The sequence below is a fragment of the Lacerta agilis genome, chromosome 11 (assembly GCF_009819535.1).
Source record: "Lacerta agilis isolate rLacAgi1 chromosome 11, rLacAgi1.pri, whole genome shotgun sequence".
NCBI lineage: Eukaryota > Metazoa > Chordata > Lepidosauria > Squamata > Lacertidae > Lacerta > Lacerta agilis.
In genome coordinates this window covers 3,492,813-3,564,588 of record NC_046322.1, presented here as the reverse complement: position 1 = coordinate 3,564,588, position 71,776 = coordinate 3,492,813, and the positions used below count along the sequence as shown (strand labels likewise).

Here is a 71,776-nt window from a genome sequence, read left to right as displayed (position 1 = left end):
CACACACACCCTCTTTTACTCTTTGGAGAGGGGAAAAAGTGGCCTTCTACAGCCTCTTTAAAACAACAAATCTTTACACACCACTTCCACCCATTCCAATATTTGCCGTGGCTTTGAGTTGATCAAGCCCTCACATTTTATTTTATTTTTTAAACTGTGCACACTTAAGGAGTTATGGCCAATTTCTAAGGCTGACAAACTCAAAAGGGGAACCTGGGCAAACTCTGATTTGGGGACCTAGGGACCAGAAAGAGACAGAAACTGAAGGGGCATTTTCCAAGAAAAGGGCCTGTTAATCCTGGCTGATCTTACTTACAGACTGATATCGGGAGCCTTACAATAACCCTTCTGTCCAACCTAATCAAAGTTAAAACTGGACTCAGATAGACAATTGCTGGCTATGGAAGCTTCTACCCTTAATAACACTTTTCCTAGAAGGAACACCATATTTTCATAGGCATGTAGTCATAACAATTCCTCAGAACAACAACTACATTTCTCTACCTAAGGCTTAATGAAATTACAGGCGCTGCAGTTTAGCTTGCAAGAGCAGTTATACTCAATCTGGCAGGCTGCAGCAGAGACATTAGGCTAAATTCACAGCACATTCCAAAGTAGACTAGAACACGACAGTAGACTAGCTCTCTGTACAAGCAAGTTGCAACTAAACATTTCTCATTAGTTACAGATTTCTTTCCTGTTTAGTTTCAAAGGGAAGGGGGGGCAATCCCCCTCTCAGAACACAGTAAAACCCCTTCAGGGGATTTTCCTACCACTTGGAGGGACACTTTTGGAGCCTCTCTTGAATAATAAACTCACACCTCAGTTTTATATTCAATAATAATAATAAGTTATTATTTATATCCCACCCATCTGGCTGAGTTTCCCCAGCCACTCTGGGCGGCTCCTAATTGAGGGTTAAAACATATCATGTTTAAGTTGATCAGGTCCAAATAGTTTCTTTAAACTAAAAATTTGAAGCAAGCTTGCAGTTTTAAACTATGCACACTTAAGAAGGGCAGTCTGATGGCCAGTTTTAAAACACAACTCTCTTAAGATCTCTAACATACATGCTCTCAGACTGGATTTTTGTAATTGTTTCTGGTTTTCTCTGGCCCTTTTAAGATCTCTGAAATTACATAAGGAAAACAAAATGACAGAGACACAACAGACTCACATACACATAACAGACAACATGTAACATGTAAACATATATTTCCATCCTTTACTTGGTTATTGTAAGGAGTTGGCTCACTTCCCTTTTGTTTCATTAAGCGAAGTTAGTGGGAAGGTCCCAAATTTCTAATTGGCGGGGTCTTCCTTCCATAAAGTGCTTTCTCATGGAATTTAGGCGATCCATGTTAAAGGATCCATCCGGTGGCCAGCGGAGTTTGGGTTTTATATTGGCAGTGCCAGTTGGCCATGAGTTTCTGCAGAGATCTTCTAACTTTTGTCTAGACAATAAGGGGTTTTAATATAAAAGAAAACTTAACAACTAAACCTATCAACTAAACTTCCGTGTACACCTCAACAACCGTTTGGTTCCCTCCCCAGACCTCTTCTTCCTTATTCCTTTTCCCAGGGGTGCAATCTACCACTCTGCCTTGTCCTGCCCCTCGGGCCAAGCTCTCCCTCCTGGCAACCTCCTACCTATTGTCACAAACTTGAGAAAAGGGGGGGACCCTACTGAACGCCCACTCAATGTGGTGCCAGATCGGGTGGCCCCTGGATAGAATTTTCGCTCCGGAATACCCCCCTTGCTTTTGGAAGCGAGTTCACACACGACATGCGTGTACACATGAACCGACCAGTGCGGCTGGGGTTCGGATAGGAAAGGAAGTCCTTTTGCCCCTTGCTTTCGATAGGATTTTTCACCTATCGGGGCGGCTGGCAAAAGTACGAAAAAGAGCTCTGACCCCTTGCTTTCGATAGGATTTTTCACCTATCGGGGCGGCTGGCCAGAGAGGGAGAAAAAGAGATAGAGCTCAGAACTCCCCTCCTTGAGTTGAGCAAGGTCTCTAGGATTTGGACCAGAGGAAAGGCAAGAACGACGATAGATAAGAAGGCAGAGAATTTGTTGCCAGGAAACACCACCCCCTTCCCACCAGTGCACTGGGTTTTTTTCAACTCATACTCACACGTCTTACGCTGATCCCTGGATCCAAATGACTAAGCCAGCTGGATCTTGCTTTTGCTCCCCGGCTGGCTCCTTAGAGACTTGCAAATTACCGCCCCTGAAGATGGCCGGGGGTCCAAAAGATCTTCCCAGGCAAATGGCCTGTTGCCGGCTGAAGACTTCAGGGCCCCCAGTCAGCAACACGGGAGAACCGCAAGTCCCAGCTTTCGGCACCAACTGTAAAGGGAAAATCCCAGGTGTGGAACTGCCCAGCCACCTGGCCCTTAGGGATAAGCCCACTGGTTTCTGCGGAGTTAAATAAAAGAAGTCCAGCCACTGGAGCAAGGACAAGACAGGGTTTATTGCGCAATAGGTTACAGTCAAACTGCACACCCAGAGCAGTGTTACAAGAACTTTTAAAAACTCCTATCATATCCCAGAATACAGTTTGGAAACATCATTACTACATCATCACTACATCACGAAAGGGAAGGGTTATACATGATTGACATATAGGAAAAACAGGAAAAACAGGATTAACATAGGGGGAAAACAGAGCAATATCAGGGAGATAGCCCTGAGAAATGTGAATGGGTGTTAAGTACTGGCAAGGATACCTTGAGCACTTATCTGGGAGAGAACAATGGGATTCCAGCTGAGGGATATTAGCCTGAAGCACCCAGAGATTACCTGCTGAGGCATTTCCCTGTGTACGTGGTCTCTCGCCTACTGGATCATGGCAGAGAGATGGGTCCCCTTAAGGGCATCACTCCATACCCCAAATGAGTTTACTCGGGAAGAGACTTTGCTTAGGTGACCCCCCCCCAATAATTTCCGTAACATCATCCAGTGCAGAAAACCTTTGCTGGACATGTCTTGGCCTGCCTCTGCTTTTGGATTAAGATAAGGCCTTTGTCCTGGATGGACCTTTCATTCCCTGGTGAGAGTTGGACAGGAAGTGGCTGTTCCTCTCCGCAGAGACTCCTCTCTATTAAGATGGTCCAGGCCCCAGAGACTTGTAGAATCAGAAGGGATTTTCTGGCCGGCATGTCTGGTGCTCCTGAGGCCCTGGTCTTGGTGTGCAATGGTCATGTGAGACGGGACATCAATAGGACTGTTCCCAGGTGGCTTCCCTGACCCTGTGGAGCCCAATCCACCTGCCTGGTGGAAATCTTACAGCAAGCTTGGCTGGGCACAGGTACAGGTGTATATGCCTCTGAACACTGAATCTCTCAGCCCCTCCTGGAGACCTCAGGGATTGAACTCTGCATCCAACACAAACACAAAGCCAGGAAGCAGGCCTTGAAACACCCTCACCCTAGCTCACCTTCCTTCTCTGCTGTTTGCAGCATTTTTTTTTACTGCCAATTTTGATAGCAGCGTTATCAGAGGGGCTCTTTGCCTTGACAGGCAGGGCTCTAAGGCTAGAGTCCTCCTCTGTGTCAGGACGGCCTTTGAACCTGAGAGCCACATCTCTTTGCGATCCTGAGTTCCCTGGTTTACCTTTCTGACACCGAAGCACGACTCTTCCCTTAAATACACCATGCAACATGATTTTAGGATTACCATGCTGTGGTGTGATCTCTCTCCTGCAGCTCTGTGCCAAGAAAGCCTTGCGAAGGGTAATAATAGCATTTTAGCAGGCCATCCAGGGATTGAATTAGGGATCTGCTCCATCCCAAGCAGACCCCCTTCTGTCCCTGAGCCCATCTAGCTGGATTCCTGGCTGAGGCCTCCGGTCCCACGGCCCGGCAGATAACAAGCCAGGAAACAGGCCTTGAAACACCCTCACCCTAGCTCACCTTCCTTCTCTGCTGTTTGCAGCATTTTTTTTTATTGCCAATTTTGATAGCAGCGTTATCAGACGGGCAATTTGCTACCTGGTGGAAATCTGATAGCAAGCTTGGCTGGGCACAGGTACAGGTACAGGTGTATATGCCTCTGAATACCAGCTGCTGGAAAGTGCAGGTGGACAGAGTCCTGTTATGCTCATGTCCTGCCTGCAGGCTTCCCAGAGAGGCATCTGGTCAGCCACTGGGAAAAGAAGATGCTGGACTTGATGGTCCATTGGCCTGAGCCAGGAGGTACCTCTTATAGATTCATAGAATGGTAGAGTTGGACATGCAACATCCAAATTAAGGGGGATTAAATGGTCAGAGGTTCTCGCCCTAAAGTATAAAGAATTTTTTCAGAAAGAAATCCAAGTTCATCCAATTGTTTCAATTTCCGACTCATGTGATCCCAGTGCAGTTCTGAATCTCTTTAGCCACCTTACAGCAAACTTTACTGCCTTTTTTACATCGCCTTCTCAAACAGTTATGCAAGCCCAATATAACTCAGGAGCTCCCTGGTATAACTCTGTATGTAAACAAGCCAAACTCCAACTGCGTTCAATATACAACAAATATAAAAACTCAGGCGCTTCCAGTTTACCACCTATATACTTTCTCAAGCCAAATCAGTCTATAAACAGGCTCTTAAAAATGGCAAAACAGGAGTGGCAGTCTACCCGTTGGCAAGCCTTGATCTTAGCTTCCAAATACCGCAGAGCTAATGAATTCTGGTCACTAATCAACAGTAGAGTTAGGTAATATCCCTTGACTGTTATCCCGGCCCCTACTTGGGAACAGTTCCTGAGGAAATGTTTCTCACAGGCAGAGGCTCCGGTTCCCCATCTGGAGCACTCGTTCGAACACCTACCCAGATGGCCGCCCACAGATCCAGGCGAAATATCAGTCCTAATATCCCAGTTGAAAGTGGGTAAGGCCCCTGGCCCTGACCTGGTTCCTGCAGAGGCCATTAAATCACATCCTGAGTGGTGGTCAGGAATCCTGGCCAAAACCTTTGACGCCATTAATGCTACTGGCTGCATTCCCAAGACATGGAAGTAACCCATTATTATACCAATCTATTAAAAAGGTCCTCCTGCTGATCCAGGGAACTACCGTAGTATCAGCCTCCTTTTGACTATAGGGAAAATTTATGCCCGCTTGTTGCTGTTGTTGTAAGAATTTTAAGGTATTTTATTTATATATAATAATTGTTATTAATGTACCAAAACAAATAAGGCCACATGTCTGAAAACCAGCACAGGAAGACAGGCCTCACTCCATTTTGACTCCCAACTGGCCAAGTATTTCTTTGTCTCAGGAACAAAAGGGGGGGGTTGCCCCTCCAGCTACTCAGCAGCCCTCTGCCTGAGTGATAATCTCTGGCATCCTGATATCTGAGTGTCAGACAAAAAGGTGTGATTAACTTGGCTGGGATATAGGGAAATGTAAATATCTTTTGTTTCACCTGATGGGTTTTTGGTGGAGGGCGAGAGGAGACATGGGGGCAGGGTCCAAGATGCTACCAGACCCTCCCAATTTGTGATGTAATTCTAATGTATGGAGGGGTGGTCTTGAGCTGGGGGGGGGGAATTTCAAAAGTCTATATAGGAGCTTGCGTACCTTTGTTCGTGGTCTTTTGCTTGCAAACACCCTGCTGCAGCAGTAATAATAATAATAAAGGGCTACCGCCTTGCTTTGGGAGATTCTGTATCGTCTCTATTTTATTCATAAGTGCTCTTGAGAGGAGTGGAGCCCTATTAAGGCTCTCTCCCCGGGTTTGTGGACTCCCTTCTGGGGTTGAACCTAATTTTTATAACATTTTTGGTGACTCTGGTGGGACTCCAGTTTTACCAATAATTTTGGGATCCCAGGGGAAGGAAGCCCAGCGCGCTCCCAGCCAATTGCAGGGAGGGTTTCTAAGCCTGGGAGATCCAAGGTTTTTGGCAGTAATTGGGAGTCCTTAAGAGACTTGCAGAAGGCAAAGCAACGCAACTGGGAAAAGGGAATTTGTTCTACAGGGCAGGTACAGCGAAGACCCAGGACAGCCCAGTGCGATCGCGAAGTGAGTATAAGGGGAAAAGGGACACGGGGTGGGCTAAATAACCGCAGCAACTAAAAACCTGTTCTATCCTCATCTTACTCTCTTCTTGGGTTTTGGTTGCAGCAGAGCTGCCAAGGCCAAGTGATAACGTAGAATCAAAACCCTGGGTAAAGACTCCTTGTGTTTAGAACGCAGCGTTAAAGAATCTTACCCTGCTCGCTCCTAGCAACCTGTCTAGGGAGTCTGAGCGGGCTGTCTCTCTTCCTTAAACTGGGTCCTCTAAAACCCAGCTCTGTTTCCTTTTCTCCTTTATAACTTATCAGGTGAAGATGCCCCTCTGCCATGGCAATCCTTGTTGGGAGATGACCCATGACCAGAGAATGCAAGTGCACCTGTTTCCTTTCAAAAAATCTATCCAAGACTTACCGCCTCAGCGTTGCACACGCAAGCGTCTGAGGGCAGGTGGTCTTTTCCTTAGTTCGTAACAGGCAGGAAAGTTGCTGTGGGACCCTCGGCAATTGATGACCAGGGGAGGGTTCCAAAGGTATTTAGTGGCACGGGACAGCTGAGTAGTCAGGAGACCAAAGGCTGGGCCACCTAGTAGTTAGTGCAAACGAACGGTAGGCAGATCACAGCCGGGGGCTGTGGGATCTAGAAGATCCGGGAGGAACGTGTCCCAGGATAGAGGGTTCTCCTAACCCGACTGCAGGATAAAAGGTCAGACCACACTTTTTAGATAATGGGTGCACCCCAATCCAAGGAATTCCTTTCCCAGACTCCTGGTCAGAACAAAGCCCATCTGGCTTGGTCCTGGCTGGAACTCTGAGTCAGTTCTCTCCAATTTGTACTTTAAAATTGACATGACAAACTTATAAAATTGCAATTGGTACAGGATGAAGAAAAATGAAGGGTTGTAACTTTGAAATTGTTTGCTCAAACTTTGAAATTGGTCCTTTAAAGGAGGCTCATAAAACCACTTAATGTGGGACTTTCCCACTAACTTCGCTTAATGAAACAGGAAGTGAGCCAACTCCTTATGGAAATATATGTTTACAAGTTACATGTCTGTTATGTGTGTTGTCTGTTATACACGTGAGTCTGTTCCTTGTGTCTCTGTCATTTTGTTTTCCTTGTGTAACTTCAGTGAGTTTAAAAAGGCCAGAGAGAATATATATATATATATATATATATATATATATATATATATATATATAATCCAGTCTGAGAGCCTGTATGTTAGAGATCTTTGTTTTCCTTGAAGTAAATAAGAGAAGTAATCAAGGTTTAGAAAGTGCAAGCTTGCTTAAATAATCTTATGTAAGTGCTTGTTCAACCCAAAACATGGCAAATATTGAAAAGGATGGAATTTGTGTGTAAATGTTTTTTTGTTTTAAAGAGGCTGTAGAAGGCCATTTTCCCCCTCTCCAAAGAGTAAAAGAGAGTGTGTGTGTGTGCTTACCCCTTTTCCTGCAACAAAGGGGAGCAGGAAGAAAAGATTTGTAACTTTGAATTTTTATATAAAACTTTGAACTTGTGAACTCAGTGTTCAATACACAATTTTTCCTGCTGCAGAAGTCTAAAATTTTACAAGATAAATTGCAGTGTCTTATTTTCATCAGCCTTAAGCCTTAAAAAAAGGTTTTCTTTGTTCTGTCTGAGCTTTTCCTTCCCCATTTTCTTCTGTGCTCAAACAGGTAAATCTACTCCTGAGTAAGCTTCCTTTAACAAGGAGACTGCAAAAAGGGGGGTTTGCAAAAGGTACCCCCCATCTCACTTTCCTATGTATGGTTCACTAGGCTTCCAAGAAAATTGTTCACTTTTATCTTCTGGGGGAAAAATCACTTCTATCAAATCTATGGCTGTTTTATTATTTGTGGGTGGTTATATCAACTCTTGAATTAGTTTTCATTATAAAAGACATAAGAATGTGCCTCTGGTAGTACAAATCTTGTGAACTCTGTATTTTAGAGGGTTGGACTAGATGACCTCAGGGTCCCTTTCAACTCCCACTTTATAGCTATGTGGAAGGCCATGTGTCTGCAAGCATTGGAGGGTAATTTTTAAATTCTGATGTGGTGATGGGTTGAAATTCAGCCCAGCTCTGCTTTCTGGCAAGGAAAGCTGGAAATATTGGTTTTCAGTGTTTAGAATAGTGTTGTTGTTGTTTTTTGTTTGTTTAATCTAAGTTTGTACCATTTTGTCTATTATTTAAAGTTTAAGCACATACAAAACTGACCATCCCTGTAAATGAAAAAGCCATTTTCCCATACATGAGGGGGCAGAGAATTTAGTCTGCCTTGGCTAAAATCACTCAGAATATTTGAATTTTATTCATTCTGACTCTGGCCATTTTTACTCATATATAAGGGAGCAGGTATTCTGCTAAATGACCAGAGGGGGCGCACACAAAATAATGATAGCCTGCATACTCAAGTAGACTAATCAATGAGCCTTGACCATTTTTTTCCTGTAAATAAAGGGCAGAATAATTTTTTTCTGCAAATGGTACAGTAAACACGATCAGTGCTGAGACTTCATTAGGAATTTAATTTGACCAATCTTTAGTGCTGCTTTTGTGAAAGCATAAATTGCTGGGTTTCTGTTTAAAATCTAAACCTACTCTTTCAAAATCTCCTCCTCACCCTTCCCTTCCTTTATTAAATGGTGATTTAGCCAACAGATGCAACACTTTTAAATGGTGCAATAGATTTCTGAATCACGAACTCTGCCCATGCACGGAGACTATGTCATCCTTTAAAAAGGAGGGGATTAAGTACTGAACCATTGCAAGTTAAGAGGTTGCCATTCCAAATCTAACATGCAAAATTCTTTCCACAGGTAAATATCCCAGCACTCTAGTTCATCTCTTTAGTAGTTTCCCCCCCTCTTCTTCTGTTTTGTTTTGTATGTATATATGCCTATGCATTTTATCCACAGCATTTCCTGACAGAGATTTTCACAGGAAATAATTTTCCTTTTACATCAGGATACTGAGATCCAGGGTACAGAGAAAGAATTTGCAGTTCTTTCAGAACCTTAATGCAAATCCTATTGCTGTCTTCTCTTTATTCTACCACTGATTTGCACCTTTGGTCAAATGCTTCCTCTGAAATCCACCCAGGTGATAAGACTATGCAAACGAAGGTTCTATTGTTCTTTCCCAGTGGGTACTCAGGATGTGATACTTATCTCTTTGCATTTCACCCCAAGCATTCTCTCTATGTTAATGTGGATGGGGGGTCAGGTACCATCTGTAAGTTTATATATATATAAAGTTCTATTTTATCAGATAGCACATTGTTTAAATGTGGATCTAATTTTTAATTTTGTTACCTTTTAATATTTTTACCTTGTGGAAAAAAGAATCCAAACAAACTAAGTAGGTAATAACAGTAATTATATAGAAATATGATGATAATGTTGAAATAAATAAAATGCTGAATGCATCAAGATTTTTTTTGTTTGCAGTTTCCCAGGAGGACTCGGGAGATTTTTTTTTTTGGGGGGGGCTTTTACTTATTCCCTTGATAACTATGTCTTTAAGCCCCCAAACCCTACCCCTTACAGGATATCCCTTCTACGGATGTTAATGCAGACCCAATGATGGAAAAACCCTCAGCCCAATTCCATGTGACCACAAGACTAGTTACCTCCTGCAGCAGCAGCAGCAGCAGCAGCAGCAGCAGCAAGACTTCAGAGTTTTCAGAGTGGCCACAGCAATCTCTTTCCAAAGGACATAAGACTGAGGGGGGTTTGGGGGAATTGACAAAAGGGGGGAGTTGAATTGTAAGGACATTTTTTTCTTTTGACCTAAAGATTCTGTCTCAAAATCACATGAGTTCCTCAAAGACATCCAACTGCTGTGGAATTAATAATTGTATGTTGTGTATATTATGTGTTATTATGTAGGAATGCTGAAATGTGTCTGATAGTGTGTTCTTTTGTGTTTAATTGTTTTGTTTTTATGTTTAATGTATAGTGTGTTGCCATGCATTTTATGTTTCAATATATCAGGCTATTGCATTATCCAGTATTTAGGTTAGACCAATTTATGACCACATTTCCTTGACCCACTGGATACTCCAACCTCCTCTACACATTTTAGATTGTTTGAATCATTTACCAAGAAGAAACTTCCTGTTTATGCTTTGATTTAGCAGGAATGGTTCCTTATATGTTAAATTGATTAATTTGGACCACTGCCTTTTTTAGAATGGTTTTTCACAGGTTGGTTTGGAAAGTGAGAACCATGGGCCTATATAAATTTTAATTGGACTTTGTTTGAATTGGACAAGTGTATCCAAGGTGCCATTGGCTTTTGTCCCCTTAAATAGCAAGAGCACAGGCCCACCCCTTTGAGAGCAGGACCAAAGCCACAGAGACCCCAAGGATGGGCAGGGTGCGGCATTTCTCTCCAGGGAGTGTCACACCTAACCACATGGGGTAAAAAAAGGCTTTAGGTCAAATCAATGCAAGCCCTTACACCAGGGATGCATGTTGATGGGTGTTGCTGTGGCATGCTGAAGGTCAAGAGACCATAGGACAGCTAGCTTTGACACCTGGAAAAACACACAAAAGACAGGAACAAAACAAACTGCATTTTTAGTCACTGGTGGACCTTCCTGGTAAATAAAGCATAGACCACTAGGGAGAAAATGTTTATCCCAAAGTGCTAGAATACCACAAGTAATTTAGTAACAAAATGCAACATGTTATCCCTAAGGGCCCTGACTTGTAAGACTTTTCAGATTCACACAAAGGCATCCATTTCATACCAGGTTAATAATTCTGTGAGGCAATAATTTTTTATCAAAAAATTAAGCCTCAAAGGGGGGGATGTTGTAAGAATTTTAAGGTATTTTATTTATATATAATAATTGTTATTAATGTACCAAAACAAATAAGGCCACATGTCTGAAAACCAGCACAGGAAGACAGGCCTCACTCCCAACTGACCAAGTATTTCTTTGTCTCAGGAACAAAGGGGGGGGGTTGCCCCTCCAGCTACTCAGCAGACCTGCCTGAGTGATAATCTCTGGCATCCTGATATCTGAGTGTCAGACAAAAAGGTGTGATTAACTTGGCTGGGATATAGGGAAATGTAAATATCTTTTGTTTCACCTGATGGGTTTTTGGTGGAGGGCGAGAGGAGACATGGGGGCAGGGTCCAAGATGCTACCAGACCCTCCCAATTTGTGGTGTAATTCTAATGTATGGAGGGGTGGTCTTGAGCTGGAGGGGGGGCAATTTCAAAAGTCTATATAGGAGCTTGCGCACCTTTGTTCGTGGTCTTTTGCTTGCAAACACCCTGCTGCAGCAGTAATAATAATAAAGGGCTACCGCCTTGCTTTGGGAGATTCTGTATCGTCTCTATTTATTCATAAGTGCTCTTGAGAGGAGGGGAGCCCTACCAAGGCTCTCTCCCTGGGTTCGTGGACTCCCTTCTGGGGTTGAACCTAATTTTTATAACACTGTCTAAACTGTCTCAATGGGCAGAAGAATCCAACCTGATTGGCCACGAACAAGCGGGCTTTAGACCCAATCGCTCCACCATAGATCATGCCATAATCCTTTATCACCTTGCAAGGAAATACTCCTTCCCCAGTCGAGGACATTTATGCGCTGCCTTCATAGACCTGAAGGCAGCCTTCGACAGCATCCCCAGAAGCATTCTATGGGAGGAATTGGCGAGGTGGGGCATTGATAAAAGGCTCCTTTGGCTCATGATCCAACTGCATGGTGGATCCTCGGCCAGAATTAGACTTATCCCCGCTGGTGACCTTACAAATGCGGTCCCGATAAATAAAGGAGTCCGACAAGGTTGTATATTAGCACCTTGCCTTTTCAATCTGTTTGTCAGTGATATGAGAGAGCCTCTAAACGAGTCGCACGCTTACATTCACGCCCCCCGCATCGCAAACTACCGCTGTCCGCTGCTTTTATATGCAGATTATGCGGTGATCCTTTCTTACTCAAGGGTTGGTCTATGTAGGGCGTTAAAGATCTTTACTGCTTACTGTCAATCTAACCAATTGTCCATCAACCACTCAAAATCCAAAGTTGTAGTCTTCTCTAGAAGTCGGAAACTTTTTCAGTGGAAGCTTGGTGGAGTAAAAATAGATCAAGTTTTTAAGTTCCAATATCTAGGGATTGTCTTTCAATATAACCTGAGCTGGAAATCCCAAGTTCAACATCTACTTAACAAGGGCAAAACTCTATCTCATGCACTTCTCCAGTTCTTTTTCTCAGACGGAGCCCTACACGTGCCCTCGGCTTTAAAGGTGTACAATGTAAAAGTTATTACCACTCTAACTTATGCCGCTCCGCTTTGGGCAGCTCTGGTAAATCCGGCCCCGCTGGAGGTGCTGCAAAATCAGTTTCTTCGCCGGCTTTTAAAACTCCCTACGTGTGTTAGTAATGCAGCTATACGACTAGAATTGAAGATTCCTTCACTAGAGACTCTCTTATGGAAACGAATATTCATCTACTGGTTAACTCTTTGGCATAGATTACCCAGCCATTATCTCGTCCAATGTCTTTGGCGTGACGAATTTGCAAACCCTTGGATTGGGAAAATCCATGCCAAACTTCTGTCTTTTGGAATCTCTCCTTTAGGTTTGCTTAATTTAGACCCCGCTTCGGCAAAAAGATTGATCAAACAAAGACTGGACGATTTGGAGCTACAGCGTAATCATATGCTGGGTGGGGGTGTCTGCTCGCCTCGGAATTTTGGAGTTATTCCAATACATCATGTCCCTCTATACCTAACTCTCCATCATATAATCTTTATCTGTTCCCTGCATAGTGAGGCTCGGGCAAAATTACTAAGACCAATAACTCAGAAACTTACAGGTGCACCAGCTGAGTCACACCTTGCCTTACTCCTGCAAGACAATGATTCCTATACAACCTTGCAGGTGGCAAGGTTTTTAAACTCTGTCATATCTCAAAAAAGGTGCTGTGGCCAACTACACGACCACTAATACTTTTGTTTTCTGCTCCTTGGTTGCAATTTTAAAACTTGTATTTGTGCTGTGGTTTGATTCCCTATGACTCCAGGGTCTATGGTACGCTGTAACTTTATGTTATATATTCCATATTTTATGTTTTTATGGGCTTATAGCCACAATAAATTTGAATTTGGACATGACCTCAAAGGGTCATCTATACATCTTCCTGCAATTCAGGAATTGCAGCTGAAGATTCCCTGACAAATGGCCATCCAGCCTCTGTTTAAAAACCTCCAACCAAGGAGAGCCCACCGCCTTCAGAATGGGTTCGTTCTACGGTGAAACATCTTTTACTGCCAGAAAATCCTTCCTAATGTTTAGCTAGAATCTCTATTTGTGTAATTTGAATCCATCAGTTTCCGATATGTGGTGTTTTCTTTTTAAGTCCTTGTGAAAATTCATCATCATTGTAGTGTGAATTTCTCCTAATATACACCTTTGCAAAGCACCTTTCCCTAAGACAACAAATTTGTGTATATTACCAGTAGTTTCGCTAATATTTGCATTTCTGTGCATGCTTCACCCTGGCCTGTGCATTTTTTGTAGGGCATTAACTGGCTGTAAAATTGCCATATGAAATTCTAAGAAGTGTGAATTTTAAAGGACGGCTGTGCTCTGCTCTGCGTTTTGTTTCCAAGTCTGTGGATGGGGCAGGTTCTCCTTTAAATGTGAATTCCTCCCCATTTCTGTGTCTAGTGTATGTGTATATTTGCAGGAACATAGCATGAAAATTTACAGAAGTCCAGCAGGGGGCAGTGCGATATCAAACAGCAGGCACTTTCTCTGAAGCTCTGGATATATGGTTACCTGGTAAAGACCACCTTATCTATCATGGGCTTTCAGTTTCGGAAGATTTGTTCCTTCTTTGCATAGTATTTGCATTGCTAATTCTGGAGTTTTGGATTTTTCTTGCTCCTTATTACATGGCACCCATCTTAATTCCCTCTGCACCCCCCCCCCTCAAAATTTTATCGCTGGTTTTCGATGGACATAAACACTTCAAAGGCTGCATGCTGCTTTCTGGCTGAAAAAAAATAATGTTTACTATACACTGAGCAAAGTAACAATGCTAGTCAATGGCAGTAGGGAGCAAAAGTCCAGACCTTTCACCCCTCGAGGTTCTCAGCCATGCCTCCAGAAGCATGACCAATGCCCAAGACTTCCTCTCCAGCCTTCAGTGTGATATTTGGGGAAGATGGATCTCCTTGACAGCTGCCATCCTGAGGATTAACAGGGCAGTTGCACACTAACACGCATTGCACACCACTGACATCTGGGGAGAAAGATGCTAGAAATTGCCCAGAGAGACTCCTCCATCTTCTTGTCCCAGCTGAATCTCTCTGCTGTCCAGCTGGAAGAGGATGCAGAATGTGTGGGGTCGGGTCCCTCTTTGAAACAGAAATCCCCCCCTGATCCTTTGCAAGGCCCTCAATCCTTCAGGAATCCCTGCAGCATTGCACCTGCTTCCGAAAGGGATGCACTGGGGTGTTAGGCAGTCGGTTTTCCTGCCCCACCTGAGGTGCATAGGAAGGTGATGGGCTGCATTTTGATGGAGAATGTGGTTCTGCCCAATTCTGAATTTATCGGGTTAACCACAAAACAGGAAAATCCATATTAAATGGTGGGGAAGTGTGGGCTGGTATTTTGATGAGGGCAGAACAATCTGGATGATGATGATGATGATGATGATTGTAATAATATTACCCTATCCATCTGACTGGGTTGCCCCAGCCAGCATATATAAAAACATAACAATGTGATGACATGAATAAGCAGAGTAGCACTGAATCTGCATTAATTCCCATGCCTTCCTTCCTGGGACCATACTGGGCAGATTAATGGCTAAATATGAGGCAGCTCTAAAGAGATCAAGCCTAGCGTCTGTCAGGGTTGAGCCAGATGAGGAGGAGTGGTGGCAAGCCCCCCCTGGCGAGGCTGCACCCACGGAAGAACCTGGGGAAATGGAAGAGTTCGTACCTGGAGAAGACTGGTGGCGGCACTCCTCGGAAGAGGAAGAGTCAGATGGAGAGGGGGAAAGACCAGAACAGGAGGAGGAGGGAATCGAGCCAGAATCAGGCCCTTGTGAGGAGAGAAACAGGCAGGGCCTTTCCCCTCCTCCCTTCTCAGCTGTAGAGCGTAGAGCTGAGAGACGCAGGGAACAATTGGAGGCAGCTGCAACTCGTAAGAGACGTGGTTGCAGGCCAGCTACTTAAGAAAGGCTGGCTGCTCCCTTCGCTAGCACCTGCAACTGCTATGCTGAGTGCGTGGTTGCTCTTGCTCGTTCTGTTCCTGATTCCTGGCTTGTTCCTGACCCTCGGCTTGTTCCTGACCCTTGACTTGTTCCTGGCTCCTGGCTTTTCCCTGACTGACTTGGCTGGTTCCTGACTTGGACTGTTCTGACTTCGGCTTCTCTTGACCCCATACTGATACCTGACTTCCGCTGGCTTCTGACTCGGACTGTTCGACCTTGGCTTATCTGACTGACTGCTGAACTTCAGCACGCCAACTTGTTGGCGTCCTAACAGCGTCATCCTCAGGATAAGGCTGCAGTTTATAATCCACCATGGCTATGCCATTCCGCCCAGTCCTGGATCCCTTAGTCCAGGGATCTGTTTTAAACCACGAGACAAGAGGGGAAAGTCACAGCACTGACCAGCCCAGAAATACACCCCTCCCCTGAGATAAGGGCACCCCTGGGTTTCCCTTTATCTAATCTCACAGCTTTCGGAAAGACAGATGTACGGGCTGAGCAGAGATGGGTAGGAATTTGAATGGGCTGCTGGTGGAGTTTTAACTTTCCACCCCACCAGGCACTGCCAGTTCAGGCACGACTCAAATCCCTAATTGGCTGTTGCCAAGAACATAAGAACAGCCTGCTGGATCAGGCCAGTGGCCTATCCAGTCCAGCATTGTTCTCACAGTAGCCAGCTAGGTGCCTGTGGGAAACCCGCAAGCAGGATTCGAACACAAGACCCCTCTCTCCCCCTGTGGTTTCCAGCAACTGGGTTTCAGAAGCATCACTGCCTCCAATTGTGGAGGGCAGAACATGGCTTTCATGACTAGTAGCCACCGATAGCCCTCTCTGCCTACTCCTCTTTTCAAGCCATCTTGGTTGGTGGCCATCACCGCCTCCTGTGGCAGGGAGTTCCGTAGTTTAACTATTTTTCACTTTCCCCCCATTTCACTTTTATATACACCAGAGAAAATTGTGTTTGCCCACTCAGTATGGTGGTGCCATATTGGGGGAGATAGTGAGAGGGTTAATAATCTCACCAATAAAAGGCCAGGGACGGAGTCTAGCTGTGTTTAAGACTCAGCACAGAGGTTTGGGCAGTTAGTTCAGTCAGGGATAGAGAGAGATCAGTTGGAGAATTCGGTTGGTGGTTGTGAGGGTGGTGTGTGGAACTTTGTGGTGGGGAGGTAGAGGAGTTAGAGTGAGCTACAGACGGATTTGAATCTCCCCCGTCTAAATCCATTCCTCTTTATCATGATGCTGTCACACCCAGGGGTGTAGCAAGAGGGGGCGTAGGGGGCGGGACGCCCCACGTTCCATAATGGAGGGGGTGACAAATTATCAAGGAGCAATTACTGCCCTACTAGGGCGGTTCATAAAAAACTTTTTTAAAAACCTGCTCTGGAGGTCTTATCTTACTATATTAGGGATTATATAGCTATATATGAAATTTCATGCATATCGGTTAATATCTTGACCCTCCCCCACCAAAGCTGTTTACTTGGCAGTTTTCCTATGTCATGAAGGCTGAAATTTCAGTTCAGAGAACACTTACTGTTCCCAACCCTAACCCTGTGGAAAGCCATCTAATTAGACTTTAATTTGACTTTGAGACGTTTTTAGGAGGTAATTTAATTATTGTTTGATTTCATACCAATGTTATGTATCTGATGTTAGCCACCCTAAGCCCGACTTCGGCCGGGGAGGGCGGGATATAAATAAAAGTTTATTATTATTATTATTGTCATTATTCCTTTGTAAGAAAATATTAAATAACGTAAAACCATTTCTGAAGGGCGGTGGGATCAATGGTGGGGGTGAGAAGAAATTTTCCGCACTGGGTACCACCTGGCCTTTCTACGCCTCGGGGGGGGGGGGGACAAAAATTTTTTTGCCCCCGGGTACCAATTTACCTTGCTACGCCCCTGGTCACACCAGCTCAACCCAGATGTCTCTTGCTCCTTCCCTCTCAGCTTCCACCTCCCCAAGTCCTAGCACCGCTTTGACTCCTGTGGGGATGGAAGTGACCTAAAGACCATCTACTCCAGCCCCCTGCAACGCATTTCCTCCTTCCAACAAATCACTCTGGCCAGCTTTACTGGTTATGTTCACCTGGGTTGGGGAGAAAATGACTTCTCGTGCTTCAAAGCTCACTGGGGAGAAGAGATACCATCCAGTTGCCAGTCCTCTGAAACAGCAGGGCTGGAGCTGACCTCTTCGGTGTCCAAGGTGCCGGAACAGAGCCCAGGTTCCATCTGCCGGAAGGTCTATTATGGGTTGGCGCTGAAGTCACAGTGGCCTCTGCCAAAGTTGGATTCTTCAAAGTACATTTACAAGCCATTCTGAGGTTACCTACCCAGATGCTCAAGAGCGGTTATAACTTCTTCTTTTTTTCAATTATATTTTATTGTTTAAATACTGTATTTTAAACATATACATTCAAAATACAATTTTTTCTTTTAATTTTTGTCGACTTCCCACCCTGTTTTCCATGGAGTTGTTATTTCTCTCCTGTTATACTCCTTCTTCTATCTGTCAAATCATAACCACAATATTATAATCTACTTACTTCTGCTGCTCATAGCTCAAATCCTGCTCACGAGTTCAGCGTACTATAATGTGAAAAAGGCCTATTCTTCCACAAAACACTCATCATTAGATTCTCTTAATTTTTCTGTTAATTTTGCCAGTTCTGCATAGTCCATTATCTTACTTATCCATTCTTTGGAACTTCTTTTTCCTTCCATTTCTGCGCACATAGAATCCTAGCTGCTGTTGTTACATACAGAAACATCTTTAACTAATTATAATTAACAGCAGGTCACCACAACCAAAAACTGCAGTATCTAGCTCACCATTGCAATGATAAACCCTAAAAATATAATTGAGACAAGACAATTTAAGGAAAATTCACCAGAAACTATTCATTTTGGTTGTTTAGTGGCTGTGAACATGCCAAAACATTACAGCACATGACTCCCCCCCCCCCCGGAGAATCATAGGAACTGTAGTTTACCCCTAAACACAGTGCTATAGGTCCCAGTACAACACATGACTGGCTTATCCTAGAGATCCGTCGGAGCGAAAGAAAGTTAACGGACAATCTGCCAGTCAAAGCTCGTCCTCCCTGAACCGGGGGGCGGGGGGGGGGGGAGAGAGAGAGACACAAGGATAATTACTCTCATATTATCGTTAATTAACTGCACTGTTGGAGTCCACTATCATGGGTGCACTGCAAGCAAATATAAAGTTTTAAGTGCGTTATACAAATGTGACACTAGATGGCAATGGTGAGCTTATGGCAAATTCGATATATTCTTCAAAACGCTTTTTTTAAAAAAAGCATTTCCACAACACATATAAATAATGTGTCCAGATTCCCCCACTCACACAGGGTCAACAGAATGTAGACTGTGGACGTCACTCAGAACTCTCTGGAGGAAAGGTAAAGGTAAAGGGACCCCTGACCGTTAGGTCCAGTCGCGGACGACTCTGGAGTTGCAGCGCTCATCTCACTTTATTGGTTGAGGAAGCCGGCGTACAGCTTCCGGGTCATGTGGCCAGCATGACTAAGCTGCTTCTGGCAAACCAGAGCAGCGCACTGAAACGCCGTTTACCTTCCCGCCAGAGCGGTACCTATTTATCTACTTGCACTTTGATGTGCTTTCGAACATTGCACCTGCCTAATTGAATGCACCGGTGTGGGGTGGTTGGGGCTACTTCTGTCTACTAGGAAAATGCTGGGTCACCCAGTCTGTAATCTGCAGTGATCATCCACCATCTGCAGTGATCACGGAGCCCAAGAAAGTAAAATCTCTCACTGCCTCCATTTCTTTCCCTTCTATTTGCCAGGAGATGATGGGACCAGTGGCCATGATCTTTAAATAAAAAGCACACATTCTACTCATGCAAAAACACACGGATTCCTGGGCGGTCCGTGGCCCAGACTGAGAAGGCGATTGGGCCGCATCCGGCCCCCGGGCCTTAGGTTGCCTACCCCTGACTTAGAGTGTGGAGATGAAACAAGCATATGATCCTCGGATGAAGGGTGTCATAGAAATTTGCTGAATTTACTTTACTCTAATAAATATAATAATAATATTGCCTCCACCTGCTTGGCTGAAAAATCTTACTGGCTTTGGGATTCACCAAAACCCAGTGGAGGCCGCAGTGAATCTTGGAGGCCAAACCTGCCCATACCTGGCCCATTGTCCCAGGCCAGGTGAGCAAGAGGTCTCCTTTCCGCTGACATCACCCCTGATGTTGCCATAAATAATGCTGTGACCTCATGTCTCCAGGGCTTAGGGGACCCCTAGCAACGCTGGTGAGGAGGAGCCACCTTACCGGAGAGTTTTTTATTTCCCTTTGCCCCCTGAAGATTACGGATCACAAAGAGGTGAAGAGAATATCAGGTAAAATAACTCCTGCTCATTCAAACTGGCTGCCTCTGGTTGGTGGTGTATTGTGGTGTATTGTGTTCCCTAAAGGAATAAAATAAATTGTGGGGTTGGCCAAATAACAGCCCGCCATGAAAGTGAGATTCCATAAAGTGTGGATTCAATTTGCCCCAGGGGTTGCGGTCGCTTAGTCCCAGAATGTGTTTTCAGCCCTAAAGAATCTCAGTCTTGGGACAGGGGAACTAATGAAGGCGAGGAGGCCTCTGATCATATGCAAAGTGCCTTTCCTTTCCCCACTTGAGTTGCAGCAAGCAGTTCCTACCCATTGTTGCACACCAACCCAATCACCTTCTTCTTGCTGCCACCGGGGGAGGGAGAAAGTTCCTCCAGCCTGACACTCTGCGACAATGGGAGACGCAAGACCCTCTTGGGGTGTCGATGCTGTGAACCCCTCCACCGTAGGCTCAGGTTGCATAGACGTGTAAATAAACCATAGATCCTCAAGACACCACAGTCTCCGCTGCCCCTCAATCCCAAAAGGAAACACCAAGGCTGGGTGAATGCCTGGAACCCATGGAATCTCGCACCACGGAGATTGGGTTGGCGTGCAGGCTGGTGTTAGCCGCTTTGAGACTCCTTCGGGTAGTGATGAAGTGGGATATCAAATCCAAACTCTTCTTCTACTCTTCTAGGGAGGGATTGCTTGCTACAACTCAAGTGGTGAAAGGAAGGGGGGGTCCAAAGGGGTTCCAAATGAGCAAAGCAACCAGAGGGCCATTTATTTCCTCTCTTGCAGGATGTCCTCCTTCCTGAAGAAGCTCCGGGGCCTGAAAAAGAAGGAGCAGGAAAGTGTTGAGAACATCCAGGAGAGCAACCAGGGGCAGCGGGAGAAGCAGGAGGCCCAGCCATCTAATGTGCATCATGGTGTCGCCCTGGATCCAGCTGGGCAGAGAACCTCCCAACTCTTGCCCATGCTGGTGAAGCCCTCCCCATCACCTGCAGAGGCCCGGAGGAAATCTCAGCCCGCTCCAGTTGTCTTCCCAGAGATAGTACAGCGCCAGCCCAGCGCAAAGCAGCAGCGGGGCTTGTCCCAGCCTAAAAAGAAGAGCCTCGAGGATTCTGGGCCGGTGTTCCCAGGTGAGTAGGCAGAACCAGATCCCTTTCGGGTTCCCCTGGGCAAGGCCTGCACCATACAAGGCCGGTGTCTCTGTTGGTTTCCTTTATCTCTGGGCGCAAGTCCCACCCACCCCACCCCACCCCTCTCTTTAAAGAGGCGTGTAACATGGAGCAGGGACTTCCGGGTGGCTGCCCCTGTTCTGGTCTGCATTCCTGGGGGCTAGATTAGATGACCCCGCAGGTCCCTTCAAACGCTACAGTTCTGTGATGCCTGTTCACATGCGGCATGTGTCCGCTATCTGCACTTTCCAGAAACCACCAAAGACCATTTCCCCCAGTTTGATGAAAGGGGGACGGATCCAACACAGCGCTAAGCAGATTGCTACATTAGCTCAGACATTTCTGCTTTCCTGGCGGGACAACTTACCCGCTCCTTCCCCCTGCATGCTTTGTTCTGGGGGTTCGCCTGCCTACCCCTGAGCCAATTAGGGGGTGCTTGGGGGGCATATGGGGAGAAGAGAGGGTGGGGGAAGCCCAAGTGTCACATGTCAGTGGTGGGCGGAGCCAGAAGCAAAAGTGGGCGGAGCAGCAATGTAAACTCCAAGCGGGCTCGGGCTTGGAGCGGAGCAAAGAGGAGGGCAGCCAGCAAAGAGGAGGGCAGCCATGTGCTCCGCGTGATGGAGCCCCATTGTCTTCTTGTCAGGCTCCGCCCGCCAGCTAACCCTATTGGCCGGCTGAGGGGCTCGGCGGCAATGGATAGGGGTTGATGCAGGGGGAGGAATACACCCCCCTGTAAGCACGGGAAACGGCTCCCACTTGCTTTGAGGGCTGAGGCTTTTCTCTCCAAGTAGGCGAGGTCTTCCCACCCAGTCCCTGGCCAGCAGGGGAGGAGCTGCTTCCATTAAAAAAGGGAAATTTAAGGGAAATAAAAAATAAGGGAGAGCAGCGGGAAACTGCTTGAAATAAGGGAGAATCCCGGGGAAAACGGGGTGCTTGACAGCACTGGCAACGACTAAGTAGTACCAGGATCCGTGGGGAGCTCTTTCATTAGGAGGTCCCTGATGAGGGCTGGAAATGACCCTCGGCCACCCCAGAAAGACCCCTCCCCTGAAAGTTTAGCCCAATATGATAGACACCAGTAGGCAGAGATGACATGGTACAGACACCCTTTGGGCTGCCATTGCCGGTCCGAGGAACCGAGCCGATGCAGCTGTTCTGCGGCTCCGTCCCGATGACCTGCTTCCTGAACCTTCGTCCTGATCCATTTGCCAAGGTTTGTGGGGATGCTGAATGAGGTCAGCGATTCGTTCGCAGGGAGATGAGACAAACAATTGCTAGCTCCCACTTTCCATTCTAGTTTCCCTGTCACTTTTCCCATCACGAAAAATGTCCGATTTGGAGTCGGTTGGGGAGCGGGAAGTAGGTTCGTTGTGCAAGTCGCTTTAACCGAGCGGCCTGACTCTGCCGAAGTGCCACTGAATCCCACCTGGAAGGAGCAACTGGAAGCCCCCTGACAAAGAACTTACCTTTCGCTCTCCTCCGCCTCATTTACTCACCTCTCTCTCTCTCTTTCTCAAGAACTCTCAGATGAAAACTTCAGGTATTTGTGGATGGGGAAGAAGATCCCGAGAGGCAGGACACTCAGAGAATCTTTGGAGTTGATGGATGAGAGAGAAATTTTAGATACCATCCTCAGACACCTCCAGCCAGCTCCCCAGGTGTGTGTGATGCAGGGTGGATTTGACTGAATTCAATTCAAATCACTAGCCAGTAAGACTTGGTTTAAATATATATTTTTACATTCTAAATTTACAACCAGATGAAAGTTTCATTTTGGGAATAATAAATTTTCAGAGTAGTTTTTACAGTTATATCCAAAACTACTGATTTGGTTACACTGTTAGAAATGCATGTGTGATGCAGGGTGGATTTGTTTGAAATCAAATCGATTTACCGTAAATCACAATTCAAATCACTAGCCAGTAAGACTTGGTTTAAATCATATTTTTACATTCTTGCTGGTATAATCTTAATACTTAAAACCAGATGAAGGTTTCATTTTGGGAATAATAAATTTTCAGAGTAGCTTTTACATTTATATCAAAGACTACTGATTTGATTATACTGTTAGAAATGCATAGACAGATAATTATGAAATTATTGTGAGGTTTAATAAGTTAACTGCGTATATTTGGACAACTTTTCTGCTGTACTTTATTGGAAGGAGAAAAATAATCATTTCTCTAATAACAATTTATTTAACTAAAACAATAACATTATAGCATATGTATCCATGTTTGTTATCTGATGTGGTTAAACAATTAAAAAAAACACAACAGAATGAGTTTTAGCACACATGAAAACCTTAAAACAAATCCTTATTTCCTGATGAATAGCCTTTGGACTATAATGCAACTTAAATAGAAAACTACCTTTGTGTTTTTATATTGTAAACCGCCCTGTAAATAACAATAAAAAGAATAGCCACAATGCCTAGGTTCTGTTCGTTTATGGCAGGAAACAAAGTGCTTTAAATGAATGGTGTTCCTCACAGTACAGAGGCTTTATTTCATCTTTCTTGGAGTGTTACTTAAAAAAAGAAAGAACTGACTGCAATAGATTTTACTCCAAATGATTTTTGCAAGAAGTCTATATTTTTTTAAGAGAAGTCATGTGGCAAATAAATGGCAACTGTACTCTAGAAACAAAAAAATGACACTTTTCTTAATTTTATTCCCTTTTCTTTCCGACTTTAGAAGCCGACCTCCAGTCTCCAGAGAAAATCGACAACCTTGTCCCAAGATTCAGCTGCCTCCAGCCTAAGAGCAGCCCAGCAGAAGACCTCCAAGACTGGACACGAAAAAGTAAGTCCTGAGAATCAGAGATGACTCGGGGGGGGGGGGGCAGCATACAAACTGAGGAAAGAAGAACAGAGAAGTTTGACTTTCTTTCTTAGCATAGGCCTTGTACATAGCAGGGAGACACTGAACGAAACATTCAGAGGCAAAACTCCCTCAGAACTACCAAGCCAATCAGAATGCAGGCTTCCTCAGTAAGCATCAGCAGGCAAAAGCTCCATCTTTCCCTCTTTTGTTTTTGGATTTGAGCATGAACACCGTTAACCCGGAATGACCTCCTGCTGGAAGGGTGAACTTCCAACAAAACATGTTCTTCAAGGAGCGTGGGAGGTCATCCCACCACTCCTGCTTAGCACACTCAGGCCCTGAGGGACAAGCTAGATAGGGCCGTAATAATCTGGTCTCCAGCTGTTTTTGAACTACAATTCCCATCGTCCCTGCCCACGGGTCCTGCTAGCTAGAGGTGATGGGAGTTGTAGTGCAAAAACTGCTGGAGACCCAAGTTTGGGAAACCCTGATCTAACGCCAATATTTTAAGAAGCTTTGAACAACGGTTCCTAGGGTTCTGTGGGGGAAGCAAGACCGTTCATGGGGCACGAGGGTGCTTCTAAGGTCTGGTGCAGACGGAACTCGGGTTTCTTCTGAGCTCCAGGAGGTCTTTTGGGGAAAGAGAGGAGCAGAGCGTTTGGCAATCTCCCTCACGGAGGAGGTGGACCAACTCTGCCTCTTTGGCTGTCCCCGCAGAGAATACAAGGAGGTCGCCTGAACGCAACCTGCTGCTCAGGTTTCCTCTCTCTCTTGGCAACCAACAACCGTGCCGTAGATGGGGTGCCACAAAAGAGAACACCCTCTCCCAATTTCAGTCATGCAGGGTGGGTGGGGAGACCCATAAGAGGCTGCAGGTGCAGGTATTAGTTTTCTTAAAAAGCGGGAAGAACCTATGGTTAGTGCATCTAGGACAAAAGTGTGTCGTAAGAATGAAAGATGAGCCTGCTGGGTAAGACCAGCTGCCTGCACAGTCCAGCATCCTTATCTCATAATGGCCAATCAGATGCCCATGGGAAACTTGAGAGCAGAATTCGAACACAGAGGCCTCCCCCCTTCCAGTGGTTTCCAGCAACTGGTATTCAGAAGCATTCCTGTCTCCAGCAGTGGAGGCAGAGCAATTAGGACATGTTGAACTTTTCAACTTTCAAATTCCTGAAATGAGGGCTACTAAAGAGTTCGAAAGCGCGTCAAAGTGCAAGTAGATAAATAGGTACCACTCCGGAGGGACGGTAAACGGCGTTTCCGTGCGCTGCTCTGGTTTTGCCAGAAGCGGCTTAGTCATATGCGCCATAACCCCAGAGTCGTTTGCGACTGGACTTAACTGTCAGGGGTCCTTTACCTTTAAAGAGTTGTAACATGACTTGGGAATTCAGAAGATATTGTGGTTAAATTAATATAATTTAGTTTTGTGTGGTGAGTAAACTATGTGTCAAATTGCATACAAATTGTTAAATCAATTGTCTAGTACTTGCAATCTATTATTATTATTATTATTATTACTGGTTTTTAACCTTACCTGTCATTTTCAGCAGGTAATATTGAAATGCTTTGGTTTTCGACAAGCGTTTTATGCAACTGGCGGGGCCTCCTCACTGTGACTCACGGAAACCTTCCCCAACCCTTAGAATGCCCTCTATAGATACTACGGACTCAAACTACGGGATTCCAGGAGCAAAGAGACAGTCCACCAGTACCTGCACTTACTTTTAAAGTTGCCTCTGGAAGAGGAAACAGTCAGAGAGGTGAGAGAATTTGTGTGTTCCCATCAAGTCCCAGGCAGTGCTATTTTTCTAATAAAAGAGGGGCTGGAAGTCACCATGAACGTCTCCCTTGTTCTCTTATAATGGCAATGGCGCCCATCGGAGAGGTGCCGGAACTGAGCTCCAGTGCGTTGTGGCTCTAAAAGCCCAAAGGGTTACAGACCTGCAGAGGTGGCAGGTGTGGAGCCCAGGTGAGGTGGACCAGAAGCAGAGTCTGAAAGGGTCTCAGCCCGTCCTTGGAGCAATCTGTGGCGCTGCAGCCTCTGGCCTGCTGTTCCCTGGGGACTCCTCCTCTGGACCAGGCCAGGACACCTGTCAAGGAGCTTTGGGGAGCGAGCACAGGCCATTTATGGGGCAGGAAAGAACGTGAGGCATGAAATGCAATTAGCTTTTATGTACAGCAAGTAAGTAATGGGACGCGGGTGGTGCTGTGGGTTAAAGCACAGAGCCTAGGGCTTGCCGATCAGAAGGTCGGCGGTTTGAATCCCCGTGACAGGTTTGGGCCATAGCTGTCAACTTTCCCCCTTTTTTAAGGGAAATTCCCTAATTCCAAATAGGATTCCTCACAAGAAAAGGGAAAAGTTGACAGCTATGGTTTGGACTCCCGTTGTTTGGTCTCAGTTCCTGCCCACCTAGCAGTTTGAAAGCACATCAAAGTGCAAGTAGATAAATAGGTACCACTCCGGTGGGAAGGTTTCGCCATAAGTGGCTTAGCCATGCTGGCCACATGACCCGGAAGCTGTCTGCAGACAAACGCCAGCTCCCTCAGCCAGTAAAGCGAGATGAGAGTCGTAACCCCAGAGTCGTCCGCGACTGGACCTAATGGTCAGGGGACCCTTTACCCTTTACCTTTAACCCCATCAACAGGTTTTGTGTCAGACAGGATTCTGTTGTAGAGCGCCCCTTCTCTGATGTATGTATGATGTATGGGGGGAGGTGGTCTTGGGCTCCAGGGTGGGCAATTTCAAAATGTCTATATAAGGGCTTGCGTGTCATTGCTTGGGGTGCCCCCTGCTTCCTGCGTGTGGTTGTGAGGATCCTGTTGCAGCAGTTAATAAAGCTGCTTTGTTTTTCAGTATTCTCTGGCTGGCCTCTGTTAATTTCTCCTAGTGATAGATAACCTACAGAAGGACCCTATGGGCTCTTGGGTGCCCCATAAGGGAAAAGGAGCAGTTTTCTTTCTTTTAACACATGCATCTTTCTCCCTAGGGAATCTCCGAGGCTGTTGGCGTGGCTTCGTACTTCCATTTATCTCAAATGCTGATGGCACTGAGGGATTTTGGCCATGCAGCCATTGCAAGGAAGATTGAGATGTCTGAGGTAAGGGTGTCAAATGAGGGAGGAGCATTGCAAGAGTGTAGGTCAGCCATCCCCAACCTGGTGCCCCATCCCCATCCGTGTGTTTTGAAATGGAACTCCCATCAGCCCCAGACAGCATGGCCAATGGTTAGACACAATGGGAGTTGTAGCACAACAATATCTGAAGGGCACCAGGTTGAGAAGATCCTGGCACATTATGTCCTTAGCTGCTATTTACATCCACACCAAAGCATATGAAACAGCCTCTGGGTTCCTATTATCTAGAACAGGCACCCCCAAACTGGGCCCTCCAGATGTTTTGGGACTACGATTCCCATCATCCCTCACCACTGGTCCTGTTAGCTAGGGATGATGGGAGTTGTAGTCCCAAAACATCTGGAAGGCCGAGTTTGGGGATGCCTGATCTAGAAAAACAGAGCTGCGTTGGAAGAGAATGAATCCTGCTCCATTTCAAAATATGCTCTTTTTCAAGGGATGTGATGCTTACCTCTCCACAAAAAGCCATTGGATCTGCTAATCCTCTCAGTATGGAAGGCCAGAAAACTTCCTCTGTGGGTATGTCTCAGTCGCCCTTCTGAAGGGGGCTCCAGCAGTCCTGTCCCTGTGGCTCCAGATCCTAGATCTGGTCTGATCCCTTGCTCAGTCAGTCAGTCAAACGGATTCGTTAGAAACCATTGGTCATCCCAAAAGTACACCGACTCCCGTTTTTAGGTTGGTTGTCAGATGGTTGGTTGGCATTTCTTCAATAGTGGAAGCTAATTTTGGTGGGAGGGGGGTTGTCTCCTGGTTACCATAGAAGATAGAATCACAGAGTTGTAGAGTTGGAAGGGACCCCAAGGGTCATCTAGTCCAACCCCCTGCAATGCAGGAATCTCATCCCTGACAGATGGTCCTCCAACCTCCAACGAAGGAGAGTCCACAACCTCCCGAGGGAGAGTGTTCCTCTGTCAGAAAGTTTTGAATGAAGAATCTCTCAGAGTCTGGAAGAGGGGGACACTTCTCCCACTGAGGGCAGGGAGCAAAACCCAAGAGAGAAGGCAGTCTGCAGGTTGGGAGAGGCAGAGAGAAAGAGGGGAGAGGTTTATCTGCAATCAGCTTTAAAAAATGGGGTTCATCCAGGGCAAGGGAGTTGTCAAAGTCGCTCTCGGGCACGGGTTCATCTGCCTTATGGGAGTGCCTGCTGGCCACATTCCACTATGTTTTAGAGTAGACCCATTGAATTTAATGAACATGACTCAGTTAGGCCCATTCATTTCAACCGGTCTACTTGAAGCAAAGCGTAGTTGAGTCTGTGTTCACCTCCCTAGATTTGTAAATAAGGTGAATTATTACAAAGGCATAGTAACTGCGTGCAGATCTAACAGTTCCATAACCTGAGGGGTCCTTGGGGTCATGTGCCCCCGACTCTCCACTTCTCCTCCAACCCAGCTGGAAGGAGATCAGAACTTTTTCTTTCCATTTTCAGTTAACTTACATCAAGTGTTACTTCAAACGCCCCAAACGATGGCTGATATTCACTATGGTTTGTTCAAAGGAGCCAAGAGGAAGGAAACCCAAGAGTGTGTTGCCCCTGGATTTTTTCTGTGAGTTGGGAAATGACAAAGGAAATTTTCCAACCCTTCCTATGGAGAAGATCCACCTGGTTCATTTTAATTTTTAAAAAGCACCTCCCTTGGAAAAGAGCACCAGTGGTCAGTCTACCCTACACTGTCCTTCACTTTCTCACTGGTTGAACTCAAAGAGAACTCCTTCATGGTCCCTCATCATCCTGGAAAAAAGTGACCAGTGGGGTGTCACAGGGTTCTGTCCTGGGCCCGTTGTTGTTCAACGTTTTTTTTAAATAAATGACTTGGACGAAGGAATTGAGGGGACGCTCATCAAATTTGCAGATGACACCAAACTGGGAAGGGTAGCCAATGCTGCAGAAGACAGAATCAGGATTCAAGATAACCTTTGCAGATTGGATTACTGAGCCCAAACTAACGAAACGAAATTCAATAGGGTCAAATGCCAGGTTCTACATTTAGGCAGGAAGAACCCGATGCACAAATATAGGATGGGGGAGCCCTGGCTTGCCAGCAGGTTGAGTTTCCTGGAGGAAAAAAAAATAGGAATTTTGTAAGTCTGCACAACAACTTACTGACTACTATTAGCTGCTAAAAGGTCCCAACTAAGTGGTGAATTGCCTCCTATTGCGATTAAGGTTCCCAGACTCACTTTGCCCTCCCTTTCCCTCCAGAATACAGAGGAGAAGAATGCCAGTATCACTGTGATGCTTTGCTACGGGCAGATGGCTCTTGGGGCACGGCAAGAAGACCTGCTGCGCTTCATCGAGTTCATTGTGGCAGAGCTCCTATACCAATTCCAGAACACCAGGAAGGTATGGCTCTCATTTCCCCACGGACTCCTGCTGTCTGTTCTCTTGGCTATACTGTACTTTTTTGTGTGTATGCCACAACAGCAGCAAGAGTTTTAATAGCTAAGAACTGGAAATTGGAAGAATTACCTACAATTGAACAATGGCAGATGAAGGTGGAGAAAGAATGGGGAAAATTTAAATCGTATTTAAAAGAATATTGTAAGATTTAAAATTAGGTGTTTTGAAGAAAAAGGATAGGCTGTCATTTATATAATTAGAATTAAATGATTTGAATGTTAGGAGAGTATAGAATTTAGAATTAGATTTAGAAAAAGTTTTTCTTTTTTGAAATATCATTTTAAAAAAGATGTGATAGATTTAAATTGGGAAGTTACGTAAAATATTTAGTAATAAGGGGAAACAGGGGGAAGTCCAGTTAATGATGTGAAGAAAGTTGATATTTTTAATAATAGAATATCTTTGTTTTTATTTTTGTAAAATGTTTTGTTTTTGTAGTTTTGTATTTTTCCTTTATGTATGTTTTTGTTGTGACTTTTGAAAATTTAATAAATATTATTATAAAAAAATACTGTACTTTTTTGTGTATAAGACAAGGTAGTTTTTTTATTATTTTAAAATGATGTTTACGAATGGAGGTCATCTTCTACACGGATAGTGCATAGGGGGGACATGGGATTGGTTGCCGCTGCAGGCCGGAGATTCTCAGCAGCTATTGTGCATGTTACTGGTGGGTGCGGCAAGGGGTGGTGTTGATTGGCTGTCGCTGTGGCAATTGGGCAGGCGATTGGTGGTTTCTGCCAGCGAGGGGACAGAGGATAGGTGGGTTTTGCGAAGCGTGCGAGTGGCAGCGTAGATTTTTAATCCCCCCTTTAAAAAGCTGAACAACTCTGGGCAACCCCCCCCCCTTTTCTCAATTTGGAGTCATACATGGAAAAATACGGTATATCCTGCCTTTCTCCTCTCATAAGACTCCAGGAGGTGTGCAACCCCTTCCCCAGTGGTCACCATCCCCGGCACTGAGGAGACCTCGTGAGCTCCGTCAAAGTCCTTGCACCACACGCCTTCAGACTGTGCCCTAGGGCAGAGTCTGGCTTCATCCACGGAAGGGTTGTAGATTGTGGTGTATACTGACTCCACACCTAGGACCAAATTGGGTATTACAATGGTACCTTGGTTCTCAAACTTAATCCATTATGGAAATACGTTCTAAAACCAAAGCATTCCAAAACCAAGGAGCGCTTTCCCATTGTTTTTTTTTAGTCTTGTCTGACTCTTCGTGACCCCATGGACCAGAGCACGCCAGGCACTCCTGTCTTCCGCTGCCTCCTGCAGTTTGGTCAGACTCACGTTGGTAGCTTCGAGAACACTGTCCAACCATCTCGTCCTCTGTTGTCCCCTTCTCCTTGCGCCCTCCATCTTTCCCAACATCAGGGTCTTTTCCAGGGAGTCTTCTCTTCTCATGAGGTGGCCAAAGTACTGGAGCCTCAACTTCAGGATCTGTCCTTCTAGTGAGCACTCAGGGCTGATTTCTTTGAGAATGGATAGATTCGATCTTCTTGCAGTCCATGGGACTCTCAAGTCTCCTCCAGCACCATAATTCAAAAGCATCAATTATTCGGTGATCAGCCTTCTTGATGGTCCAGCTCTCACTTCCATACATCGCTACTGGGAAAACCATATCTTTAACTATACGGACCTTTGTTGGCAAGGTGATGTCTCTGCTTTTTAAGATGCTGTCTAGGTTTGTCATTCCTTTTTTCCCAAGAAGCAGGTGTCTTTTAATTTTGTGACTGCTGTCACCATCTTTCACTGCCTCCATTTCTTCCCCTTCTATTTGCCAGGAGGTGATGGGACCAGTGGCCATGATCTTAGTTTTTTGGATGTTGAGCTTCAGACCATATTTTGTGCTCTCCTCTTTCACCCTCATTAAAAGATTCTTTAATTCCTCCTCACTTTCTGCCATCAAGGTTGTGTCATCAGCATATCTGAGGCTGTTGTTTCCCATAGAAAGTAATGAAAAATGGATTAATCTGTTCCAGACTTTTTAAAACAACCCCTAAAACGGCAATTTAACATGAATTTTACTATCTAACAAGACCATTTCTGGGTTAGGCTTTGGGTTGATTTTAGGACTGGGTTAGTGTTAGGGTAAGGATTAGAATTAGGGTTAGGGTCAGTGTGGCTTTATGTTTCCTTGTGATTTTGATTGAATCTCAATTTTATAAATTCCCTTCTCCTTTTAGGACGAGGCTCTGAAAAAGAGCCTCATGAAGACAGCAATTCTAACAACTAAGGCACTCGTGCAAACGCATGTGGTAAACGTCATCTTTCCGCACAAAGCAGAGCTCACCATCTGCATAATTGTGAGTAAAAAGAAGAAGAAGAAGAGGGAAATCTCCTGGGGTTTTCCCAGAGCATTTTTATAAAATAGCTGTGTAGGTCTAGCTCTGGTAAAATATCAGGGTTGCAGGTTCTAAGCATCCGGCCCCAAACAATTTCTGGGTGGTCACGCTCTGCCCCAAACCCTCTTGAAAGGCAGCCCTGCATAGTGACATCCTCAGCAGGATGAAACCAGCGCCTAAGTAAAAGAGGCGAGGTTTTCCCAGGAGGAGAGGGCTGTAGCTCTAGCCATGATTGCTATGTTCTGCCTCCACAGCGGAAGGAAGCCATGTTTCTGAATATCAGTTGCTGGAAGCCACAGGCGGGGAGAGGGCTCTTGTGCTCCTGTTCTCGCTGTGAGAACGGGATGCTGGACTAGACGGGCCATAGGCCTGGTCCAGAAGGCTGATCTTGTGTTCTTATGAGGTGGAGCTCTGTCCAGGTGAAAGATGGATCTGATCCCCAGATCCAGGAAACTCACTCTTCTCCCCTAGGAGGACCCACTTGCCAATTGCAAAGAAGTTGTAAAGTGGGCTGGGCTGGATAGAGAGCACAGTTCAGGGCTTGGTGTGGCGGCGGCAGGGATGGAGCCTCCAGTTCTCTGACATGCTGTGTGCTTCCCCACAACAGGAAGTCATCGAAGAGGAGCCGCTGGGCTCTTTCTCTATTTCTGTCTTGCACCACGCCATCATCACCGTCAGCTGCATGACGTAAGTATGGGGAGCTGCTTCTCTGTCCCCCTACAGCTTGTCACTGCCCCCCACCTATTCCTGGCACCTCCCTTGCCATACCCGGAAATTGTACCCCTTGGCCAGACACAGTCCATATTTCCTCACCAGGTTTATGGACTGCTGGGTGCTGATCATTTCCTCCCCCTTCTTTCTCTTTCCTCTTCAGTGCCTTGAAGCCACCTATGGATTCTCCGCTTAGGTCGGAGCTAGTCCAAAAAAGCATAAAGAAGGTCTTTTCGTTACCCTCCTTGAAGCTGACCAAGCTCAAAGCCGGCAGCTCGATGCACACAACGCAGAGCCAGGTGAGTGGACCTTCTTCTTCCAGGGATAGGAATGGAGTAAAATGGGGTTGCCAGGTTAAAGGATTTGAGGGCAAAGAGTCAGAGCCATGGAAGCTACACATAACGCTACCCATCACAATGATGTAACAACCAGAGACTTTGGGTGTATATTTTTGATTTTAATGATGTTTCAATATTTATTGCATTTAACCTTTGGCTAGAATGCATCCACGAATGATTCCTGCATGCCTGCATTTTGTGATTCTCATTCCTCCCTCCTACACTGCATTTAATTTTGTTTGCTTGCTTGTTTATATGCTGCCCACCTGACTGGGTGACTCCAGCAACTCTGGGCGGCTTCCAACAAATTAAAACACAGCAAGACATCAAATATTCTAAACTTCCCTATGCAGGGCAGCCTTCTGATATATTCAGAAGGAAGTATAATTGTGTATCTCTCTGACATCTGATAGGAGGGTGTTCCACAGGGTGGCCCCACCACCGAGAAGGCCCTCTGCCTGCTTCCCTGTAACCTCCCTTCTTGCAGGGAGGCAGCTGCCACAAGGCCTTCTCCATAAACAACAACACTGAAGATTTGTATGATAGTTAGGGCCAAATGGTTTGGGACACCCCAAAGAAGTGGAGCCCAGTGTGGAGCCCTGTATCTATACATCCTATGACTTGTAACCTTTCTTCATATATGCCAAAGAACATTTGATGTTTAGGACTCTTTGAGCGCTGTGTTTGAACCCCTGCATAAGCTTTGTTACGAATCTGCTGAGCAGCTGTTGGGCAAGGTTGCCCTATTGCAATAGCCCTAATCTACTGGGTCCGTAGCAGGATCTGCTGATTCTCTTGGTTCTGTGTGCCATTTAAAAGGTGTTTCCTCACCTGGGCAAAGGTACAGAAATAAAGTCTTACCACAACAGCCCCCCCCCCCCGGTGGCTCTTTCCCTCTTTTCTCATTCTGGCTACGGGCTGCAAAAAGACTTTTCTTTCTTTGAAGAATGTGTGCTTCTCCAGATGTGCTGCCATTGGCCCCGTTCAGCATGGCCAAGAGTCCAAGAACCAGGAATAGGGAAGCCGAGGTGCCCCAGAAGTAGAACCATAGAATCGCGACAGGTGGCCACCCAACCTCTGCTTAACAACCTCCAAGGAAGGAGGGGGCTGTTGAGCTCACATCTTGCTTGCGGGTGTCCCACTGGGTCATTGGAAAGGGGATGCTGGACTAGAAGGCTCCAGAGAACATGGGATTTCCACGGGGGTCTTCAGCTTTTAACTGCTTTTGCTTCTCTCCTTACAGGACTTCTATCAGCAAACGGTCACTGCGTGTCTCAACATGATGACCAGCCTGCTTTCAGAGGCCCCCTCCCTGGAGACGCTGGAAGATATATTAGAGGTAAGGGAGCCCTCAAGACGTCAGAGCAGGGGGGAGCAGCAGCTCCCATGCCGGAGGACAGACCCCATTAGAATTATGGCACGAGGGGCATCTGTGGCCAACTCACTGGTTGTGGGTGCAGATGGTGAAATGGGCCTCTGTTCTGCCAGGAATGCTTGTGCAAGGCACATGTCCGTTTCCTTTTAAAGATCTGTCCTCTGCTGATGGCATTAGGGGATGGGCCGTGGCTCAGGGGCAGAGCCTCTGTTTTGCATGCTCAAGGTCCCAGGTTCAATCCCCAGCATCTCCAGGTGCGGCTGGGAAAAGACTCCCTGTCTGGATCCCCAAAGGGCCAACTGCCAATCATCATTACCTGTGGCCATCACCAAGGTTGGTGGATCAAAGGCTGGGTTTGGTCCAAGGATGCTTCCTGCACTCCATGACTTTGGCTGTGGTGAGGTGTATGTTGTGTTATAGTAATTATCACACACACAAATGGCAGATTGCAGGGCAGTTCACAACATGAAAATACAAAATGAGAACACGCAATACATAATAAAACAAACCAAGAGCCAATTAATTTCTAATTCTATTAATGTTCCATGTGTTCCATGTAATGGCTTCTTTTTTCTATATCTCAAGTTGTTCTCATTTTGTTTGCAAGCTGCCTCGGACCGGGAAAAAGGTGGGGTATAGAATAATAATAATAACAATAATAATGAAGTTGAACAAACTGCATCAAACTTTCTCCTTTACAAAACAACCCCTTTTGGAATTTGTCCCCTCTGTGGTCCCGGCATGATGGATCCCGCCAGTAGCCGAAGCTTTGTGAATTTGCAAACCCGGATTAATGGTTGTCCTTCCATGTGATGATGATGATTTCTCTCCCGCAGCACACAAATGGCTGGATTGACTCCCCCAGAGTCTATGAGAGGGAGAGAGCTGTCAAGAGCACCAGCTTCCTGATGAAATACGTCTCCGAACATTTGGATTTTGATGTGAGTGACCAAGGCTTAACTCTGCAATTTCAGATCAATTTTTTTTTAAAAAAATAACGTATTAAATTTCTGTACTGCTCTTCATCTGAGGATCACAGGGTGGTTTACAATAGGCTTTTCGTTTTTAACTTGTTTTAACTTGTTTTTAACTTTCTCCGGAAAGGGTAAGTCTAGATTCAATGGAGGTAGGTTACAGGGTAGGATACAGGCTAGCATTTATACTGACATAATGTCTTATGGATGCAGTGTAAGACACTGTAGTGTAGTAGTTAAGAGTGTTGGCCTGAGACCTGGGAGAGACCTGGGTTCAAATCCCTCCACTCAGCAATGACTCTCATTGAGTGTGACTTTGTGGGCCTGTGACTGCCTCTTGGCCTAGCCTACCTCTCAGGATTGTTGTGGGGATTAAATGAGGAGGAGGAGGAGGAACCCCTTGAGCTCCCTGGAGAAAAAGCTGAGAGGTAAATGCAATAAAACAAAATTAAAACTTGCATAAGTTGCGTGCCTCAAGGGAAGTGATTCACAAGTGAATACAATAATAATTGGTGGTACTAAACAGCACTGATCCCACAGGAAAAAAACCCTTCTGGAAGCATATCCAGGGCAGAATCGGGCTAATCGGTTTAACCCTCGAGCAAATATGAGGGTTGTGTGTGGAAATTCCCTTCCTGACCTATGTAGGTCATGAGAACAGAACCATCCCTTTGCTGGGTTCGCCAAGAAACCCATTTAGTTCATCTTGCTACTGTATTTCCAACTTCAGACAGAGGGATGCCTCTTGGAAAATTTCAGCCAGGGTGTTGAATTGATTCTGCATCTGTGCATGAGAGGTTTTATATATATATATATATATATATACATATATATATATATATATATATATATATATATATATATATATATATATAAAAACATAGCAAGTGAGCATCTGTGGGATGAAGGCTGACTGTGCCATCTCTCTCTCTCTCTCTCCACCTCCTAGATATCCCACGATTTCCCCTTTCTTGGACAGCTGGTGGCGCTGTTGTCCCTTCACATCGCAGACATTGTGAAGGAGATTGGCCTGCAGTCTGCGGAGGCCTTGTACCACCTCCATTACATCATGATAGCCAAAATGGGTGAGGGGGATGCTGCGAAATGGTTGGTTTCTTCTCAGCCGCAGGGTGCGAGATCTGCAGCCCGACAGAGGCTCCCATCGTCCCTGAGTGTTGCCCATGCTGGCTGCTGCTGAGGCTGATGGCAGTTCAGGAGGGCCAGAATTCGTGCCAGCACTGGCCTAACGCAAACACCCCGTTGGCCGGAGACGAGAGGGAAGTCTGAGGGGAGGGATTCACTGCTTCAGAACATCAGAAATGCCTTCCGGATCAGACCAGTGCCCCACCCCAGTCCAGCATCCTGTTCCCACGGGGGGTGGACCAGATGCCTGTGGGAAACCAGCAAGCAGAATTCGAACTCAAGAGCTCTTTCCCTCTTGGGGTTTCCAGCAACTGGCATTCAGAAGCATTGCTGCCTCTGACCGTGGAAGCAGAGCAGAGCCATCATGGCTAATAGCCATGGGTAGCCTTCTCTTCCATGAATTTACCTCACCTTCTTTGAAAGCCATCTTGGTCCGTGGGCATCAGTGCCTCCTGTGGCAGGGAGTTCCAAAGTTTAGCTGTGCACTGGAAGAAGAAGGAGCATCCTGAAACTTCATTGGATGCCCCGGAGTTCTCGTGTTAGGAGGGAGAGAGAAAAAGCTTTCTCTCCCTCCACTTTCCCCTTGCCATACGTTGTGTCTCCTTTTCCTCGCCATTTTTCTAAACGGAAAATCCCCCAAATGCTGCGGCCCTAGAGCTCCACAACCACCCAGTCCTTTGGGTTGCCCCCTTCCGAACCTTTTCCAGTTCTGAATTACAATTCTTGAGGTGAAATTGAGAATATTTTAGTTGTCCGCAGTGGGGAAACTGGAGGTCTTGTGCAGGGAGCCCTAATGCCGTGTTCTCTTGCATGCCTATCCCCAACCCTGACCCCGTTTAGGGAAGAAGGTGGAGATGAGGCATAAGAACAGGAAAGGCAACGTGGTCAAATGGTTCCGAGAAGATTTCTTCATCCCTGGGCCCTCCATCTTCTACAACGACATCTCCAAAGTGGCAAAGGTCGGTGGGGCTTTTCGGACTGTTTCTTGCTGAGACCGCAGCCAGCTCTCAGTTAGCGGAGGTTCGTCCATCCGGGCAAGTGGGGCCTGCCCCACCAACCTCCTCAGGCGCCTTTTGGGGGGTGAGGGAGAGATTCAGAGCAGTCCACATGGAAAGCCAAAGCTATCAAATCCAAGCTTACTGAAACAATACATGAGAACGGAAACATAAGCCGCCTTTGAAATTCACACACCCTCGAGTTTATATTATATGAATATATTAGTGTAAATAACATATGGAAATGGATTGTATTAGAATAAATCCTTCGAAGACAAGTGCCCGTTGGTCTAAAGTGCATGCCAAATTCTACTTATTTTAAAAGGTCACATTACGCAAAAGGTGAGATAGATAGATGCTAGATAGATGATTGATAGATGATAGATAGATAGATAGATAGATAGATATAGATGGTAGATAGATAGATAGATAGATAGATAGATAGATAGATAGATAGATAGATAGATAGATAGATATAGATAGATGATAGATAGATAGATAGATAGATAGATAGATAGATAGATAGATAGATAGATGATAGATAGGTAGATGATAGATAGATAGATAGATAGATAGATAGATAGATAGATAGATAGATAGATGATAGATAGATAGATAATAGATAGATGATAGATAGATAGATAGATAGATGATTGATAGATGATGATAGATAGATAGATAGATAGATAGATAGATAGATAGATAGATAGATAGACAGATCCCAACCCCAAACTACTCAGGCGTTGCCACAACTGTCAGTCCTGGATAGAGACCCGTATGCATTACAAGCTGCAAGCTGCCCGGCCAATGGATCCTGCAGGAGAATTGTGGAGTAGCCCTAGCTGTGCATCTGATGGGCCCCTGCGGTGAGGAGAGCTGCTTCCCTGCATGCATCACCTTTGCTGGACCGAGAAGAGGCAGTGTGGTGCAGTGGTTAGAGAGTCTGACCCGAAGGGTTCAGATCCCCACTCAGCCAGGAAACTCATGGGGTCAGTCACTGTCTCTCGGTCTAAACTTCCTCATGAGGATAAAATGGGGAGGAGAGAGAACCATGCATTGCACTGCCAAGCCAAGGGACTGGGCCAGGCTTCCTCAACCTTGGCCCTCCAGATGTTTTTGGCCTACAACTCCCATGATCCCTAGCTAGCAGGACCAGTGGTCAGGGATGCTGGGAACTGTAGTCTCAAAACATCTGGAGGGCCGAGGTTGAGGAAGCCTGGACTATGCCAACACTGTGGTGCATGTTTTTGACATATATTAAGAAATAAACACACAGCCTGCAGGTTCCCAGCAAATCTGACTTCGTTTGGCATTGATTGATTATGTAACCGATATCCACTCTTACTCGCCCTCTCTGTTTCTGCGAGAACAGTTATCTTATTTTCTAGTCTGATTTTAGATTGTAGCTCTTCTTGTTGCAATGTCTTTTTTTTAATAAAGAATTTATTGATATTTTAAAAAAATACAGACAAAAAAGAGAAAAAATACATACAAACTACAAAATACAAAACAACAAAAAAGCAAACTTATACAAAACATAAAACACTTATAAAACAATAACACCCCTATTTAATTATTTTAATCTTGTTTACAATCTTACTTGGGGGGGGGACTTCCTCACGTCCTCTCTTCTGCGTTCATTTCAAATATACTGTAGTAACTTTGTAACTATTTTAACTCTACTTTTACAACTAATCTTAATCCTTATCAGTTCTTGTTGCAATGTCATAGCCAATTTTCGAAAATAGCAAGGCGTCACCCGAGTCTTAGTTTTGTTTGTTGTGAAATCTTTCAATTACTTAAGTAAACACATAAATAGAATCAGAATTGGAGAGTTGGAAGGGATCCTGAGGATCATCTAGTCCAACCCTCTGCAAAGCAGAGTGAATACGTCTTTCACTTTGTGAAGGTGCCCTTGGACTCCTGAAAAGTGGTCCTTAGAGTGTGGGGCAGAAGAAAACTCCCTCTTCTCTCTTCTTTGTGCCAGGCTTTTGGGGAGCACCTCACGCCCAGCCAGATCAACGACGTTGTGTTGAAGGCAATTGACAACCTGACCGTGGAAGACAGAGCCATCTCTCAGGCTGCAGCAGTGCTGCTGAGTTCCTTCCTTGAGGAATGCGGGATGGACATGGAAGATGTAAGGCTCAAAAGGGAGGCAGGGGGGAGCAGGTGTCCTATAAATGAGACATTCTCTTCGGACGTAGGATTTGCTTGTTTCTGGGGGTGTAAGAAGGGATTGATTTGAAACGTCTGTGGTTTGCGCCTCTGTTTCCATTCTGCTGCGGTTTGGCTTCCAAAAAACAACCACCATGTTTTTCATCTCGCTGTCTGCTTTGGCAGTATTTTAATTACATTATTCCACCCTGTTCATGTCAGTGCAAAGGAAACACAATGTGGACAACACTGAGGTCAATGGACCATTGCTATTCCTAGGGCGCAGCTTCCTAAGTTAACAGGAGAGATGAGTTAATCTGGCTCTTTGATCTGTTTTAAATTTCTTTTGTGGTTCTCTTTTGTAAGCTATATTGAAAATCTAAATACACATTTTCAAACAAACAAACAAATAGTTGTTTCTTTCTCATCCCGGTATGTTTTTAAAAAATGTATTTTATAAAAATTCCCACAATTTCACATAAAATTCCAAGACATAATAAATTTTCCTTTCTTTTTCCACTTTCCATCCCATTTTTCATGGTGTTTCTTTATTCTATCACACTGCTGCACCCTAACTTCACTTTTGGTATCATAGCAAAAAAACAATAATCTCTAATGATTCCCGTTGCACATAGTTCGAATCCTGTTCGTGAATTTGTGATATTATAACATTTCTTCAAATAGTCCTAAAAAGACTTCCGTTAAACATAAAGCAGTCGTGGTTAAGTTCTGTTATTTTAGCTGCCAGCTTTGCTGATCTATTCTTTGCTTGTCCATTCCTTTCTGCTGGGAACTTCTTCATCTTTCCATTTCTGCGCATACAGAATCCTAGCTGCTGTAGTTACATACACAAAAAACTTAACCATCTTTTTGGAACTTCTGACCCCAAAAGCTTCAGTTTTGTTTTGTTTGTTTTTATTTGGGGAGGGGTATAATCACTTTGAACATCTTTTTTTATCTCGTCATATATCATTCCCCCCAAATCCCTCGCTTTCTTTCAGGTCTACCACTTTCTCATCCTGGTCTTTTATCTTCTTCCAGCTGCACATGATTGTAAAGGAGATTTACAACCATCTCCCCAGGATCACAGATGCCCGCACGAAGGAGGAGACACTTACTGCCATGGTCAACCTTGCCACCAAACGTCTGAACCCCGTTGTAGACAGCCTGTTGGACTGTTCAATGGACTGCGATGAGTAAGGGCCTCTAAGAGACGAGTGTGTTACGGGGGGATAGATCCATTTTGCCTGGAAATCTAAGGACGTCTTAGATGCTCTGCATAACCTGCGACCCACCAAGCCAGGCCACAGCCCATCAGCCACGGATGGTGATTTCCCAACTCCGTGGCATCTCCCAGGTTGCCAACTTTTTGCCCTTGGGAAGCTGCTTCCTCTGTGGGAATGAGGCTTTCTTCCACGCTGTGAAAAGCAGTATGCAGTGTGGATCAAACCTCTGTTCAAGATTCAGGTGGAAGCCATGCCAGTTTTTCCACACACACACACACACACACACACACACACACACACACACACCTTCTGGACAGTTGCGAGGGACAGGGAACAAATTCAGTTTGGGTCACTTTTAAGTGAGAGCTTACATCATTTGCACTTTCCAAAACAAGAACGGTCATATTTCAAAATTTGCACTATTCTGAATTTTTCAATGCCGTTCTCCAGTCAAATAATACACACACACACACACACACACACACACACACACACACACCAAGGAGGCGCACAAATGTATGTACTGGTGGAAATAACATATAGAAAGACATAAAATTAGGGGAGATTGTTTTGCAAAAGATGTTTAAGAGGCAAAATTGCATATGCAAATGTGCAGAGTTTTCATGATGTGGAAATGGGGAGAGCTGAATTTAAGTGGGGATTCTTAATTTATATTTCAGTTTCATACTTGCAAAAAATGGTGCCCCGAGTTACTTATCAAAAAGGGGAATGGTAGTTTCTTTCTTTGCTCATGCATGTGCGATATAAAGGAAATATAAATGGCCTGACTTTTTTTAAGAAAAGGAAAAAGGGGAAATTCTGTTTTGAAAAATTGCAGAAGTGCCGCGGTAATTTGGAAGGCCTTGGTCGCAGATCCGTACTGCAGCATCAAGCTGCTGAGACCCCTCCTGAAAAGACTCCAGGATGAAGACCCCAGTTCAGAAGTCACCAGCAGGCGACACAGCAAGTCTCAAATGCCAATGGCGGTACGAAACCACTCAGTTTCTCTCTCCTGGGTTGTTCTTGAATGGGACCTGCATGGGGCTGGGGGCTTCTTGCTGGGGGTGTGCATCTTAACAACTGGCCTCTGGGGTTCTGCCTAGCAGCATCTTAGTGGTCCTTCGCTGTGAGGCAGGAAAGGCTCACCTGGTTCCAGGTTTGGGGGGGGGGACCTGCTGATTTCTAAGAGCAGGCCGGGATATTTTTGGGTGTCTGCTGTCCATCCTCTGCTGAATGCTGTTCTCCTCTCCTTGTCCCTCCAGGCTACCAACGCTTTGTGTCTCATCCTGGCATTACCTGAGGCTTCGGATGTTCTGCAGAACAAGTTCCCCCAGCTCTTGCTTGCACTGATCACCCAGATCTATTTTGTCATTGGGTCGGGCAGAAGAGGTTCGAGGGCGACAACTCTCATGCCAGACCCCCCTTCGCATCTCAGTCCGCTGACGTAAGGCACCTGCTAATGCATTTGGGGTGGTCCTCCCTTCTCTCTCAGCCCTCACCGAAGAGATAGGCTTCATTGGGACATGGAGGTTCTTCTTAGGTTGGATAGCTGAGAGACCCTGGCTTCCCCAACCCCTGTGCTCTTCAGTCCTTTTGGACCACAACTCCCATCAGCCCCAGCCAGCACAACTATGCTGAAAATGGGAGTTGTTGTAGTCCCAAACATCTGAAGGACACTAGGATGGGAAAGGATGCTGGAGACTCTCCCACACGATGGGCTGGTTTTGGTGTGGAGCGACTCACGTGTCATGAAACCTTAAGCCTCCATCACAGCCGAAAGGTTGCACCTTGTGCTGGAAACATGTGAGAGGCTGCCGGGGCTGGTGGTTGGGGTTGGATCCATCAGGCCAAGCAGCTCAAGACTGCAAGATGTCAAGGACCTAAAACTCCCCAGATGAACCTACCCAGACCTTGTGACCATCCCCGGAGGCCCCTCTTCATGGGCCTCCTCCACGAGACGTCCACAGGGTGGCAACACAAGGAGGGGCCTTTTCTGTGGTGGCTCCCCATTAGTGGGCTGCTCTCCCCAGGGAGGCTTGCCTGGTGCCTTCATTATATACCTTGAGATGCCAGGCAAAAGTGTTCCTCTTCAGTCAGGCCAGTGGCAGATTAACAACCAACTGTGTTTGTGTGAGGGAGAGGAGTTATAGGTTTGGTTTGTTCAGGCATTTATTACTTATTTTGCGCTTCTTATCTTGTATTTTTATGTTGTGAACTGCCCTGAGATCTACGGGTGGAGGGCGGTATACAATTTATTTTTTAATGGATAAATGAATACAAGATTTTTAATTCTTTCACTTGATTCAGGACCACCGTGCAGGCCCTGAAAAACCTTATTGGGTGTGGCGGCTATATCAAAGAATACAACATGCTGGGGATCCAAAGGTGCTGGGATATGCTGTCTAGCCCAGAAAACTTTTTCGACGGCATTCGGCTTCTGATAAGGTAAGATGGTGAAATGGACTGGCAGGGGAGGCACGAAGAGCAGCCCCCCAAGGCCTCCTTTCTGGGAGATGGGGAGAAACTTACTACTTATTTCAGAAAATGTACATGCTGTTTGATTGTAATGAAACAAACAAACCACAAAGCGGTTAAAAAGAAAAGATAAGAAAATATCAATTAGAAAAACTAAGCAGATTAACATTTGCACCAGCTTTCTAAACATCTGGGTAGGCTGGTCTAAACAAGAATGTTCTTAGCAGGTGCCCAAAAGAGTACAGTGAAGGCGCCTGTTTGATATCAATAGGCAGGCAGTTCCCAAGTTTAGGTGCTGACACACTAAATGTTCTTACAGATGCAGAGCAGGTGTTATGTGGTGCCTGAAATAGTGCCAATTCCACCAATCGAAGAGGTTGAGTGGGTGCATATGGGGCAATGGTAATATTATTACAATTAAATTTATTAGTTGCACTTCTCCAGCGGGTCCTGGGGTGGATCACAGCAATGTAAAATTCAGAATATAAATCAGCTGGAACAAATTGCAAAGGCAGGAATAGGCTGGGTCCTGAAAATACGTATCTCAGGCATCACAGGCCGGGGTAAAGAGGTGTGTCTTCAGCTTCCTCTGTGGGGAGCAAATTCCACAGTTTGCCCCTCTTCTCTAAATCCATTTGCATTCATCAACGTTTCATAAGAACAGGGCAGAACAGATAGTGCCTGCAGGGAGGGTGGCATGAAATCCGCCAGAGCAAATCTGGATTCTGGGGTTGGCTAAAAAGAAAAGAAGGCACGTGAAACACTCTTGTTTTGCCCAATTTATATCTGGGTTGTTTCCTGCCAGCTCAGAGTTATGCAGGACCCTGAGCCTTCCCCTTCCCCCTCCACGCACTGAAAACCGTATTCAGGAAACTCTGCTGGCTTTGGAGATTTCTTTGCAAGATACTCTCAAGCATCCCTTCCTCTACAAAGAGAGCTAGATGGGACTTGGGAGAGGAGCAGAGGGCAGTGAGTGGGGCAACTCAATCAGGTGGGCGGGGTGCAAGTAATGAATTATTATTATTATTATTATTATTATTATTATTATTATTATTCAGGAACACTTAGCGGTCCTTCCCGCCAGCTTCAGGCCTGTGCATCCTTTGTGTCTGATTTTGATGTTTCAGGACCTTGTTCGCCTACTCCAAAGTGCACCTCAGAAACACTTTCAAGCAGGCCAACGCCTACTTGCGCCGCACTGACGTTAAGGAGAGGACGGTTGGGATGGCCTTCTTCACCGAGGTGAGAGTCGGAAACAGGGAAAGCCTGCAGGGGCTTGGAAAGAGGCGCTCCCAGGCAGGCAAGGAAACCAGAGGGTGTTAGAAGGTCTCCTGAGCTGGCAGGCCTGCGCTCTGCCTGAGGCAGCAACTGGTATGAGCCACGGGCAGCCTGCATTCACTCCTTGCGCTTGGCTCCCCTCTTCTTCCCGCCCAGGGGGCCCTGCCCTCTGCCGCCCCTCAGAGCCAGCATGGCACACAGGGCTGGACTTGGGCAGCCGCAGCCTCTTCTCCTCTTTCCAGCAGCCTCCACCAGCTAAGGGAGGAGGCCAGCAGCAGTGGCCTTGGAGGGGCAACGAGAGGCCCCCTCACAGCCGCCACTGTCACTGGGGACAAGCTCTGGCTCATCCTCCTCCCTGAGCTTGGTGGTGGCAGCACTGGCAGGGGAAATAGGGACATTCCGGGATCAAATCAGAAGACGGTTGGCTTTCGTCATTCCGGGGCTGTCCCTGGAAAACCAGGACAAACTTGGAGGGCGTGGGGTACCGAACTTTGGTTTCCCCCTGCCCTCCTCCTTTCTTTGGCCTTGCTCACCATCAAATGTTTTCTTTCTCAGCTCCTTTTCCACTCGGAGATAGGCTTGTATTTCGTGAAGCAGGACATTATGGACGTCCTGAAGGAGTGGATGGGGCAAGCCAACCCCCTCATGCAGCTCTTCAGCGTCCGAGGGCTGGGCTACATGTTGCAGCACCCGCTGGAGGTAAGAGGCTGGAGTTGAACCTGGGACCTTCTGCATGCCAAGCAGATGCTCCAGCTCTGGTCCCTTCCCCTATTGGAGGCCCCCACCCTGCACAACGACTCATGATAGAGCACCCGTTTACTTTTGTGCAATGCTTACGCTGTGGCTTTTGGGGGGCAAACCGTGTCTGCGTGCGCCGACTTCTCTGCTGTGACCGTGTTCCCTCACCTGCTTCCTTCAGGAAGAATCCTTGAATGCCTTCGTCTCGCCCCTGATAAACTGCGCTTACAATCCGGACAAGAGTATTGCCAAAGAGTCCATGAAGTGCCTGCAACTCCTGTTCCACCACTTGGAGGTGGAGGAATACAGCTTAGCCGGGTGCAGCCTTTACCCTCAACTCTTGAAACACTTCAATGATGTAAGTCAACAAGCCTACTAGAAATGGGTTCATCCATGCCCTGGTGCTTCCCAAATATTTTTTTGGGGGGGCCTGCCCCTTTGGTTCCAGAGCCTCATCCTCAGTGCCCCCTACTGTATAAAAAGAATCACAGTGGTGCCTTGGTTCTCAAACTTTATCCGTTATGGAAGTCTGTTCGAAAACCAAAGCATTCCAAAACCAAGGTGCGCTTTCCCATAGAAAGTCATGCAAAATGGATTAATCCATTCCAGACTTTAAAAACACCACAAAACAGCAATTTAACATGAATTTTACTCTCTAATGAGACCATTGAGCCATAAAATGAAAGCAATAATCAATGTACTGTACCATAAAATAAATAAGACAGTATTGTAGATGATGTAAATTAAAATAGTTTTTCCCCCCTTACCTGCACTGATGATAGTCATTGTTTGGATGGGGGACTTTTATCCATTTCCACAGTCACAAACTCAATCAGTAGCTGAACTGGGTTCCACACGGTCACAAAAACAAACCCAGTTCGTTAAGCTCCTTGACGGTGCTGGGCAAAGGCCACCGGCATTGGTCCCCTGTTGTGTGGGCCCAGGTAACACCCTAAAGAACCAGACCCATAGAGAAAGAGAAGTGTTTGTTCAGCTCCACTCCCTGAAACCTGTGAGACGGGTTTGCCCTGCACAGCACTTGAGACTGACTGGCGTTCTCCTCCTCAGGAGGACAATGAGTTCAGGATTTGCTCCATCAGTCTTTTTGGGATGCTGTTGAGGGGAATAAAGGAAGAGCACAGGAACAGAGCAGAGGACACTGTCATCAGGAGCCTCGTCCCCCTGATAATCCAGCTAAGCGACCCTGTGAGCGGAGAGGTGAGTTGAGGTTGGAAGGGCCAGTCTGGCCATCGCCTGGCCCGTTTTGCAAACCGCTTCTCCCCGGCAACTGTCCACATGCAGGTGGAACGCACAGCAGTGTTTCTCTGCCCGTGGAAACCCCTTAGGATACCAATGCTGGGTTGTCCCCGAAGCATCTGTTACAGATGAGGAAATCTCCCCTTTCCTGTGAATTTCCACACGAGGAGCGTTGCTCTTCGTGTTACAGCTTGGAGAATCATCACATGTTGCCCCACAGATCAAGTAATGCATAGACTGGTCTTGAATGGGTGGGCCTCACTTGTGCTTGGGGTCTGAGTCATCACCACACCTGGGGTTAAAAAGGGATTTTTCTGCCCAGGCCAGATAAGTTAGAGATCCTGGGGTCTTTTTTTTTTACCCCTTTTCCCTTGCTCAAGTCACTTGCTCTGCAGATACCATGCTGTGGTTGGGATTGCTCTGCAAAAGGTTGGAACTGCCAGAGAGTCATTGAACCCCAGAATCCTAGAGTTGGAAGGGGCCCCCAAGGGTCCTCTAGTCCAACCCCCTGAAATGCAGGAATCTCAACTCAAGCATCCTTGACAGGTGGTCCTCCAACCTCTGCTTAAACACCTCCAGTGAAGGAGAGGCCACCACCTTCTCAGGAAGTCGGTTCTGGAAGTCTTCTGATTTAGGCTGGTTAGCTTTAAGGAGTAGAAGCCTTGCAGGGTTGGTTTTAGAACCTGGTCATTCGACACCATCTGAAACATCCAGGTTTGAGTTCCTGGGATTGGAAGCTAAGCCTCGACACCTCTGCTGTCACTGTGACCAGCTGAATAGGCCGGCCTGGTGGAGGTTCATTAGCAGCCAGTAACCAGAGGAAGGGTCTTTTTCATGGTGGCTCCTCTCTATGCAACCACTTCCCTTTTGAGTGCTGTTCAGCCCCTACATTAGTGGCCTTTTGATGCTTGTTAAAAACCTATGTGAGTAAGTTCTCAGGGTTTCTTAATTCCCAGTTGGTTAAGGTAAAGGTAAAGGGACCTCTGACTATTAGGTCCAGTCGCAGACGACTCTGAGGTTGCGGCGCTCATCTCGCTCTATAGGCTGAGGGATCCGGCGTTTGTCCTCAGACAGCTTCTGGGTCATGTGGCCAGCATGACTAAGCCGCTTCTGGCGAACCAGAGCAGCGCATGGAAACGCCATTTACCTTCCTGCCGCAGCGGTACCTATTTATCTACTTGCACTTTGACGTGCTTTCGAACTGCTAGGTTGGCAGGAGCAGGGACCAAGCAACGGGTTTACAGGTGCTTAATTTCCAGTGGGTTACTTGTGTTTTTAACCCTACCTGGGTTACTGTCTGCATTTTATTTGCATTGTGGCCTTAATGCAGATATGTATATTTCCAAAGCTGTTGCAAGCCTAAGGCTTGATGTGAAGTAAAATGTCACCCCTCCTTTCAATTCTAGGATTGTCGAATTGTCCTTAACACAATTGTCACCTTCCTGAAACTGGGGGAGATGCCCGTTGACATCTTTGAGTGTGGGCAGCAAGACAGACTCTACTACAGATTCTCAGTTATCTGCCAGTACATTGTGAGTAAAATTAGCATGGTCAAAATTAGCACTGTTCCCTCCAGACACTTTCACCAGTTCTTCTTTGGGTCTCACCATTAGTCCAGCTTCTTTCTTTCCTCCCAAACTGTGTGTGTTTGGTGTGGGAAGTAGGACTTGCAGGCTTATTCTATTCTACTGCCTGGCTCCTATTTTGTATCCACCTCACGGCTTGGGTGAGGAAGTGGAAGAATATCTAGATAAAATTCTGCAAAATAGACTCTTGAGAAATGGGGTGTGTGTGTGTGTTGATTTTTCTTAGAAAGATGCTGTGCAACACCTGCAGCACTCCTAACTGCCCCTCCCTCTCTGCTAAATTAACCCCCCAGTTTTGTGCCATTGTGGTGTATTGATGTGCACCCCCCTGGATTAGCTGTGGCTGCAGACCCTCCAAGTGTCCCTATTTTCCAGGGACGTCTCAGTTTTAGAGAAGCCGTCCCGGTTTCTGATTTGAGCCCTGAATGTCCCACTTTCCCTTAGGATGTCCCTATTTTCATTGGAGAAATGTTGGAGGGTTTGGAGTTCTCCGAACTGTGAGCCACCTGGAGGCAATCCTGTATAGGGAAGTGTTTTTTTTTAACGTTTAGTGTTTTAATATGGTTTTATGTGTGTTGGAAGCTGCCCAAAGTGGTTGGGGCAACCCAGTAAGATGGGTGGGATATAAACAGTAAAATTATCATTATCGAATGGGCGCCCCTATTTTCATCGGAGAAACGTTGGAGGGTGTGTGGCTGCAGCATCCACCTTCTCATCTCCCTGTGTCTGTATCTGTGGCATCAGCGTCAGCCGGCCGCAGCCACCAGCTTGCCCCTTGCCTTCTCCATCACAGATGACTTCTGAGACATTTAGTCACTATTACCTATGTGTAGCACAGCTTCAAACCGAGGCCCGCCAACACTGCCACACCCATAGTTATGCTATGGAACTCACTGCCACAAGATGGTGGCCACTAGCTTGGATGCCTTTAAAATAAGACTGGACAAATTCATGGAGGGTGTGGCTCTGCTGCTATGGCTCTGCTCCACCTCCATAGTTCTACCAACTAAACCAACTAAAATTTTCTGTCCTCTTAATACTTGGGCATGAAGTATGGTTCTGCATTATATAAAGTCAGTAGTATTCTTGTGGGTGGCCAATTCGGAAATAACCAGGTTATACTTTTCAAGTGTTGTTTGGCCACCACGAGGGACAGAAATGCGTTAAGAAGCTGGAGTTTTACAAAAGCCTAATCTGGCACCTCGGTTTCCTTCCTGTCCACTCCCACCCCCCAGTTGTGGAGATACAGGCAGAGGTTGCCGGACATGCTCACGCAGATGATGGAATACCTGAGGAGCAGGAACCCTGCGCATCGCGAGGCAGCCATCATATTGATAGGTAATGGAAAACAAGGCTCTGAAGGGGAAAGGGGGTTTCAGGGCATGCGCCAGAAGTGGGATCTCAGCTGGGAAACCTGGATGCGCTGCCTAACTCTGCCCAAAGGAGAGCGCTAAAGGGAGTCTGCACCCAGAAAGCAGTTTCTCTCCACCAGCTGCGCACAGCAAGTCACGTGCTTCTCCACTGTTGTTGTTTACCCGCCCCATGCCCCAAGGTCCCAGGGTGGGTTACCACTTTTAAATACAGGCAGTGACGGGTTTGTTGCGATTGATACACCATGTGCACTGGAAGTGAACCTAAAAGGTCACCAAAACATCATTAAGATGTCCCTGTTTAGGGAAGCTTTTAATGTGTGATATTTTAATGTATTTTTATTTTATTTTTTGTTGGAAGCCGCCCAGAGTGGCTGGGAAAATCCAGCAAGATGGGCGGGGTACAAAAGGGCAGAGCAACGGTCGAATTGGGCTGGGGTACGCGGCCCCCACCAACGCGTGTGGGGGTCTGGAACATAACTCCCATGCAAAACCAGGATTGCCTGTATTAAAACAGAGACGCGCCCCTCAACCTTTTTGTGCCTGGGGCAATCCCCCCAGTAGCTCCCACTACGCCACACCATTTCCCCTGTAGGGAATTCTGGAGATCCCCCGTTAGTCAGTATAGACAGTCCTGAGCTGGATAGAGCAATGCTTTGACCCAGCATCAGTCAGCTTCCTAGGTTCCTACAATTAAACCAGCAAATTGTTAAAGTGATCCAGAAGTTCTTAGCCCCTTCTATAGAGTACCAACAGCCTCTGTGCCTCAGGTCTGATGAATGATTTTAGCTGGACAAAGTATCAAATGCGGGATCTGATCATTTTCTATTGATCTTTCTAGCGTGCAACGCACAGTATATGAAACCAGACATGGTGAGCAACAAACAAATTGACGACATTTATCTGGGTGAGTAAGGATCAGACCGGCTCTTTTCCTTGCAGGGATCTTTTCATCACAGGATGAGTTTTTCCAATCTCCTTAATCCCAGATTATCTCACTTTAGTTACTATCAGCCCCTGCAGTCTCCTTTCCCTTCTGGATTTTGAGTCCCATGTTCTTCTAGCCACTAACATGACGGGAAATCTGATGAGTTTGTGCTGGGCAAGAAATTGCACTGGCAAAGTATCATATAGTTGGATTAGACCTGACAACCAAAGTTTTCTTTCTGTACACTTGGTCTTGAACAGAAACAGTGTTTCTTTCTCTAACAACTGGCATTAAATTACCTAGCAAATGAATTGTCACAGTAGGGCCTGCTGAATTTTTCAAATTCAGAAAGCGAGGGGTGCTAAACAGTTGTAACATGGCTTGGGAATTCAAATGATGTTTGGGTGAAATGAATATGATTTAGTTTTGCTTGGTCAGTGAAATGAGTGTAAAATTGCATAGAAATCATTAGAAACGATTGCTAGGAACTTACACTCATTTTTATTTCAGTATTAAAGTAATTACCTTACATCTTCGGAAGTTAAAAATCTTCGGTTTTTCCTAAAGCATTTTTTCCTGCTTCATCAGACATAGACTTACCATGCTAAATGTTGTTCAATCACAAAAAATAATAGCAGATTTTAATTCCTCACACCCCAAAACATATTTTAAACATATTTCACCCCTAAAATGGCACCCGCTACCCAGGGAGCCCAGCTCACTTCCCAGGCTGTTTTTCTTTGCCCTTGCAACCCCGTTGTTTTGCAATTCTCCTGTCCTATACATCAGCCCCCTCCAGATGTTGGACTACAACTCCCATCAGCCAAAGCCAGCAGAGCCAATGGTAAGGGGGGGGGTTCCCCGTGTGTGTCAGTTCTCCTCATCTCCACATCAAAAAATGGCCAGTCCTAGAAACCTCTTCCACATAAACAATACTGAGCTCGGCAACCCAATGGGCCTAACTCTGTTCCAGGCGGCTCCTTCTGTTCTTATCATGAGAGGCATTCGCTCCTGACAAGACGTAGCCCTGTCCCTCCCTTGAACTCATCTCTTTAAATATCTATATGTGATTTATAACCGGGTTCTTAGGGCAACTTACAAGAGGAGGGAGCAATGGCCACCAACTTGGATGGCTTTGAGAGATGATTAGAGGAGAGGGTATCAATGGCTCCTAGCCACAATGGCTCTTCTCTGCCTCCTCAGTTGGAGGCAGAAATGCTTCTGAGCACCAGTTGTGGGAAACCACAGGAGGGAAACGGGCTCTTGTGCTTGGGTTCCACTTATGGGTTTCCTGTTGGCGCATCTGGTTGTCCATTGTGAGAACAGGACGCAGGACATGGGCCTGATCCAGGAGGACTCTGCTGTGGTTCTCATGTTCCTTCTTCCGTTGCAGCTATCCTGGACCTTCAGGGTGACTTGGACGTGGCTGTGTCCAATGCTGCGGTGGCTGCCTGCGAGGAGCTGTTAAGACGCTGTGCCGGTCGGATCAATCCAAAAATTGTGCCCAGTCAACATCTCCAGTCCTTGCTAAAAAACAACATGTCAAGGAAGTGAAACCGAGAATTGGCATGCCCAGAAGGAGGTCTTCAGAGAAGGCGGGCAAGAAGGAGCACCGCTCCTTGCTTTCCGAGTGCCACCAAGAGCAGCTGCGGGGAAGCTGGGCTTCCACTTGGGTTGAGAGCACTTGCAGAGAACTTAATAAAGACTCTAGACTTGCTTTCTCTGTGGTCCGCCTTTCTCTCTAGGAATCAGCCTTTTTGCTTCAACTTTTCCCTTTCCAAACGCCATTGTTTTTTCTCTCCCCTGTCCCCTCCATCCAATGGAGAGCTGATCACACTCAGAAGGGTTAGCATTCCTTACACATGCCTGCATGCACAGAGTATAGCCTAAATTGGGGGGGCACCTTCCTCCAAGAAAAAAAAGGAAAAGGAATACATTTGGGGCTGGGAAAGGGGTCTGGCAGATTCCAGAAGTCTTGAGACAGCTACATGCTTCAATCAAGGTAATATTTGTTAATTTGACTATACATTGTCAGTTTGCTCCAAATGAAGGTTCAGAATATTCAGGACTCTGAGACTTCTTGATTGATTGATTGATTACACAAAGAGAAACAGTTCCTCTTTGAAACACCCTGGCGTTTCTGTGCCACTCAGGAAACAAGCTGGGATGCAATAGCAGCTTAGGAAATGAAGCAGCGCGAGATGATTTTACTTTTTAGAGGAGTCCCAGAGGAAGAAGAGAACATAAAAGAGTATTTAATCAACACATTGTCTGAATGGTTAGGAATATAGGGGGAGGAGCTGGATGGTTCAATTTTATCACATTAAATCAAATTTTGCAAAGTTAGGGAAATTGCCAGGAGACTTTTTGGTAATTTTTAATTGAAGATCAATTAAAGACAGAATAACACAAACCAACTACCAAAACAGATTACAAATTGGAGGAAAGAATATTATAATTCTGAAGTAAATTCCAGCCCGTCTTCTTAAAAAACACATAAATTATAACTTTCTAACAGGCGTCTTCGAGAAACAATAAAATGCCTTATAGATGAGAAGTCTGAGAAGGAATCTCTTTTACATACAAAAATAAGATACAGAGACATGGACGAGGCACAGAAGTTTTGGAGGAGATATAAAAAAGAGGAAAAGCTAAACCAATGGTAGGGGAACAGAGAGCAACAGGAGGTGAGGAAGAGGAAATGTCCGAAGATATTACAGATATTCAAGAAGAGAGAAACAATATTCTTCCGGTTAGGTGCCGAGTCAATGGCGGACGGGAGTCCGACGGCTCCGTCCTCCGTTAGGCGATAGGGAGCTCCGTGCCTGCGCCACGGGTCCCTTAAAGCCACGGGAAGAGCGTCCCGTGGACCGACGGCTTCGTGGGTCCCAGACGTGCTGTCTCCGCTCCTGATTTACCCTCGTAAGGGGGAGAATCGGGCGAGCGGAGCCCCAGCACGGGACTGAAGAAGCGGCTGCCTGCGGAGGATCAAAGCAGCGATCCCGCCAGACCTGAGCACCCGGCACTTCCTACATAGAAACTTCCAAAGAAACTCTGTAAGTCAAAAATTTGGATTATTTTACAAGTTTAAAGAGCACTGCTTGCAGAGGAAACTCCAAAAGGAAGCCTGTTCCCTTTGAACTGTTTGCGCGAGCTTGGTAGCGCTAAAGGATCAAAGCCGCGGCTAACGGGAAAGTTTTGCGAACTCTGCCAAACTTTTTAAAAGTGATTTAAAAGTTGTTTAAAGTTTGTTTAAAGATCCAAAAACAGTTGATATGGCAAAAGAAGAAGCCCCTCACCCTCTGGATTAGGATTCCGGGTCAGTAGCGGGCTGGGATATATTGTTGCCATTTTTTCTTTGTTGGTGTTCCAGTGTTACAGTGACTGTTTACCAGTGGAGATACTTTGACTCTTTTACAGCCAGATACAAGCTACTTTAAAGACTTGGTGGTTACACTGCAAGTGAGAAAACAGTTACTGGCTTGGGCTATTTAAAATAGACTCTTCTTGGCTTTAAGGAATTTACAATTCTGAAAAATCTGAACTCTTTGCCTAAAAGTTGGATTAATGGACTATTGTGGACTCCTGGCTCAGTAGCCTCTTTGTTCTCAGAAAGTTAGCTGCAGGCCACCTGGTGTTTACTTTTGGGACTGTTGGTCTTCTGCTGTGAATGTCTGAGATTGTTACTATAGCAACTGGAGTGACCTTGAGATTACAGTTACAGAGCCCACAAGGAATGGAACTTAGATCTAAAGGAACTGGCTCTGAAAAAAGGAAAGGCTCTGTTTCCTTAACTCTTCAGGAACAAATGGAGAAATTGGCTGCAAGTGTGGCAGAAATTGCAGAAGGCTTGAAAAGTGTCACCGAAGGGTTGAAGCAAACACAAGAATCGGTAAATGCTATTGGTGCATCAGTGAATACAACAGTTAACTCTGCAATAGAAAAGCTCCAAGTGGATATTAAGGCCGATATTAAAGCCTCCACCCAAACGTTAGAAAAATCGATTGGCCAAATTGAGGAAAACGTAAGAAAGAACAGAGACGAAATTAATAAAATTGGGCAGGAGGTGACCACGTTAAAAAAGGACTCGGAGGAAATTAAAGTGGTCAGAGAAAAAATAAAAAAGGTGGAGGAAAAATTGGACAATTTGGATTTGGAGCAGATCGAAAATATTGGAACACGACAGAGGACTGTGGAAGAGTCTCTTGCTTTTCTGCAACTACATCAGAGAGAAGGAAACCTAAGAATAAGGGGTCTTCCAGAATTGGAGGGGGAAGACCTGAAAGCCTATATTGTGGAACTATTCTCGACTTTTTGGGAGTTAGAAGAGGTAAACGTCTCAGCACGCATAGTGAAGGCCTTCAGATTTGGACCAAGAGGTTCCAGAGGAAAGAAAAGCACTAAAACAGTCAGTGACTGTTTGATTGTGCTACACGATAGACACGACAGAGACTATTTTCTGGATTTACACTACAGAAACAACCTGGTGGTACAGCAGAATAAAGTAATTTTTTACAAGGATATCCCCAGATTCTTTTTAGATAAAAGAGCTCCCTATAACGACCTGGTGACGGAGCTAAGAAGAAGAAAAATCTCCTTCAGTTGGGAATTTCCAGAAGGCCTGGCATTCACGTTTGAAGGGAAAAAGATAAGAATAAGGTCCTTGGCGGATAAGCAAAAGTTTTTGGACAAGCATCTGGAACATTTCAAAGGAACTCCATTGGATCCAGCACAGCTTTACAAGTTTCCAGAAGTATTTCCACCACCGCCGGGACCACCAGGACCAAGCCAAGATCCAGAACAAGATAAGAAAGGACAGGCAACTGGAGGAGAGGAATAAACAAAGAAATGGCGCTCAAGTTAATGACTTGGAACGTTCGGGGATTAAATCAGAGACCAAAGAGACGCAGAGTGTTTTACAGCATAGAAAAGAAGAATTTGGATATAATATGTCTACAGGAAACCCACATAGTTCGGCGTCACAGAAGATTGCTACAGAACAAAAAATTAGGCCAAGAGTTCATATCATCGGATAAGGTCAAGAAGAGAGGAGTAGTGATTTATGCAAAGGAGAAATATAGCCCAAGACAGCTATTTAAAGATGAAGAAGGGAGATACATCGCAATTGAAATTAATGTACAAGGCGAAAAATTTTTGATTCTGGGACTTTATGCACCAAATGATGGAAAGTCGATTTTTTACAAAAAAATCCATGATTTGCTGTTGGATTATTTGGACTATAAGGTAGTTTGCCTTGGAGACTTTAATGGGGCAGTTTCCACATTAATGGACAGATCTCAAAGAACAAAATTAACAAATGATGGGAAACTCCCAAAGACTTTTTTTGAAATGGTGGACAATTTGAATTTGGTAGATTCTTGGAGATTAAAAAATCCCACAGAAACAGAGGCAACGTACTTCAGCGAATCTCAGCAGTCATGGTCGAGGATAGATTATATCTGGATCTCGAATGAATTGGCTCCAAAATTACAAAAAGCAGAAATCGGTCCTAAAACGCTTTCAGACCATAATCCGGTACAGGTAAACCTAAAAATGATTTCCAAGGATTCTTTCAGGTGGAGAATGGATGATGCATTGATGAGAGATACCAAGCTAGTAGAAAGAGCGGCGAAAAAGATGAAAGAATATTTTCAAATTAATTGGAATTCAGATGTGGAGAAAAGGATTGCCTGGGATGCAAGTAAGGCGGTAATGAGAGGATTCCTCATTAGTGAAAAGGCAAAAAAGAAGAAACAACAAAGTGCAGAGATGGAGAGACTGTTGAAATTAATCAAAGAAAAGGAAAAAGAACTAAGAGGACATCCCAGATGTGTTAAAATCCAAAAAGAAATCAAATACTTGCAATCCCAATACGCGAATATCATGAATCAAGACATCGAATGGAAAGTGAAAATGATGAAACAAAGAACATTTGAATCTGCAAATAAATGTGGAAAACTACTAGCTTGGCAATTAAAGAAAAGACAAAAGGCAAATGTCATCAGTAAATTGGTAGTAAATGGGAAAAATGTAGAGAAACCGGAGGAAATCAGATGGTGCTTTCAGAGATTCTATAAACAACTGTACAAGGAGGAGAAGATAGATGAAGTAGAGATAGACCGATTTCTGGAGAAGAACGGATTGCAAAAGGTCCCAGAGGAAAAACTAACAATTCTCAACCACCCAATAACGACACAAGAAATAGAAGATGCAATAAACAACATGCAACTGGGGAAGGCTCCAGGACCGGATGGATTAACAGCAAAATATTACAAGATATTGAAAGACTGGCTATCACAGCCGTTAAGAGAAATTTGCAATAGAATACTAGAAGGAGATAGGGCACCAGAGACGTGGAAAGAAGCCTTTATCACACTGATCTTAAAACCAGATACTGATAAGACTCTAATGAAAAACTATCGTCCAATATCCCTTTTGAATGTGGATTATAAAATCTTTGCAAATGTTTTGGCTACAAGGTTGAAAAGAGTGTTGAAAGATCATATACATAGAGACCAAGCAGGTTTCTTACCAGGAAGACAAATAAGCAATAACACGAGAATTATTGTGGACATTTTAGAAAAACTGGAGAGAGACATAAACACAGATGCAGCACTATTGTTTGTGGACGCAGAGAAAGCTTTTGACAAAGTATCCTGGACATTTATGAAAAAGAATTTGGAAAAGATGGGAGTTGGAGAAAAATTCTTAAATGGCATTAAGGCCATTTACACAGAACAAAGAGCAAAAGTTATTGTAAACAGTGTGATATCGGAGGAGATTGAAGTAGAGAAAGGAACAAGACAAGGGTGCCCTATCTCCCCTTTACTTTTTATTACGGTCCTGGAAGTCCTTCTGAATATGATTCGGAAAGATAAACAGACAAAAGGAATTAAAGTGGGAGAGAAGGAATACAAATTACGTGCCTTCGCGGACGATTTGATGCTATCCCTGCAAGAACCAGAAGGCAGTGTCCCCAGAGCCTTGGAATTAATTGAACAATTCGGACTTGTAGCTGGCTTTAAATTAAATAAGCAGAAAACCAAAGTTTTAGGTAAAAATCTGAGTGCAGAACAGATCCAAAGAATTCAAGAAGCCACAGGCCTCAATTTTGTCAAATCTGTAAAATACCTAGGTATCAATCTCACAAACAAGAACTTGAACCTGTATAAGGATAATTATGAAAAATTGTGGATGGAGATAAAAAAAGATATGGAGATCTGGACAAGACTTAAACTGTCGTTAATGGGAAGAATAGCAGTGGTTAAAATGAATGTCCTACCAAGGATGCTGTTCTTATTCCAAGCCATACCAATTTTGGACAAACTAGACTGTTTTAAAAAATGGCAAAAGGACCTATCGAAATTTATATGGCAGGGCAAAAAGCCAAGAATAAAATTCAAGATTTTAACAGACTCTAAAGACAGAGGAGGCTTTGCCCTGCCGGACTTAAGGCTTTATTTTGAAGCTGCGGCCTTTTGCTGGTTAAAGGATTGGTTTAAACTAGAGAACGTTGATGTGTTGGACTTGGAGGGACATGATAATATGTTTGGTTGGCATGCATACCTTTGGTATGACAAGGTTAAAATCCACAGAACTTTTAAGTCTCATATTGTGAGAAAATCCCTATATCAGGTTTGGACTAGATACAAAGACTTGTTAGAGAGAAAGACTCCTAGATGGATCTCTCCAGTGGAGGCCAAGGCATATAAGAGACCGAATATGTCTGCAAACTGGTTAAGATATATGGACATATTGCAGCAGGAAGGGGACTCCTTTAAGCTAAAAAGTTATGATCAAGTAAAAAGTCAGGTCCCCGACTGGCTGCACTATTATCAGGTTTATGAAACATTTAAAATGGACAAAAAAGTTGGTTTTCAAGTAGAAAAATCAAAACTGGAAACAGAACTGATAGAATCGAACTTCAAAAACCTTTCCAAAATGTATAACCTTCTGCTAGAGTGGCATACAAAAGATGAACTGGTTAAATCCTCAATGATAGATTGGGCAAAAGATGTAGGACATAATATTATGATGGATGACTGGGAGAGATTGTGGCAAAAAGGTATCAAATTTACTGCTTGTCATGGTTTAAGAGAAAACATAATGAAAATGGTTTATAGATGGTACTTGACACCAGTTAAGATTGCTAAGATGAATACCAAAATGTCAGATGTATGTTGGAAATGTAAACATGCGAAAGGTACCTTTTTTCATATGTGGTGGTTGTGCCCAGCGGTAAGCGCTTTCTGGGATAAGATTTACAATGAGCTTAAGAAGGTAATGAAAGTTACCTTTTGTAAGAAACCAGAGGCATTTCTCCTGAGCATAACCAATGAAGAGATACCCAGTCAGGATAGAGTGTTTTTCATGTATGCCACAACAGCAGCTAGAATTTTATTGGCGAGAACATGGAAAGGTGAAGAGATACCAACGGTGGAGGAATGGCAGATGAAGATGATGGAATACATGGAACTCGCAGAACTGACCGTCAGAGTCCGGGACCAGAGGGAGGGGAAGGCGTCGCAGGAGTGGAAAAAATTTAAAGACTATTTAGTTAAATCAGTTAAACTGAATATTTGAGCAGAATTAAACAGAACATCGGCTTTGATAGATATGTGTTAGATATGAATGGTAAGAGGAACTGTTGTTAGGTGAAAGATGTATGTGTCAAAATATGTTAAGATAGGTTGTTAAGATAAGATACATAGTTATTGAGATATTTGACTAAGTAAAAGCTAAGTATATTAAAATTTGGGTAAAAGTGAATTGAACAATATATAAAGCTACCTTGAAGAAGTATATGTTTTTTGAAGACAGTGGAGGGAACGGGGGAAGTCCCCAAACAGAGAAGTTAGAAACAAGAAATATTCAAAGAAAGATACTGGTTAAGGTTTGTATATGTTATTTTTATGCTTTTATTGTTGTTATTGTTTTGAATGTTGATTATGTTTATTGTTGATTATGTTTAATGTTTATTGTGTTTTTATTGATGTTTATGTTATGTGTTGATGTTGTATTTTGTTCTCTTTTTCTTTTATTGGAAAATAATAAAATCTTATAAAAAAAAAAAAGAGAAACAATATTCTAATTAAAGGATAAATATCAGAATGGCTGATCTTAAGATATTAATTTGGAATGTAAATGGTTTAAATAGTAAAACAAAAAGGAATAAAATTGAACATGTAATATTAAAACAAAATTTGGATACAGTTTGCCTACAAGAAATTCACGTGGCTAAAGACATAGAAAAGTCTTGATAAATAAAAGAATTGGAATGGAATTTATAACCTCAGATAAAACAAAGAAAAGAGGGGTGGTATTATACATTATATCTAGGTTAGACCCGAAACAAGTATTTAAGGATGATCAAGGCAGGATGACAGCGGTACAAATCACATCACAAGGTGAGAAGATGATAGTAATCCATCTCAAGATGAGCATCTATCCTCTCATTGGCTCAGCTCCTGGCCAACAGCAATTCCAGCCCATCACAGACCCCAGGGCATTTTCAGAACTTCTGTAGCCTCCCTTGAATTTGAAGGAAAAGGATTGAGTTGTGTATCATCAGTGTACTGGTGACACTGCCTCCCAAATCTCCAGATAACCTCCCTCAGCAATTCCATGCAGATGTTCAAAAGCATGCCAGATGTAGCTGGTGAGCTGTATTTAGTCTGATGGGCCACAAATTGTGCGTAGAATCATAGAGTTGGAGTCCTGCTCTCCAGCTCCTCTCTGAATTGTAGCAGTCAGCACTTGCTGCTTGTGCTGCGACTTGTATTGCCATATATATATATACAGGTGAAACTTGAAAAATTAGAATATCATGGAAAGGTTAATTTCTTTCAGTAATTCAACTTAAAAGGTGAAACTAATATATGAGATAGACTGATGACATGCAAAGCGAGATATGTCAAGCCTTTATTTGTTATAATTGTGATGATTATGGCTACAGCTGATGAGAACCCCAAATTAACAATTTCAACTTTGGGGTTTTCATCAGCTGTGCGCAATAATCATCACAATTATAACAAAGGCTTGACATATCTCGCTTTGCATGTCATCAGTCTATCTCATATATTAAACTCCAGTAGCTAATGAAAACAATTGCTTACATAAATGGACTTTTCAACGATATTCTAATTATTTGAGTTCCGCCAGTATATATAGATATATTTAAACTGAGCTTTCCACTAACCTAGCAGCTGAGTTGTAATTTTATTGTATGTCTGTTTTCCTATACACCAGCCTTCTTGTTGGCAATGAAATGGGGTATAGAAATATTTTAATAAGTAGAAGTAGATATTAATAAACATGAAAGAGGTAGTCATAGAACCTGGTAGTGAAAAACAGCACCTAATCTATCCTCCCTGCTGGAGGCAAGATCTACCACACCCAAATTGCTCATGACAGATGTCTATCGGGCTGTTCACAATCCACCCTATTACATGTAATTAAACCCTTGCCTTGAAAAGAAAATCCAAGAGAGCGGCCAGGAATAATAATAACCAAGTTATAGGTGTGCCTGGAAAGCACTGCACATAAATCACCTTTGTAGAATCAGAATAATTAAAGGCTCATACAGTGGTACCTCGGGTTAAGAACTTAATTGGTTCCGGAGGTCCGTTCTTAACCTGAAACTGTTCTTAACCTGAAGCACCACTTTAGCTAATGGGGCCTCCCGCTGCTGCAAGGCCGCACGATTTCTCTTCTCATCCTGAAGCAAAGTTCTTAACCCGAGGTACTATTTCTGGGTTAGCGGAGTCTGTAACCTGAAGCGTCTGTAACCTGAAGCATCTGTAACCCGAGGCACCACTGTATTCCTCTCCAAAGGACTGTGAACTGGCTCCCCTCCATAGTCAACCAAATATTCCTCCCAAACTGAAGGCACAGAGGTGGGTTATGCCAGCCACTATACACATAGAAGGTTCAGAATATAGGATATTTCACCACCCTTATCTCACCCTGCTTCCCGTGAATTTTTTGAGGCTCCCATTTTACAGATCGGAAGAACTGAGGCTAAGAATCCAGCCTCGCAAGTTGCCTGAAGCTGATCCCCTCCGGGAATGATTCAACGGGTTCAAAATGTCGACCCTAAATTCTGCTAAGCCTTCCATCCACAGCCAGGGATCTAGTTCAGATCCTGGAGACTCATGGCTCCACAAGAACTTATGTGGTTGGCAAAGTCAGGCGTCTCTGGAGGAACAAAGAGTTAAGCCTGAAGAAGTGTGCATGCACACGAAAGCTCATACCAAGAACAAACTTAGTTGGTCTCTAAGGTGCTACTGGAAATAATTTTTTATTTTATTTTGTTTTGAGTATGGCAGACCAACACTGCTACCCACCTATAACTGGAACTAGAGTTAAGCCAGGTAGCTCAGTTTTGTCAACCCTGACTGGCAGCAGTTCTCCATAATTTCAGAATTTCCCAGCCCTGCCTGCAGACTGGAGCTCTGGTTTTTGGCATGCAAAGCAGATCAGTCAGCCAGTTGAATTTAGAAGCCATCGTCCATCAGGAAAATACAAACTGCACATAAGTGCATTTTGCCACAGGAGGTCCCCAGCAAACAGGACCCACCCCCTCCATGTTGTACACTGAAATTCTGTCTGATCCATTGACTAGGGTGAACATGGAAGCTTGCCATGTGGTGTATTTATCCCAATCCATCAACAAATAGCAGAATTATACAGGGAGCAATATAGCACACAATGAACAGTATTTTCCACCTCTTCCTAGCCACAGAGACACAGACTATGATTTGCAGGCACTTTCCACCTAAATATGTTGTGACCATTGTTTGAAATCTCAGCACTGTAATTGCCTCCAGATTTCACAAAATAATAAGAGCTTGCTGGATCAGGACAGTGGCCTGCCAAGTCCAGCATCTTGTTTTCACAGTGAGCAACCAGGTGCCCATGGGAAACCCGCAAGCAGGATCCGAGCACAAGAGCAACTCTTCCCTCCTGTGGTTTCCCGCAACTGGCATTCAGAAGCGTTCAGAAACGGCTCAGGGACGTCATACCTCAAGGACCTCCTCTCAGTGGCATAGCATGGGGGCACGGAGGTGGTTGCCCCAGGTGCAAATTTGTTAGGGTGCAAAATTCCAACCCCGGTGTTGCCTGCAAGCTTCCATTACTGGACTCTGTTGAAAACGGCTTCTCCATGTGAACCAGGAAATGACATCTCCAGACAACGGAACAACTCTTCTTATCTCTGTTGCTGCGATCTCCTGGGTGACGTGGACGCCATTAGGCAATTGAACGTGCATGTGTATCCCATCCATTTCCCTCCTTCCCACGCCTCCTCTGTGTGGCCCTGGGCACTGGCAACCCATGCTATGCCACTGCTGGCTCTCCCCATATAAACCGATCCAGACTCTAGGATCATCTTCTGAGGCCCTCCTCTGTATGCCACCACTATGGGAAAAAGGATTCCAGACTAGGCAAGGGCTTGGTGTGATGCAGCCAGACTCTCTCTTTATGTTCCTACTCGCTGGCAGAGTGACAAGAGCAGAGGGAAGGTAGCAGAAGAAAGGAATGCAACAGAAGCACCTTGGTGTAGGAGCACTGCCCGAGTGAAACAAATTAAACTTCTGTGACAGCTTCCCAGTCCGGTGCCAACCAACCCTCATCAGTCTGGATCAACATGCTTTGCAAGCATCTAGCTGTGACCAGCTTTCATATCAACGGAGTTTCCTTGTGGGGAAACAACTGCCAGGAATGCCTCCTCTCTCCAGGAGCCTTTGGCATTCAAACCTGGCACTGTTGAAAGAGCGCTCTGGGCAAAACAGAGAACAACAACAGGGGTGTCTTTTAGGAATGGCTGGATGTTGTTTTGTGGCCTGTTTTAGGACTGCTTCTCATTCTCAAATCCCCCAGCGGTTTGGAAGTTCCAGTGGTATCTGAGTCAGGGTCCATTTCCTCATTTTCATGGGAAAATACGGAATGCTCCTTTTCACGTTGTTGGCATCTGTTTGTCTCAAGAGACAATGGGGGAGTGCACCTTTGAGGGTGAAGACCAGCCATTGGAGTTACAGCACCTGCTGTGGCTGTAGAGACAGATACAGAAGAGACATGTTTTGTTGCAGCTGGGGCAAATGGAAGCGTCCGGTTGTGCTGCCTCAGGTGTACCAGGGCATTTCGTCTCTCTGCACTCCTCCCAGCGGTCATTCCTCTTCTGGTCCCTGCTATGGATACGTGACCTGACTGCCTGTCTCCAGGCACTGCGGTCATCTGCATGGGATTCCCACGTGGTGTAGTTGATGTTGCCAGCCTTTCACATATCTCTCGCCTCGTTTTTAAAGGGTGGGGTTTTAACACAGGCAGTGACAATTAGGGAAGCAAACCTATCACAGCTCAGCAAGCAGTCTTTATGAGCCTTTGTGGTGCATACCATTCTGTGGCCCCATTTTTTGCAATTGTCATTGATCTTTTAATTCTGACGAAAACATTGTTTTAAAAGCAAAACGTCTAAAACACCGTAAGGCGGCTGCATTATTGTGGTATAGCATTATAAAAGTATTCACCACAATGTATTAACTTTCTAGCAGTAGGGTGTTCTAGCACTGTATTTCATTGTGAAAGCATTTTACTGATAATTCAAAGATCAGTTTAGAAAAATAAAAACAGGGGTCATAGGGTGGTTATAATGGATGCATGGTGAACAGCAAATGCCACCCCCCCCCGAAACGCAGCAGATATGTCCTTTCCACTGGACTATAGTGGAATACCGTCAAAGAAAAAGCACAATACTTCCATCAGCGTACAAATCCAGTTGCAATTCTGCGTGTAGCTGCACAGCAATGATGGGGCTGAACTAGTTCCTGCCTAGCCAGAAGCAGCTTAAGAAGGAAAACAGTGTTCGTTGGGTTTTTTTAGTTCTTCTTAACTTTATTTTTCAGTTTTTGAAAACACATAGAACAAACAATCCCTATTAACATACAGTCAAATCTCAAGTTTTTAAAATAGTTTAGAGTTGATTACATCCGTTAGGTATCTTCTACAGTGTGGTGTAGTGGTTAAGAGCGGCAGACTCATAATCTGGGGAATCGGGTTCGCTTCCCCGCTCCTCCACATGCAGCTGCTGGGTGACCTTGGGCTAGTCACCCTTCTTTGAAGTCTCTCAGCCCCACTCACCTCACAGAGTATTTGTTGTGGGGGAGGAAGGGAAAGGAGAATGTGAGCCACTTTGAGACTCCTTCGGGTAGTGATAAAGCGGGATATCAAATCCAAACTTTTCTCTTCTTCTTCATCATCTTCTCTGCCTTAACAGATTGCAGCAGAGGGAGATGTTGGTTGTAGCTGGAGGTGAGAGGGCCACAGAGTTCTTTCCAATGAATAAACATGTCCCATGCATGACGAGAAGCGATTTTTCATATCTAAAGCACATGCCTGCAAACAACGTCAAAAGGAGAATTCTAAGAAGGAACAGGGAATCGCTTCCTGCCTTTGATTATCTGGGACACGATCCACCAAGAGCAATTTAGTTGGCTGTCACTTCCATGCGCCCTGCATTGGGTTCATGGGATTAGCAACTGTGAAGCTGGAGGTGGGGTGAAAGGCTTCCTATCAGCAGCCCAGCATCAAGCAGTCCAGCCAGATGGAACTTTCAACAAGTCATGGCAATGTGTCATTTCTGAAGAAAAGCACTTTCCAACGTCACACCCAAGTAAGACACACACACAAAGGGAGATTAACAGATTGGGATAAATTATTGTTTTGAATTACTGAGCCACTAATTAAAGACGTTCATTGATGCCTGGGAAATTTAATTTAATTTAATCTGTGAGGCATATGACATGACTGGCGCTATGTTCAACCCACCCACTTGCTCCTCAGTTCCAGGAAAATTGCTAAACCACCGGCAACAAAAGGTTACAGGGAACTGAAATGTATCCGGTGGGAATATGAGCTTAGGCAGAAGTCATTGGAATAATGCCAATATTTACAGGGTTTTTATGCAGTCGTCTATTACCGAAGTGGAGTGGGGAGCCAGCCCAAGACTTTTGGGTACTTGAGATGGAAAATCCAAGCAGCACCCATGAATTAGCATCCTGAGAGGGATCTCAACAGCTAAGTCCCTTCTTGAACTCGGTGAGACTTAAAAGGCATTTCACCTTGGCTGGATAATTCCCATTGTGGTTTCAGCAATGGGAAAACTGTGTTTCCTCACACAACTGCCACACTACCATGGGAAAATATACCTTAATAACTGTGGTCTCCAGGAAGAAGCAGCAGGTGTAGGTACACCTCAATTTTTGCTTCTATAGGTAAACGGTTGCCATTTATTCCTATGTACCCATGGACTGACCAACCTTGTCAATAGATGGCCTACTCACTGAAGATGGATCACAAAAGGGAGGAAGGTCCCTCTTTCTTCTTCTGAGGGCAGAGCTAGGGTCTCTCCCAACTTTGTAATTCTATGATTCTGTGAAATGTATTTGGTTGTCTATGGAATGTGCAGATAGTGCCCCCCCCTCCGTTGTTGAATGCAGTTCCATGGAACAGGCAGCCATGCTAAAAACTCTTCTCCAAGTTAATGTTGAGCAGCCTTCTGATATCTTTTGAACTTGAAGAAGGAGCTCAAATCATGCTAGGAAGCAAAGTCCTCCTAGAACACAAATGGCTGCAGGAATTTAGACCTGGAACTAAGGAAGAAGAAGAAGAAGAAGAAGAAGAAGAAGAAGAAGAAGAAGAAGAAGAAGAAGAAGAAGAAGAAGAAGAAGAGTAGTTTGGATTTGATATCCTGCTTTATCACTACCCGAAGGAGTCTCAAAGCGGCCAACATTCTCCTTTCCCTTCCTCCCCCACAACAAACCCTCTGTGAGGTGAGTGGGGCTGAAAGACTTCAGAGAAGTGTTGACTAGCCCAAGGTCACCCAGCAGCTGCATGTGGAGGAGCGGGGACGCGAAGCCGGTTCACCAAATTATGAGTCTACCACTCTTAACCACTACACCTTTAAAGCCCTATGCGACTTAGGACCCTCAAACCTAAGGGACCACCTCTCCTGGTATGTCCCGTGTAGGACCTTAAGGTCCTCAAATAATAATCCTTTGGAGGTCCCGAGCAACAAAGATCCTAGGTTGGCCTCAACTAGGGTCAGGGCTTTCTCAGTATTGGCCCCGACTTGGTGGAACAGTCTATCACAAGAGACCAGGGCCCTGCGGGATTTGGCATCTTTCCGCAGGGCCTGCAAGACGGAGCTGTTCCACCTGGCCTTTGGGTTGGTTTCTGTTTGATACTTATGCTTCATTCTTTTATTGGTGGGCTATTTGAAAATGAGACTGCAGTTTTAATTTTGAATTTTGAATTTGTATTTTAATCTGTATTTTAAATTGATTGTTTTTATGTTTTTGCTGTGAATTTTAATTAGTGTTAGCCGCCCTGAGCCCGGTTTTTGGCTGGGAAGGGCGGGGTATAAATAAAAATTTATTATTATTTATTATTATTATTACACCACACTGGTTTCCCTTTCACTCCTTTCCCTTGCTGGATCCTGGCTGGTGGACAGGCTGTTGTCAGTGCAGCTAAACTGGCTCAGAAACTAGGACATTTTCACCCAAAAAGAGAGGAGCACAACATGGGTGATGTTAAGAGCTTTGATCTGATTAGCGAAGTGCCCCAGTAGGGTACCTGGGAGAGACGAAGAAAGATGAAGCCATAACTTTTCCAGGAAGGTGGGATATTGATGCAATAAATAAATACTTGCACTAAATAGTGATCATCAGAAACAACCTTTTCTTGCAGCAGAAAAGGGGGCCTCTTTGGAAGCTCCATCAAGAAAACCCCAAGGTAGGAAATGTGGGGAGTATTCCAATGGCAGCTGACTAAAAAGGTCCATGGAAAGAATTCTTTTATTTGAGAGATAATTAATAATGGGTTTTCTATTGTGCTGCAAGCTATGGGGGAAAGGTGCCAAATTGGCTCACTAGCAAAGGCTTCCATACACCGTGGGGAACGCCTTGCCCGAACATCTGCCATTCCTTTGCCTCCTGACAACATCGAAAGTTGAAGACTTTTCTACGCACAAAGATGGAAAGGCTCATCATTAGCAGCAATGGTGGAAGGGCTGTTAAAGTGACTGGATTTAGCTGAGATGGTGAAGCTGACCCATTTAATCAGAGAAAACCCATTGTCAACATTTACTAAAGATTGGAAAATTCTTATGGACTTTTGCGTGAAAAAGAAAATGAACTCATGATGTTTGGGTTTGAGGATTGAAGATAATGTTGGTTTATAGAAAGCGGTTTCACTGGGCGTTATTTTGGAGTGGATGTGTTGACTAATTTCTATATGTAGCTGACAGATAAAGAATCAGAAGCTCTCTTTTTCTGTTCTTTTTCCTTTTTCCTTCCTATTTTTTTTCTTTGTCCTTTATCCCCTCCCCATCTCTCTCTCTCTCTCTGCCTGCTTTGTGTTCTTATGTAGATTAGCCTTTTAGTTTTTATAAAAAAGAAATTTGACAGTAATCTTTGTATTTCTAATAAATGATTTAAAATATAATAATTGTCCAGTAGCACCTTAGAGACCAACTAAGTATGTTCTGGGTATAAGCTTTCGTGTGCATGCACACTTCTTCAGATACTCTGAAATATTGGATTCTTGTCTCATTACACAAGCTAAAGCTATTTTTGGTCACCTGCGTACTATCCCTTGCTTTTTCCTGTAGGACTAATTGCAGTCATTAAGAGTCGTCAACAGGTTTACCATACCCATGGAGTCAATCGCCCATCTCCTACTACCCTTCTGAGAAATACCCCACCCTCCCACTGTATATAAGAGTCTGGTTACTTCTGTTTCAGAGTATCTGAAGAAGTGTGCATGCACACAAGAGCTTATACCCAGAACAAACTTAGTTGGTCTCGTAAGGTGCTACTGGACAATTTTTTAATTTTTTTATTTAATTCGTCAGACCAACACGGCTACCTACCTGAATCTTTGTATTCCTGTAGTTGAGATTCCTGCATTGCAGGGGGTTTGGACTAGATGATGTCAGGCAAAAACAACACAAAACCTCTATAACCAGGCCTTTGCTCTTTAACTATCTGTGACCTTTTGTATGTGGAATTTTTTAATGTATTTCTTATTCCTCTTGTACGTATGTGAAGTTTATTGGTTGGTTGGTTGGTTGTACCTCATTTTCAGTCACCCTGGACAAGATTAAGCAACTAACAAATTTAAGTACCGGTAGCAACAAAAACCCTTTGTGTCCCTTCCAACTCTACCATTCTGGTACGCAGGATGAGACCCTCCCTGCCCACAGACTGTCTCGCCAGAGTGGTGCATGCTCTAGTTATCTCCTGCTTGGACTACTGCAATGCTACGTGGGGCTACCTTTGAAGGTGACCCGGAAACTGCAATTAATCCAGAACGCAGCAGCTAGACTGGTGACTGGGAGTGGCCACTGGGACCACATAACACCGGTCCTGAGAGATCTACATTGGCTCCCAGTATGTTTCCGAGCACAATTCAAAGTGTTGGTGCTGACCTTTAAAGCCCTAAACGGCCTCGGTCCTGTATACCTGAAGGAGCGTCTCCACCCCCATCATTCAGCCCGGACACTGAGATCCAGCACCGAGGGCCTTCTGTCGGTTCCCTCACTGCGAGAAGCAAAGCTACAGGGAACCAGGCAGAGGGCCTTCTTGGTAGTGGCGCCTGCCCTGTGGAACGCCCTCCCATCAGAGGTCAAGGGAATAAACAACTACTTGACATTCAGAAAATACCTGAAGGCAGCCCTGTTTAGGGAAGTTATTAATCTGTGATATTTTAAATGTATTTTAGTATTTGATGGAAGCTGTCCAGAGTGGCTGGGGAGACCCAGCCAGATGGGTGGGGCACAAATAATAAATTATTATTATTATTACCATTCTGCTCTATGGATCCTCAGCTTGGATCGTGTTTGCCAAGCAAGCGACATTCCACCGTGTGCAAGTTCTCCCGAAGGCCACTGAACTGACAGATGTCTGGCTCTCAGTCCCATCCAGGCTGCAAAGAAAGCAGGTCGGTGCCTGCATGAATACCATTGTTTCATGATCTCTTCTGTATACATAGCTGCAGGTCACCACACATTCGGGTCATCTTGACAGTGTTGGGAAACACAGCTAAGAGCCGTCTCAGATTGCCATGTTGACCTGGGTGGGTGGACTGCGCGATCCAAGTGTTGAACCCTGGAATCTCTTGCCATGCAATTCCTGGATCATATGCCTGGGTCTCTGGAAACGAAATACAGTGGTAGCTCGGGTTAAGAACTTAATTCGTTCTGGAGGTCCGTTCTTAACCTGAAACTGTTCTTAACCTGAAGTACCACTTTAGCTAATGGGGCCTCCCACTGCCACCATGCAATTTCTGTTCTCATCCTGAAGCAAAGTTCTTAACCCGAGGTACTACTTCTGGGTTAGCGGAGTCTGTAACCTGAAGCGCCTGTAACCCGAGGTACCACTGTAATGGCCTCCAGCAGCTGCACCAGTGTTATCATTTCAAGTTGCTGCTCCTGGTATCATCATCAACATCATCATCGAAGTCTTAACCTGATCTTAACTCAATGTCCTGCCCTGTGTTTTTCACTCGCAGCACTGTTTCTTTTCTGCTGCAGTTCGGCTTCCAACAAAAACTACATTATTTGCCTCACTGTTCACTGGGGTGGAATTTTACCTAGTTTGTTACATTATTCCACACCATTAAGTGCGAAGGCCATGCATTTCAGTGCAAAGGAAACGCAATACAAATTGCAAGTGGGCAAAAACATGTCATTGATTAAGTACAGTATTGGATAAAACTTTGTATTCTTTATTCGCAATGCCATCTTACACAATAAGCACGCTGTATCTAAAGTTGCACATTTGCATAGCCAAATTTGTTGTTGTTGTTGTTGTTGTTGTAGTAGTAGTAGTAGTAGTAGTAGTATACTGCCCTTCATCTGAAGATCCCTGAGCGGTTCATGACAGAAAAGTGCAAAAAATGAGAATATAAAAAGTATGTAATAATACAAAAACTAAAGCAAACCAATAACTTCAACCCCCCCCCAAAAAAAAATCAGATGTTAATCAGCCAAATGCCTGGTTGAAGAGAAACTTTTAGCTGAGATTCCTGCATTGCAGGGGGTTGGACTAGATGGCCCTTTGGTACCTTCCATCTCTAAGATTCTAGGATTCTATGGTTTTCACCTGGCACCTGAAGATATGTAACAATGGTTCTGGGTGACCCTCCCTAAGGAAAGCATTCCACAAATAAATATACTTCTTCTTAATTGTATTTCAGTTCAACAATTACTTCGATATTTTGTGATGTGCAAATGGCTTTAGATACCTACGAGGTCCATAAATGACCATGTAGCATATATTCAACACAAAAAAACAGCGACAATTTGTTGTTGACAAAGGACAGCTGGACATGTAAAGGGCCCCATTACCTTCAGTAGCTTAGGGCCTCATCAAACCTAAATCTGGCCCTGCTCAGGACCCATGCATAGAATGTGCAAAGGCACTTGCCGTGCCCCCCCCCACCCAAGGCTGACACAATTAATTGCCACCAGAAGAAGAGCTTCTCCATCCCGACCAATAAGGCACCACCTACCGATGCAGGGCTTTGGTGTCCCAGTCAGTCACCCACTATTCTCCTCCCATCCCTTCCCAGTGTGGGTGCATCACCTTCCATGAGCACCTAGCAGGAGCAGGTCTCCTCATTCTTCCAATCTTAAATCCAGTTCTCCACATTTCCGCAACGATTTTGTGAATTCCCGTAAACACTGACCAGCATTTTAGTGTGAATTCCTCTCCACAGGCACATTTTTACACAGTTTAAAGTAACGTGTGCCTCTTTGCAAGCCGTTTCCTCCAATGTAATGATTTTGTGCGCGTGATTTTCACCGATACGTGCATTTGTATGCACACTTCCCTCTAGTATGTGCATTTCGGTCACACATCACTTGGCTGGGGGAGCGTGCATTTTGAAGGAGGGCTGTGATTCGGTTTGCAAATGGTTTCAGAAAGTGTGAATTAGGTGTAGGCTTGCCTTTGAACTGAATAGAATTTCTCCCCCACTCCTAACACCAACACACACATACACACCTTTCTCAAAATTAGAGATATTTTTTCTCCTCCAAGCATCTGTGCAGGACCCAACTAGCACGTCTGGAGGGCAGAGCCACAATGACTCAAGCACCTCTATGAGTTATTTATGAGTTTCTCCGTGTATGAAACTGGATGAAACTGGCTTCCTCCTTCCGTCCCCTCACCCTTTCCCTTCAGACTCCTCTGCTTTCAGCTCATCTGCCTTCGTTTTTTTGGAGAGGGGAGTTGGTCTTCCCCGAGTCTTGAAAGCATACATCCTGCCTAGTGGAACTAGTTACTTCAGCCTGCCAACACACACCCCGACTCCTGTGTGTGTGTGTCTCTGGCACAATCTTTTCGCCAGCTCAGCCTATTAGAGGCGGCACAATGAAGCAATTGTCTCAAGGCAGATTGAACCAGAAGAAACAAGACTGAACCAGAAAAAAGCACAACCTGGAGTTGGCAAGGGCGGGCTCGTTGTGTGCCAAACCTGGGATGTTTTAACATCTCCACTCGCTGCTCCTGCTGCAAACAGGAGGAAGAAGAAGAAGAGGAGAAGAACAGTTTGGATTTGATATCCCGCTTTATCACTACCCGAAGGAGTCTCAAAGCGATTCACATTCTCATTTCCCTTCCTCCCCCACAACAAACACTCTGTGAGGCGAGTA

The 71,776-nt window shown here is 45.0% G+C and overlaps 1 protein-coding gene across 1 annotated transcript; it reads left to right on the top strand.

Moving 5' to 3' along the window:
• The first annotated feature begins 20,426 nt into the window (after positions 1 to 20,426).
• LOC117055263 (maestro heat-like repeat family member 5) lies at positions 20,427 to 51,615 on the top strand. Its single transcript, XM_033164719.1, has 26 exons — positions 20,427 to 20,766; positions 22,324 to 22,463; positions 23,502 to 23,609; positions 25,277 to 25,393; positions 26,621 to 26,731; positions 28,971 to 29,111; positions 31,355 to 31,474; positions 32,121 to 32,200; positions 32,388 to 32,523; positions 33,806 to 33,901; positions 34,774 to 34,878; positions 35,861 to 35,996; positions 36,895 to 37,013; positions 39,037 to 39,186; positions 40,245 to 40,399; positions 41,268 to 41,415; positions 41,692 to 41,873; positions 42,737 to 42,874; positions 44,032 to 44,146; positions 44,738 to 44,881; positions 45,102 to 45,278; positions 45,989 to 46,138; positions 47,584 to 47,709; positions 48,999 to 49,101; positions 49,975 to 50,040; positions 51,455 to 51,615. The coding sequence occupies exons 1-26, from the start codon at positions 20,427 to 20,429 to the stop codon at positions 51,613 to 51,615; spliced, it is 3,564 nt and encodes a 1,187-aa protein (XP_033020610.1).
• Positions 51,616 to 71,776: the final 20,161 nt, after the last annotated feature.

Excerpts from the sequence above, each read along its gene's own strand:
- LOC117055263 (XM_033164719.1), top strand. The coding sequence starts at position 20,427 with ATGTCCTCCTTCCTGAAGAAGCTCCGGGGCCTGAAAAAGAAGGAGCAG. Across the intron at positions 20,767-22,323 it reads TTCTGGGCCGGTGTTCCCAG|AACTCTCAGATGAAAACTTC; the intron begins GTGAGTAGGCAG and ends CTCTTTCTCAAG. Across the intron at positions 44,147-44,737 it reads GGATGGCCTTCTTCACCGAG|CTCCTTTTCCACTCGGAGAT; the intron begins GTGAGAGTCGGA and ends TTTCTTTCTCAG.